A 72,089-nucleotide genomic window follows, 5' to 3' on the forward strand; every position below is an offset into this window, starting at 1 on the left:
CTCATGGCGAAGTCGAGAGCAAGTGCTTCGGCTTCCAGCGCAGAAGTAGCTGAAAGGGGAAAGGATAAAGCAGCAACAATGGCACCATTAGAGTTGCGAAGGACAGCGCCACCTCCACATGAGACCGAGGAGAAGGCGGCATCGGAGTTGAGCTTCAATCTGCCAGAGGGAGGGTGATGCCATTTAATCCAGAGAGTCCTCTTTGGTTTTGGTGCAGTGAAAAAAGCCACCAAGCCAACGTCAATAAGTCTTCGGTCAGAGGATTTAGTGGACTGAAAGGGATGAGCAATGGAGAGATCAAAACATTCTTTTTTCACTTCTTGAATAATTCTATCATGGGAGAAACGTCCCCCATCATGAATCAAAGTATTATATTTCTTCCATAAGATCCATAGAATGAAACAGGGCATTAAATCTCGGAATGTAGCTGTAACATTGCTCCAGCCTGTTTCAGATCTTGTCGGTGGATCTGCTAACCACCAGACATGGCAAGCAGATCGTACTGAGGAGACTAGTGTAAAATTAATATCCAGAAGTGCTGCATAGTGGTTCCAGATTTTCAAACTGCATGAACAGCTCCACATACAGTGTTCAAGGGAAGCACTCTCGTTCTAGCAGAAAGGGCACACTGATGGTTGGTGGAAACCAAAATTTTGAAGACGATCAGGGAAGGGGAGATGGCGATGAAGTAGTCTCCACATGAACACTGAAATTTTTTTTGGAATATTTTTTGACCAGATGTGTGTTGAGGACAAGGTGATGCATCTTGTAGGTCGAAAAAGATTGTAAGCTGTCTTAAAGGTGAAAGCTCCTGAGGAAGAAGGTTTCCAGATTATTTCATTTGCAAGAACAGTTGTGTTGTCATCTACTGTAGAGGAAACTGATTTCATGCGGCGCCAAGTGATTGAGTCAGAATATCTGGATGGTATGTTCGGGTTTGGGTGCAGGGCTCTCATATAATCGCTCCACAATGAACCACCTTTTCTGTATAAAAACCATAATTTTGCAGCAAAGGTAGATTGTAGTGCCGACAAAGATTTAAATCCCAGTCCTCCTTCAGTTTCTGGGAAGCAGAGTTTGGACCAGGAAGCCCAGTGTCGTTTGTTGCGTCCATTGTGAGAACCCCAATAAAAGTTGGCCATTCTTTGTTCAATAGAATGGATTGTTCCTTTAGGGAGTTGAATGGAAGCCAAGGAGTAGAGCGATATCGATGATAGAACATGTTTTATAAGAGTGATTCTGCCGCCAGGAGAAAGAAGCTTTCTTTGCCAGCCTTGCAAACGCTTGTCGATCCCATCAAGAATATATTGATAGTAGCTGCATCTATTTCTTCCTTTGAATAAATTTATTCCAAGGTATTTGAAAGGGGTAGAGGATCTTTGCATACCCAACTCGCGAGAGATTGTGTTAATTCTGGTAGCAGGGGCAAAAATAGAAGTAACAAAGAAACTCTTGGAGAAGTTAATTTTCTGCCCTGATGCATGTTCATATCCTTGAAGGGTGGATTTCAAATTCTGTAAGGATTTGCGGCTACCATTTGCAAAAATTAGGATATCGTCTGCGAAGGCCAAATGAGAAATGATCGGACAAGCCAGAGAGGAACTCTTGTACGGTTGAATAATGTTGGTTCCGATCTTTCTGACTAAAGCTCTTGATAGACCTTCTGATGTCAAAATGAACAGCAATGGTGATAGAGGGTCACCTTGTTTAACTCCTCTTGAAGGTTGGAAGAAACCGCTACTCACTCCATTGACGAGAATTGAAAAACGTGTGGCAGCGAGATTATTCATAATCAAATTGACAAAGGTAGGAGAGAAACCAAATTTGAGCAGAAGAGCACGCAGGAAAGGCCATGCAACACGGTCAAAAGCTTTCATCATATCAAGTTTGATTGCTACATTACAACCGCGACATCTTTTGTTGATTGATTGAATCAGTTCCATAGCCAGAAGAATATTATCCTGAATTGATCTTCCTTTAACAAAACCAGCTTGTTCTTGAGAAATTAGTTTTGGGAGAAAGCTGCGCAAACGTGTTGCTATGATGCGCGTGAAGATCTTGCTTACAAAGGTGCAGAGAGAGATTGGTCGGAAATCAGCAAAGGTCTCGGGGTTTGAGTTCTTCGGAATGAGGACAATTTGTGTACTGGAGATTGCTTGGGGTATTGGTACACCTGCAAAAAATTCTAGAACAGCTTTATAAACATCCGTTTTGATTATATCCCAGCAGCATCTAAAGAAGAATCCTGAAAAACCATCTGGACCAGCAGTGCTATCTGGGTCTAATCCCCAAATGGCAGTTTTGACTTCTTCGAGAGTGACAATCGAGTTAAGAGAATGGTTGTCGTCTGCAGAGAGAAGCGGAGGGATAAAATCCAGAAGATCATTCATATCTGTGCATTCTTCTGCTTTAAATAAGCTCGAAAAAAATTTTACTGCCTCAGATTGGATTTCATGTTGCTCCGTAAGGATGATTCCTTCTGAGTTTCGTACTCCACAGATGCGTTGTCTACGGATTCTGTCTTTCACCGTAGTGTGAAAGAAAGCTGTATTTGCATCTCCTTCTCGAAGCCATTTTACACGAGCTTTTTGCTTCCAGAAAATTTCCTCTTGCTTTAAAGCCAGAAGGAGAAAAGCTTTTTCCCGACTGAGAGTTTCTCGTCTAGTCTCGTTTGGTTCTTCATCAAATCGAAGCTGAGCTTCAGAGACTGCTTCTTCAGCGGCCTTGATTTTATCAAAAATATTGCCGAAGGTCGACCAGTTCCATTCACGTAGCTTCATTTTGAGTTTTTTTAGTTTGAGTGTAAGAGCCTTCATTCCTTCTCCAATAACCGGTTCCTGCCAGATATTTCGCACAAGATCAAAAAAATCTTTATGGGTGGTCCACATCTTCTGAAACCTGAATTGTTTTGGGACCATCAGTTTAGCATTTGTTCCTGAGAAGATGATCGGTGAGTGGTCTGAAGTTGTTCTATTGAGAAGGACTCCCGTGACTCCCGAGAATAGATCTCGAAAATCTATATTGAAGAGAAAACGATCCAATCTTTTCCAAACATGACCCGCTGATCGGGTACCTGTCCATGTGAATAGACCTCCAAGAGTAGAGAGATCTAGAAGAGAGTGGGATGATATAAAAGATGAGAAGTCAGCTAGAGAATTTAAATCTGGAATTGCATTTCCCCTATATTCCGCCATATCAGCAATGACATTGAAGTCTCCTCCAATGAGAGTTGGATTTGGCAATGATAGAATGTTACTTAGTTGGATCCAGAGTTGCTGTCTTTCACCTCTGCTGTGTTTAGCATAGACTGCAACAAAGTCAAAATTGAAATTCCATGGTAAATAACACAAACGGCAGTGGATAAATTGATCGGAATCCGTGATAACATCAAGATGAAAAAGGTCCAGCCAAAAAAGCCAGAGTTTGCATTTTGTAGAACAGAAGAAGGAGTTAAAGTTAAGGTTCCTTGCATAATCTTCAGCCTGAGCCGAAGAGAGAAAGGGTTCAGAGACAGCAAGAAGAGCAAGATTTTCACGTCTCACAATTCTACGGAGTCTTCGACGTGAAGAGAGAAGACCCCTGACATTCCAGAACATAATCTTCATTTCCAACGGTGAGGGAAAGAAACTCTCGAGAGGGATCCAGTAGCCAGACGAGTTGAGACCGAAGGAGTGCTTGAGGAGTAGTCTTTCCGAGGGCGACTTTTTTTTCCTGAGACCTGAACAAAACCACCAAATTTCTTCGAGAGTTTCTTTGAAAGGAGAATGCTATCCTTCTTCCAAGAGATGATCAAGGCATTAGGGATCGGTCTGGTGTCTTTAGTTTCATCGCCATCAGACCAGTGACCAGGTGATAAATTCATAAAGTTATTATGAAGCTGTTGAATACTGTGGTCGTCAATAAGAACTGAGCCTATGGTATTGTGGTCTGGAAGAGAAGGTTCGAGGTTCGGAATTGTTGGGTTTAGTTGGTTGTTTAGAGGAGGTTCTTCAGGATTAGTTTGTGTGGCTTCAGGATCTTTTTGAACAAGTTTTGAAGATTGAGGGGGATCAGAGTCTTCGGTCATTGGAACAATAACAGAGATTTGTGGGTCTTTCTTTTTCCAACTTTTCTGAGGAGGTTCAATAAAAGGGGGAGGGTGGCGGGGTATGTTCATCGAGAGGGTCTGTTCAGAGCTTTGGTGGTTGGGTTGAGAAGTTTGTGCTTGAATATGTTTGTGGCACTCGGCTTTCATATGGCCAAATTTTTTGCAATCAAGACAATAATCTGGAATGAATTCATAAATAATAGGTTGGGAAAAACCTCCATAGGATCCATTATTTATCCATATTAGATCTGGCCTTTGTTTTGAGACATCCAGCTCCACGCAGATCCTTGCAACAGAGGGGCGGTTGTGAGACAGAGTAGACGAATCAACTTTAAGAGGTTTGCCTATCAGATTTGCAATGGAGAAAACTGCTCTTTTATCTTGGAGATGAGCAGGGAGACCTTCTAAAGCAATCCAGACGGGGACGATTGGGGATTCGACATCAGGGCGGAAATCCGGCGACCATTTGAAGACTTTCATTAGGAAACCATTGATCATCCAAGATTTGCGAAGCCAACATCTTTGGAAGTCTTCTTCTCGGTCGAAGTTAAGAAGGAGGTGTTTCTGATCTATGAGACCAATCGTGTAGACTCCTCCAAAACCTATAGTTTCAAAAGCTTTGCGGAAAACTGCAATGGATGGTCGACCTTGGGGAAATTTTCCAATCAGAGCAAATTTGTAGCGAAGAGCAAAAAGCTCGACTTCTGCATCCGAAAAAGAGATTGCTGGGAGACCTTTGAATCTCTCTGTAGGCTTGATTGTGAAAGGATCAGTGGAGTTGATGGAGAGAATATCAGCGAAAGATTTGGCCAGGGTGGGGGTTGGGAAGACCCCCTGCGGCGCTGTCATGGAGGGATGCAGCACGAGAGAAGAAACCCTACTTAGGCGTAGCTTCTGCAATAATTAAATTATACTCATTTAAAGATAAGTTAACAAACAAAAAATTTCCAACATTTTCTATTTCCACAATTTCGTTTTCATCCATATCCTACATTGTTTACAATCAAGCTCAACAAGGAAACGCCGTATTTTCAATTTTTTTTTTATTTGGGTTAGAATTTAAGAATGTGTCGAAAACGCTTTTGAATTTTTTCAGTTCGGTCAAATTTTGTGCCAGAAATGGAGCTGTTATACCATGGACCAGGGTCCATAGGTAGAACTTGGTCCTAAACGACATTAAGTTGTGTATTTTTAGTATTGAAATTATGAATTTTCAGAATGTAAATTGTGTTTCTAAATCAAAAACACATAACAATTGTACTAAATTTTAAAAAGATTAAATTGTGTATTTTAATATTGAAATTGATTGTAATATTTGAAAAGAACTTGTGAATACAAAACAAGGCAATCAATTACATATATGTTAACTTGTGAGCATTTAATATGTAAATTGTGTATGCGTCCACATTGCAATGTGAACTCAGGTCCACAAAATAATTTGCCCAGAAATGCACTTCAGACCAAGTAATTCTACAATCTACATGTGCTCCTAATTCATACCCCCATTTTATGACAATTTATTGTGTGGACCAATGTGGACTCAGGTCCACAAAATAATTTGCCCAGAAATGCTCTTCAGACCAAGTAATTCTACATGTACTCCTAATTCATACTCCCATTTTATGGCAATTTATTGTGTGGACCATAGTCCACATAGCTGTGTAGATCATAAATGCAATATACATTTTTAATATACTTAAAGTAAATTGTTTGTGTACGGAAGGTACATGATTTGATTATATATATATAAAAAAATCATATATTTTCAAATAATGCACTTTATGTATACAAATAATGTACTTTTAGTATATAAAAAATTTACTTTTTATGTATGATTTACAAATGTGTGGACCATGGTCCATGGAATAAAGATTGTCATTTTGTACTCCCTATGATTTGGCATGGATTGCTCAATTTAATAGGGGGCTATGATGTTTATCTATTCATTTTTTCTTCTTCTTCCAATCAAATTTGAACAGAAATAAGAATAAAAAATTGAGAGTAATTATATTAAGATTTTGGGAGTACATCAAGTATTTTTCCTTTAGGAAATGGGCTTTAAAATATTTTTTAATTAAGAGGCCCAAAATTTTTCAAAAAAAATTTAATGAGAAAAGAAATATCATGGAATCATTACCGAAAACTTTGGTAGGTTTTGGAGACAAAACAGAGAAATACTATACTCATGGGATTTTCGCGAAGCATAGATAGACGAGAACTAGTGTTAATTTTTAATTTTGAATTTTTGAAAAGAAGAACATCAAATGTGAATGAAAAAAATCCCATGAATAAAAGAAATATACTTGTAAATTATCAAAATAAAATTATTTCTTTTATAATAATAATAATAATATAATTATTATTATTATTATTATTATTATTATTATTATTATTATTATTAGTACGTCACTATAGGTCATTTTACATGTTAATCGCTAATCTTAAATAACTAATTTTATCGGGCATCTATTATCCGCTAACCGCAAACCCAATTCACTAACATTCACTAACCGTTGATTGCCAAACAAGGTCTATATTCTTTTGTGTGATAACACCTCTAATACTCATGTGAATGGGTGGTGATCAAACTAGTTAGTAGGACATTAATTTTATAAGTGTTTAAATAGTTGTGGCTCTTTGTGCTTCACTAAGTTGAGAAAGTATGTATGAACAGATACTACATTGTAAACCTGCTAAAAGTTCTGTGCGTAGTTTTTTGCTTAAGGTGCGTGACTGTTTTTGCTTAAGGCGAGTAGTTGTTGAAACTTAAGGTGCATCAACCTGAACCTTAAGGTGCATGTTTTTTCTTCTTTAAGCTACATGGTTTTCATTTTTTATGTGCGTGGTTTGTGTGCTTAAGGTGCGTCAGTTGTTTGAAACTTAAGGTGCGTCGGCCTAAGGCTTTATGTGCGTGGTTTTCTTTCTTAAGGTGTTTGATTTGTATGCTTATGGTGCGTCCAGTTGTCGAAGGAAAGGTGAAAGAAAGTAACACAGAAAGAGTACAAGATTGAGTATATAAAAGAGTTCAAGATTGAGTATAGAATTGAGTTCAAGATTGAGTACAAGTTTACGCATGTTTTTTATTATTATTAATTTTCAATGATTTGAGCCACTGAACGAGATTTAATCAACGACTCATATGTAACTGCATGACCGCACCTGGGAGCATCCATGCACGCACCAAAACTCATCCATATATGTATGGTTGACTATTCTTTCATGTCAATGGAAACTTTCTCTTGTCATCACCTCACTATTGTCGCCGTTGCCTTGCTATTCTCATTACCAGAAGACCATTTTTGCTCTACCATCATGTTTGCCATCACCTTTCTCAGTTCTGAGGTAGACAATGACCTTTTTCAAAAATGAAGGATGGCGGTAGCTGGCGACTATGGGCAATAGTGGACGGAGATGATGAAAAAAATGAAAAATACCATACTCAATAATATTTTATTTTAAATTTAAAATAAAACAAAAAAAAATCTATGTAAACGAAAAATTATGCCACTTCATAATAAATTTATTGTAAGTTATTGGTTATTGGTAAACAGGATTTAGATAGACAATATTACCGAGTTTTAAGTGCTAAATAAAAACTTTTTAAAGTTCAATTGGTATCAGAGCTTGTCCGGTTTACTTGGTATCAGAGCACCTAAGTAATTAGTGTCCCCAAATTATAAAAATTGTAGCATTTTTATGCAGCAACCAATATGTAATTATAGAAATAAATAAATAAATTAATTAATATAATCATATTTTGTATTGAGTTGCCGCCACACCAGCCCAAAGAAGCCCTCGGTATCCACCAATCGATACAAATTATATTACTACACCGGCTTTGGCCCGCTCTGGAGCAAGAAGAGAGGCCCCGTTAGAGCAAGCGGCAAAACAAGCTGCGGCGCCTCCAAGCATGATCAACGCAATGAAGGAAGCTCCTCCGCTTCGGAAATGGATAACAGGGAATTCGACTATGTAGAAGACGAATACGAGGACGACGAAGAAGACGAGTTTGATGATAGCAAAAGGAAGAAAGCTCACAAACCAATTAAATGTTCACTAGATTGAGTGTTTACTCGTTCCATGGAAACCAAGGTACGCATAATACTGAAAATACATTATAATATCCATCTCAATAACTTTGATTATAATTCTTAATAGCTAAACCCATGAACCAAACACACTAGTAGCAAAAATAAAATATTTCCTTCATATGTTCAACTGAACACAGAGGATTTGAGATGTTGTTCCCACACTACCTTGCCGCTGGTTAGACTCAATCCTTGTATTTCCTTCCAAACTTCACCCATGTGATCAGTTGAGATGCCCATCCGGACAATTAACTCTCAGCCTCATTACTGAAGGACATAACAGAGGCAGCATTTCGGTGAATCACTATACACTCATAGTAAGTTTTAAAGTTCAATAATTTTTTATTAACTAGTTAAATAATAAAATATTTATAAATTATGGAAATTAAAAATTATTTGTTTCCCAATAGATTTTTCCTAATGAAAGGTTAGAAATATTATAATTACATCGTTTCAATACTCAGAATAATTTAATTTGTTGTAATTCAAGTTGACTTTGATAATTATTTATAAAATTAAGATTACTCGTACAGTCGTACACAAAATATGTTGAAATTGAGAGGTAGTTTTTCTCGGAAAATTTTGAAAATTTTCAAAGTGATAATGATGTATCATTGATATTAAATGTGGCACACTAAATATTTTATTTTTGCTACTAAGTGTTTTTAATTCACAGTGTTTTCTTGAAATATCTATTACTTTGTGTGATGACACCAGTTTCATAGCTATGTTCGCATTTGACAAAATCCAGATAAACTGAATTCTTAGTTTATTTTTATGATTGAATTATAACTAAAATTGATTGGGATATTGAATTAATACATCACCAAAAGAACTTGCAAAGAGTGCGGGGCACGAAGACACAAAGAGGAGACTGCAGTCGTGTAAGTAGAGAGTTTGGTTCCAAAACAGGACTCAAATTGGATTAGATTAAGGTATATTTGATTAGTAAATTAATATTTTTAATTTCTCTGCTTCATTTTTAAATGTTTAATTTGAAATATATTTTTAAGATCAATGGGTTATTTAACGTTAAATATTTCTTTCTTCTCAAATCTCATCTTTAGGCGATAATTTAAACTTAACTTCTTTTTTTTTTTTTTTTTTTTTTGATATTTTAAACTTAAACTTAATATACTAGAAAAACAGCTAATAAGCGAACGAATAGTTGTTATTCAAATACAAAAGATTTAGGATTTCATCATTGGTAACATTTTTGTGGTTCTGGAATTCTTGGTATGTAAAATCATAGAAGCAATACTGCCAATACATCATAGGTCTACTATAAATATTTAACTAATAATACTCAAAATTCAAAATTCAAGTGACACTTCACTTCACTTCTTGGTATAAAGTATCTCCCTAATGTAATGTAACCTATTTCCAGCAATAAAGTGACTGGCTCCCGTAGAATGATTGCCGGTAAATCAACGGAGAAGAAGGCAACCATTGGATTTCAGTGGTTGCCTTCTCCTCCGTTGATTGACCAAGGACTGTTCTACGATCGTCGGTCACTTTATTGTCAGAAATATCGTTAGAGTTGGTCAGAATGTTGACCGGAACCCTAGTGACCTGTGATAGCAGGTCACTAATCGATTTTTTGACTTCATTGCACCAAAATACAATGTTGATGGATTTAATTGCTACTTTAAAAAATTTAGGGGATTTATTGACTTCTTAGTTAAAGTTCAAGGGCTTATTTGATCATTTTCTCTTTAATATATCTATATCGTTAAATATTTATATATCAATAACGTTAAAAAATACTGAATATCTTTTTTTTTTTTTGTGGTAGACATTATAATCTATATTTAACAATTAAGTTTTCCGTAAATATTATCATTAATTGAATATCTTTTTCTTTTTTTTTGAAGGACATTAATTGAATATCTAAATGACCATAGATAAAATATTCTCGAGACGGTGAACAAGCACAAAAAAAATGAACATTATCACGAAATTGTCTTGCAGTTTGAATAATACAATATCACATGTGTACTAAAAGAATACAATATCACATTTTACATTAACTTGGAAATTCAATTTGATTTCATTCCCATGAATGTTGTGCGAAACATGTATGTTTTGTACTTTGTTTAGATGTGACTTCGTTAGCATATTATTTTGACAAAGGCCAAGTGGCTGTAGTTAATAATTGAGTGATTTTTTTTTTTGAAAGTCAAAACCAAGAAACTTATATTAAAGGGAATAAATGTTGAATAATTGATTGATGAGTATTGATTTTTTAAATTCTAAAAAAAAAGAAAAAAATTTTACTGTTTTGATATATTAAACTGAGCTAGTGTGGTTGCAAATACCATAATATATGTGTTTTTTTTTAAAACGCTATTTGCCCTATTTCGTAAATGCATGTTAACTGATTGGGTTATAGGGTATAAGTAGTTGATAACATTAGCTGATTGTAGAAAGAAATTTGGTAAATTAGCTGCTAGCTATTTGGTATAATTTCTTTTTTCAAAAAGTTCATTGAAAAAGTTGATTTTAGAAGCTTTTTGAATTTTAACATTTTGAAGTTACAAAAATCTGATTAATCAAACACTTATATTAATTTTTTTTTACCCAGTCAAACAGCTAATAGTGATCAAATAAACTAAAATTTGCTGATAAGCTAACTATTTTATTAAATAGGGTTATAGTGTTCTAAGTATCTAATTAATGTGTTTATGTCCCTCTTGAGTCTCGTCACTAATTTGCTCAAACAATTGCAATATCAATAAGCTGTGACATAAGCTGTTTGGTGCTCTAAGCTATGACATTTAAGAGAAGACTGTTTGGTGCTCGAAAATAATTTTTGGATTAGTTATCAATAAGCTGCGAACTACGTACCGGTCTCGAACCGAGAAATTTTAAGGATATAGATTCAGTTCGAATTTTGTAGAATTGGGATTATTAAGTATCATACGATCAAGCCTGAATTTCTAGTTAGTTCAAGGAAGATCTTAAATGGACTGTAAGGGATAAATTGTTACGGACTCTGAACCTAGATTTGGCGGATTACCGGAAAATTTCCAAAATTGGTGATTTGCGACGGGAATATTTTTACGATAATTTTGGTATTAGAATTTTCCCGAATTAAGTTATAATCCTCCGAACATTCATCTGATTTAAACATAAACTGGCCAATTAGATTTGAGATCTTGTAAGGACTTCATGGAGTGTTGACATGTGGCAAGTAAATCTAAGTTGGATTGAGCAATTAATGAGGCATTAATGGAAGTATGGCCTAGTGGCACTTGTTACTTGTAGTACAAGAACAAAATCACACCAAGATCACCTATCTCTCTCTCATTTTCGGATTTTACACTTAGAGAAAGAAGAAGAGAAATAATTTTAGTCTTCCATTGTGATCAAGGAGCACCAAAATATTTTTCTTACTCAAGGATTAAGTGTAAGTAAGATCCTAGACTTTGTTAGATTTATTCATCTCTAGAACTTAAGTGTCAATGTTTAGTGCATGAAAATATTGTTGTTATGGTGATGTTTTTAGGGGCTTTGGATTCGAGGGAAGATCTAACACTTCTACGGTTCTAGAAATCTTCTATTGAGGTAAGGAATCCCTTAAGTTGGCCCAATCACTTGAAGGTAGACAATTGCTAGGAAATTACATGATTAGGAATTTTTACATGAAAATTATGTGCTATGTTATAGATCTAAAAGTTGGCTCAAATTCTCTACCTTGATTTTTGGGAAATTTACTAGGCATGTCCATAGCTAATTTATGCATGTATATGTTGTATTTATGCCCATATAGGCTTATACTTGTGAAAATAGTGAAAAGAAATAAGGATAGTCTCTGGCAGTAACTTCCGAGATTTACTGGGAAAAATCGGTAAGGTATTTTGATCCCATTTTTTTTAGACATGTAGTTCTATAAGTGTAGAACCCGCATATAAAATTTCATAATGATCGGAGTAGTATAAGTATGGTTTTCGAATTTTTTTCTAAAACTGGTCCAGAGAGAAAAACTCTGGACAGCACACTGCCAAGGGCAAAAATGTAATTTTCTGTGTCTATTCGTGGATCAAAATGACCAAAACTTTTTATGGACATCAAGTACTATAAGTTGGGGTTCTACCATAAAAATTTCAAGTGAAAAAGAGTTCGGGAACTATTTTTACCGGCTCAAACTTTCGGATTGCGCCAAGCTGAAATTTTCTGAAAAAGGATGGTTAGAAACAATTTTGACAAATATTATTTTTGTGCATTATATTAACGTGGAAAATAATTATGTTTTGAACATTATTGTGACTCCTGTACTTGAATTTCTGTGATGTGACTAACACTAACCTAAGTATGTGGGTTGGGGAAATATACTTGAATAAGTATATTGGTTATGGAGTCATGTGGTAATAATTAATGAAGGTGAGGGAGTCTGTACGATTAATTGGTACTGCAGAGAGAAGTCTATTCGTTGAGTGTTGGGTGGATTAAACGTGGATGTGTTGTGTACCCCACGTGTGACTTAAGCGTGGATGTGTTGTGTACCCCACGTGTGACTTAAGCGTGGATGTGTTGTGTACCCCACGTGTGACTTAAGCGTGGATGTGTTGTGTACCCCACGTGTGAATTGAACGTGGATGTGTTGTGTACCCCACGTGTGAATTAAAAAGTGGATGTGTTGTGTACCCCACTTGTGAATTAAAGGTGGATGTGTTGTGTACCCCACCTGTGAATTAATGGTGGGAGTTGTGTACCCCACGGGTGATGTGCGAGAGCTAACTGTCGGGTGTCCTAACAGTTGTGTGGGCGTTGTGTACCCCACGGGTGAATTAATGGCTGTGTTATGTGCCGAAATTACTGATGTAATGTGAAATTTGCTTGTTGTTAGACTGCTTGCAGGTAGACTGCGATTGCTGGGTAACGTTTACCTTACCTTATTGTATTACTAATTGTGGTTTCGAAAACCTTTGTTTATTTTCGAGTGATCATGGATATCCTTACTTAGCCGTCGCGCTAACTACACTTCGTCGTGTAAATTATCAGATGTCATCTAGTGTAGGTTCGTGCAGTTCGCCGGACTCAGACCCATCCGAGTTCGAGTTTCCCATTTAAGATTTTGACGACTACACACAGTATTTAGTAGATGACGATCCTTATGCCCCTGGTTACGCGCCTGACCCGCCAGTGCTGATCAGTACTCCTGACTCCATTCCTGCTCCGGATTCGCCCGAAATTCCAGTGTGGACTCCTCCTCTAGTCGAGCCTCTCTGCCCCTTTGATGCCTTACAGGCCAGCTATGGGTTCTATCCCATCCCCTTTGATGCCTTACAGGCCAGCTATGGGTTCTATCCCATAGAGATTGTCCCTGACAGCCACCCTCTCGAGTTCGTGGTGCACTATCCATATCCATGGGATCCGAGTCCTCCGGATTACCGTGAAGAATGGATGATGTACATGAGTACGTGTAGGTTTCTAGATCATGTCATGTGGTTTGAGGACGATTGGCATGTAGTTTGGGGTACCTATACGGGCCCGGTGGACGATTGGCATGTAGTTTGGGGTACCTATACGGGCCCGGTGTACCATTCACTAGACTAGGTCGAGTCTAGAGTAAGGGGAATTCAGGATATATTTTTGTGTACATATATCTTTCTGCTACTCTGACGGTTGTCTGGTCAGGTCCAACCAACTCTCTCTCGATGGGTTATTATTATTGTTAACCCACCTTATTTTGGTAGCTTGTTAGCTACGCTTCTTGATGACGCATATATATAGATATATGATGCAGTTTTAACCTAAGGTTGCCTTGAACTTTGACGCCAAGAAACACGATCCTTGTTTTTGTTTACTAGCCTGTGCATTTAGAATAAATCCTATCTGATTAAGGTCGGGTTTAGTCTAGGTGTGGCGGTAACTACTCCGGTCGTTCGGTGTAGCCGAGTCGGGGTGTTACAAACCCAAATAGAGAGTATCCAAACTCTCACAATAACCACCAAAGATAACTCTTCGAATAGTTGATTAAACTTTTCATATACCCAAAAATAGGTATTATATAAAATATCAAGGAGGAATGGATCCAAATGGAAAGTCTCAACTTCCAAACCAATACCGAACCAACCGGACGAATCCACGAACCGGTGCCCAAAACCAAATCAAAATTAAATCCAAACCAACCGGACGATTCCATGAACCGGTGGCCGAAACCAAATAGAGAGATCTCAACTCTCATCATCATAATCATAATAACAATAATAGTCATAAAGGATAGTTCAAAACCCCCAAGTATTACCACTCTTCGGGACAAAATGTGTAAATAACCATATCCTTCAAATATCACATTTATAACCCAAAATTACTCGTTCAATGTCATATCTGATGTCTATAACTTTCATATTCATAATATCCACATACCAAGATTTTCCTTTTCATAATCCAGATGCCAATAATTTCACCACCAAATTTCTTCAACATCATAATCTCATTACTTATCATAATCTCTATAAATCTAATAATTTCACTAACAATCACAAGAACAAACAATATGTATTCTCATCAAATAATTTCATAAGACGTGTACTCACATCTTCACAAAATCATTTAAACATAAAGACAAAGGGGTGTATATCCCAAAATTAGCATAAGTTAAGTAAGTTCTATTTCACCCCGTAAAATATAGGCTTGGGTTTTATGATTTTCAACAATCATATTCTTTCCAAAATCGTATATATATACATATATCATTTGTCTCATAATCTTCATAAAATATTTTCCCAAAATACATGTGGAGATATCATTTTCCAAAATAACATATTTGTCAAGGAGGATTAGATACCAATAAAAACACAATAATCCACCAATAGGACCGCAGCCCTTGATTCACATCTCAATAGCAAATAGAACCGCAGCTCTAGTGCTCATAATAATCTGGACCGCAGCCCAAGATTCTCATATATTTTCCAAAAAAAAAAAAATTTGTGAGATTTCCGGCTCACCCCGGCAGCAAGTATTCTTATCCTCCAAGACTAAATATGTACATATAATTTCCAAAATATAGCATTTCCTCATGATAAATATCTTCTTCAAAAAATATATAATTTCTCAAAACACATTTTTCTCCACAATAATTCATTCCATAAGAATATATCATTCTTAGTACATATATGTACATAACACCAAAATTCCAAGCCAAGCATTTACACAACACACGGGTTTGACTCGTAACAAACAATTCTCGATAATTCGAGAATCGTACACATATTATGCAATGCACTTGTGATCACATGGTCATCATAATGCACATAATTTTGCAAAACACATAATTTTGATATCATATCATAATCAATATACATATATATGGGGTAAATAATAATTTTAGTGAACATGAGCTCACTCGTAACAAGGCGTCCCAAACTCTATCATCGATAACAATGATCTCAAATCCTAAACTTATAGCAANTTTGAGGACGATTGGCATGTAGTTTGGGGTACCTATACGGGCCCGGTGTACCATTCACTAGACTAGGTCGAGTCTAGAGTAAGGGGAATTCAGGATATATTTTTGTGTACATATATCTTTCTGCTACTCTGACGGTTGTCTGGTCAGGTCCAACCAACTCTCTCTCGATGGGTTATTATTATTGTTAACCCACCTTATTTTGGTAGCTTGTTAGCTACGCTTCTTGATGACGCATATATATAGATATATGATGCAGTTTTAACCTAAGGTTGCCTTGAACTTTGACGCCAAGAAACACGATCCTTGTTTTTGTTTACTAGCCTGTGCATTTAGAATAAATCCTATCTGATTAAGGTCGGGTTTAGTCTAGGTGTGGCGGTAACTACTCCGGTCGTTCGGTGTAGCCGAGTCGGGGTGTTACAAACCCAAATAGAGAGTATCCAAACTCTCACAATAACCACCAAAGATAACTCTTCGAATAGTTGATTAAACTTTTCATATACCCAAAAATAGGTATTATATAAAATATCAAGGAGGAATGGATCCAAATGGAAAGTCTCAACTTCCAAACCAATACCGAACCAACCGGACGAATCCACGAACCGGTGCCCAAAACCAAATCAAAATTAAATCCAAACCAACCGGACGATTCCATGAACCGGTGGCCGAAACCAAATAGAGAGATCTCAACTCTCATCATCATAATCATAATAACAATAATAGTCATAAAGGATAGTTCAAAACCCCCAAGTATTACCACTCTTCGGGACAAAATGTGTAAATAACCATATCCTTCAAATATCACATTTATAACCCAAAATTACTCGTTCAATGTCATATCTGATGTCTATAACTTTCATATTCATAATATCCACATACCAAGATTTTCCTTTTCATAATCCAGATGCCAATAATTTCACCACCAAATTTCTTCAACATCATAATCTCATTACTTATCATAATCTCTATAAATCTAATAATTTCACTAACAATCACAAGAACAAACAATATGTATTCTCATCAAATAATTTCATAAGACGTGTACTCACATCTTCACAAAATCATTTAAACATAAAGACAAAGGGGTGTATATCCCAAAATTAGCATAAGTTAAGTAAGTTCTATTTCACCCCGTAAAATATAGGCTTGGGTTTTATGATTTTCAACAATCATATTCTTTCCAAAATCGTATATATATACATATATCATTTGTCTCATAATCTTCATAAAATATTTTCCCAAAATACATGTGGAGATATCATTTTCCAAAATAACATATTTGTCAAGGAGGATTAGATACCAATAAAAACACAATAATCCACCAATAGGACCGCAGCCCTTGATTCACATCTCAATAGCAAATAGAACCGCAGCTCTAGTGCTCATAATAATCTGGACCGCAGCCCAAGATTCTCATATATTTTCCAAAAAAAAAAAAATTTGTGAGATTTCCGGCTCACCCCGGCAGCAAGTATTCTTATCCTCCAAGACTAAATATGTACATATAATTTCCAAAATATAGCATTTCCTCATGATAAATATCTTCTTCAAAAAATATATAATTTCTCAAAACACATTTTTCTCCACAATAATTCATTCCATAAGAATATATCATTCTTAGTACATATATGTACATAACACCAAAATTCCAAGCCAAGCATTTACACAACACACGGGTTTGACTCGTAACAAACAATTCTCGATAATTCGAGAATCGTACACATATTATGCAATGCACTTGTGATCACATGGTCATCATAATGCACATAATTTTGCAAAACACATAATTTTGATATCATATCATAATCAATATACATATATATGGGGTAAATAATAATTTTAGTGAACATGAGCTCACTCGTAACAAGGCGTCCCAAACTCTATCATCGATAACAATGATCTCAAATCCTAAACTTATAGCAAAGATGTCACATCTTACAAAGATTTCACAGCCTAGGTTCCAACCTAATCTCCAAAGATTCGAACCGCTCTGAGATCACTTTGTAACAGAGCGTACCAAACTTTATTTTCAAGACCTTATAACCTTGAGCTCATAACAAAGATCTCACAACCTAAGCTCTGATCTATCTCCGAGATCTTATAACCTTAGGCTCTCGATTTTCACTTAGTAACAGAGCGTATCAAGCTCTACTGTCCAAAACAAGGATTTCATATCCTAAGCTCTGATACCACTTTGTAACACCCCAATTTTCACCACTTGGATTTATTACAAAATCCCTAATAATACAATACATTGCGGAAGCGTCTAACCAGCAGAAAACTGGGTGTTACCGCCACGCTTAGGTATCTCTCCTATACCCAAACGCTAAGGCTAAACTTACAACCTCAAATAACCATGTCAACATACAAATATGTACGTATGGAAATAATTCTTCCAGGGTGTCTATTCTAGGATAGGGTAGTCCTCAACCTCGACTTCCATCCTATTCAGAACTCATCGGGTTTCAGGAGCCCATACTAGACAACATCTGTAAACACATCGAAGTGTAGTTAGCACGACGGCTAAGTAAGGAAATCCATTGTCACTCGAAAGTAAACAAAGATTTCGAAAACAACATAATATTCAGAAAATGTAAGCTTTACCCAACGGTTGCATTCTACCTGCAATCATATTAACAACGAAGCAACACCATATGGTATATAAGTGACATCAGCACATAACACTACCAGTTCCAAGAATTCATCCTTTAATTCAAAGGGGAGTCTCACAACACATGCTTTACTGATCAGGACTTACGACCTTTTATTCTGCGATCTAGTTACGGAGTAACTAGATTTTATAATTATTAAAAACACTCAATAATTTCATAACTCCTTTCTCCTCTCAGCGAATAGACTTCGCTCTGCAGTATGAATTAATCATACAAAAACATCTCACTAATTCTCTCAGCGAATAGACTTCGCTCTGCAGTATGAATTAATCATACAAAGACATCTCACTATTCTCTCAGCGAATAGACTTCGCTCTGCAGTATGAATTAATCATACAAAGACATCTCACTATTCTCTCAGCGGATAGACTTCGCTCTGCAGTATGAATTAATCATACAAAGACATCTCACTATTCACATGACGACTCAAAATTATCATACTTGCTCAATTTTGTTTCCAACATCCACATATTGGTCAATGATTTTCCACCATGAAAATCCAAGTAACGAGAGTCACATTATTTCTTAAAACGCAATTTTTTCCTCAAGTTAAGAAATGTAATGCACAAAAATAATATTCGAGCTTTCAAAAATTTACCCGGTTGCCCGTAGGCCTTCCAAACATCATAACACTCGGGATTAAAAACATCGGGGGAAGGTTCGGTTAAAAACGAGTCGGAAACGAGTCGAAAACGAAATCGCGTCGCGAAAATTCGCGGTTATTCGCAGCAGCGGACGCGTGCGTCCGAGCTGCATCCGCTTGTTCGACAAATGACGCGTGTCCGTGCCCGCGTCCGGCCTCTCGGCCGTGACGCCGTAACTCTGGGCGTCGATGGACGCGCGTTGGACGCGCGTCCAAGGCCGCATCCATCCAAATTTTTGGTCAATAAATCTATGAAGTTACTGCCAGAGTCTATCCTGATTTCCTTTCACTATTTTCACAAGTATAATCCTATATGGGCATAAATACAACATATACATGCATAAATTAGCCCTATATGGGCATAAATACAACATATACATGCATAAATTAGCTCTATATGGGCATAAATACAACATATACATGCATAAATTAGCTATATATGGGCATAAATACAACATATACATGCATAAATTAGCTATGAACATGTATACAAAAATTACCAAAAATCCAAAGTGTGGTTTCTTGAGTCAACTAATAGATCCACAAACTTAACACATAATTTTCGCATAAAATTCCTAGTCACATAATTTACTAGCATTTGTTCACCTTCAAGTGACTAAACCAACTTAAGGGATTCCTTACCTCTTTGGAAGATCTTAAAAACCGTAAGAGTTGCTGGTTTCCTCCTTTGAGTCCTTCACCAAAGATCCTAGAAAAATCACCATAATAACAACATTTTCCTGCACCTTTAGTTTACACTTAAGTTCTATGAAGGATTTAACCAAACAAAGTCTAAAGTCTTACCTACACTTAGAACACTTGAGTTGAAGAAATGCTTGGGAGTTCTTGATCACAAGTGGAAGACTAAACTATTTTCTTTCTTCTCCTTCCTTATGCTATTTTCGAATTATGGAGTAGGAGAGAGAGGGGTGATGTTTAGTTTAGCTTGAAAATTAAGTAACAAGTGCAACATTCCCATACCTATTATGACATGCCATTGATGATCCAACCAAGTGGTGATTATGATTGCCACTTGTCATCTCCCTATGGTGGCTCCTTGAAGAACAACATTTATTTTTCCAGTTTGGGGTTAAATCAGATGAAAGTTCGGATGATTATAGCTTAACTCGGGAAAATTCTAACACCAAAATTATCCTAAAAATAATCCCGTCGATAATCACTAAAATTGAGAATTTTTCGGTATCTCGCGAAATATAGGCACAAGGTCCGTAACAATTTTACCCCTTACAGTCCGTTTAAATTTTCACTTGAACTAACTAGAAGTTCAGGCTTAATCGTATTATACTTAATAATCAAATCTCTAGGAAAATTCGAACTGTATATACATCCTTAAAAATTTTACGGTTCGTGACCGGTACGTAGATCGCAGCTTATTAATAACTAGTCTAAAAAAAAATTCTTTCGAACACCGAGAGACCTTCTCATAAATGTCATAGCTTAAAAATATATATATATTCTCGAACCTTAACTTTGTCGGGAAAACCGACGGGTTACAGGTTAGATCTTAGTCTTCATGCGCACATAAAGATGTAATCTACATTTTCCATCATCCTGGACTTTTTTCTCATTCATGTTTCTGCTTTCAATCGTAACATCAATTCAGGCAATGAACCACTACACTAAGCACAAAACAAAGTTAAGTAATTCTTTGATACAGTGATTCATTGATTAATTTGTGAAATTGAAATAAAAATTATGAATAATTAATTCATTGTTACGGAACTCTACTTGTGTTTGTAGGTGTGCCCATATATCCTTAAGTACCATGAGAATAATTGTACGAAGATAGAGCATGTCTTATTCCATTAATTAACGTCTATCAATTGAAAATAATATCCGGTACAAATTTTTAGAAATGAAAAATAAATTGAAAAGCAATAATGTGCTTATTGTGTTCATCAATAATTTTCTGAAAGTTATATAGTATATTAGTAGTAGATAAATGTTCGTAGAGGAGGTTGAGTTCAAAGTATAAATGATGGTTTATAGAGAGTAGTTGAGATATTTTAATACATGTCATGTCATATTCAAAAGTTCAATTAAAAAAAAACATCTCATCTATAACAAATTTTCAATAAAAAAATCAAACAACTCATATGGTGTAAAACTAATCCACTCTAGTTGCTTTCAACAATTATAGCTATTTCTTTATTTTATGTTACGTTGAACATGTGCTCTGTTTCAAAATCAATTATAATCTACTACCAGTCAACAATCCTAGCTATTTCTTTATTCCTTTTGTGTTAAGTGTTTTTCATTCATATTCAATATTAATTACTTTGTTTTGTGGGGGATTACAAAATCCTAAGACATGTTATTTTTATTTTTTTAATTTTGATTTATTACAATGAAATATGGTGACTTTATCATTAGAGTTCATGTTTTGAAATGTAAATTTTTCATCCATATTTAATCGACCAACTATTAAAAATATAAAAAAAAATATAATTGAGTTGAAAATTATGAATGCGCTTGTAAATACTCATCATGTGATTCATGATATAGTTTAGTAAAGCTGAAAACTGAAGTTATAAAGAGAAAAAATTATCTGAAAGCTATATTAATGATGTAAAGATTAATTCATAAATTTTTATATAAATCTTAGTACTATGTAAACCAAAGAAAATTAAATGGGCTTGTCTCTCTGAATCACTTTAATACAGATGGATTGAAATGAAGCGGAGTTGGTAAACATAATTTAATGTGAAATTGAATATTGGTATTTGGTAGTATCATATTAGCAACTTGGCCTGGTAAGTCGTCAGACAGACAGGATGTGAATATGGGAATGAAATTGATCGAAGTCAAACTAGGTATGGTATGGGTGTACCACCAAATGAAAGCTTAGCAAAAAGTTGAATCCATGCAAAGACAGCCCATGCATATAAATGACTGAAATTAATGTCAAAACTTTATCGCGATTCATTAATTGTAAGAAATAATTGACCTTTTTCTTTCAAAACTTTTAAATTTTTGCTATTAATTATTACACTCATGTTATTCAATATTAAAGTGATGTGGTTCAGACGTATAGTATATTCTAATTTCAAACAATAACATTCATATAAATTATCTAAAATTTGATTATTAGGGTCACACTTGTGTAAGACCGTCTCACGGATCCTTATTCGTGAGACGGATTGGGTCGCATCGAAGCAAGTCATACTTATATGATCAAATGTCATACTTATATATGCTCAAATATAATACTAATAAGGAATACAACTTTTGTTACTTATAAGAGTAAATATAAAAGTATTGTATTTTCCCTTAAAAGTATTACATTTACTCTTATAAGTAACAAAAATTTTATTCCTTATTAGTATTACATTTGAGCATATAAGTATGACATTTGTGCGTATAAGTATTACATTTCAATCTTGACCTGACCCGTCTCAAAGTGAGACGGTCTCACACAAATTTTTGTCATTTATTAATAATCAATGCTAAGGCCACTTTTGCGTTAAAAGCATTACTAATTAAAAAGTTGCAAAGTTGAGTAGGAGTCAAATGATTTAAGTATACTTTAAATATACCTTGACGTACCTAACATATATAGTTTACAAATAATTTTTCTTGTTATACGAAATAATACCCATCATCATCATCACAGGGGCTGTATCAGTCCACTAAGGGAAGATCAATAACATGTAAACCAACCGGATTAGGGTGTGTTTCGCACATGAGAATTAGAATTGGAATACGAATCAAATACTTGGTAATGATATGAGTTTTGGTGAAAATATTTTGCATGTTTAGTAGTAAGGTGAATTGGAATGATTACCAATGTTAATGTTTGGTTATGTATGACCCTATAATGAGAATAAATGTTTTAAAAATACAAAAACAAAAAATCAAAGCAATTGATCATATAATGACATTCAAAGTATCAATATAAACAAAAAAAAAATCAAAATCAAAATCTAAAAGCACTAATCTAAACTTAATTACAAATCATGTTACCAATAAAATGTAATGGCACCTTTTTTAATTGGCAAAAACTTGTATGAGACAGTCTTACCGTGAGACGGGTCGAGTCAAGATGAAAATGTAATACTTATACGCACAAGTGTCATACTTATATGTGCAAATTTAATATTAATCAGAAATAAAATTTTTGTTACTTATAAGGGTAAGTGTAATACTTTTATGGGAAAATACAATACTTTTACATTTCGATTTAAAAGTATTACATTTTTCTTCAAAGTATTATATTTCCCGTTATAAGTAAGGCAAAAACTTATGTGAGACCGTCACATCGTGAGACGGGTCGGGTCAAGATGAAAATGTAATACTTATACACACAAATGTCATACTTATATGTTCAAATGTAATACTAATCTGGAATAAAATTTTTGTTACTTATAAGGATAAATGTAATACTTTTAAGGAAAAATGCAATACTTTTACATTTTGATTTATAAGTAATTAAGTATTACATTTTTTTCTCAAAATATTATATTTTCGCTTATAAGTAAGAGGCACTTGTCAACATTACTTATTATGAAAAATGTAATACTTTTGATGGAAAATATAATACTTTTACATCAAAATTCAAAAATATTACATTTTTCCTCAAAAGTATTACATTTTCTCTTATTAGTAACAAAAATTGTATTCCTAATTAGCAGGGCCGGTCCTGAGCACGGGCGGAATGGGCGACCGCCCAGGGCCCCATGATAGAAGGGGCCATCCATATATATATATGTATATGTATACATATATCTATTATAGTGTTATAATTATATTAAAAAATAAAAAATTAGTGTCATAATTATATTAGAAAATAAAAAATTAGTGTTATATATATACGTATATGTATATATATATCTATTATAGTGTTATAATTAGTGTTATAATTATATTAAAAAATAAAAAATTAGTGTTATAATTATATTAGAAAATAAAAAATTAGTGTTATAATTATATTAGAAAACAAAAAATTAAGAATAGATGGGATTGCAGGAAGCTGAGAATCAACGCTTAATTAACGTCATAAAAACCTTTAAGGAATTTATCAATACAAGGGCCCTTCTTAGACACCTATATCTTTTATCTATTAGAATCGATACCCTAACCAACTAACCCATTCGTCTTCTTCAATAATTTTTTTTCCAATTCGATTAATCAATGATTGTTCATTTGTTTGCTAGTTTGGGCCCCATTGTACGTTGTAACTTGTAAATTTTCTTCTATTTGTAATTTGTTCTGTCTTTATTTTCTATGCAACACTGCACACATGCAACACAACACACCTATAGGGCATTAGGGATTTAGGGCTATAAATCTATAAGTAATGCTTATTTGGATAATGAATTTTACGATTTCTGTAATTCTAGAATATATATATATATATATATATATATATATATATATATATATATAATTTTTGAATTATAATGACCCTGAGTTATTGAGTTCTGTCTCATCCATTATATTTACATGGATAGAAAGTGAAAGAAGAAATAAACAAAAAAATCGTAGTTATGGAGCTGTTTTAAAATTGTTTTATATAAAGTTACCTAAAACGCATTTAATTGATGGTGAAAAAAGAAAAAAAAAAAAAAGTAGAGCAACCGAGCAGCTAATAGAATCACAAAGATGAGTTATAAATAAAATTTTCATAAAATCAGAATCATTTAATGAAAATTTGAAACAATCTAAAGAAAATTTAAATGACCAAGGCCATGTTAATGACGATTTTATGTATTGAGAAGGATATGCTAGAGAATGTTAATCTTGATGCAATTATCGATGATTTTGCTATAGTATTTCATGTTATTTGATATTATTATTTTTTTTAGTATTATTATATTTTAAATTTTAGTTTTTCATATAAGGGGCCCATTTTTTAAATTTCGCCCAGGGTCTCTAAAATGTTTGGACCGGCCCTGCTAATTAGTATTACATTTGAGTATATAAGTATGACATTTGTATTTCACTCGATCCGACCCATCTCACGAATAAGGATCCGTAAGATGATCTCACACAAGTATGACCCTATAAGTAATGGGCACTTGTCAACATTACTTATTATGAAAAATATAATACTTTTTCTCTTATAAGTAACAAAAATTGTATTCCTAATTAGTATTATATTTGAGCATATAAGCATTACATTTGCATATATAAGTATGACATTTGCATGTTGTTTAATTTCGACCCGACCCGACCGTATCACGAATAAGGATCCGTGAGAAGATCTCACACAAGCATGACCCTTTTTAATTAGGATATGAGTTTTTAATTGAAGTGGTAATCAAATCCCATAGTTGTATTTTAAAAAGTTGTCAAACAAACATTAACTATGATCTTGATTCAATAACATATAAATCAAATTATCAATTTTCAAAATGAATACGTTCTCATCCAATCCGTACATGCATGATAATATAACTTATTATTAACATAGTTTCAAAAACGACTTATTATTAACATAATAATAATAATAATAATAATAATAATAATAATAATAATATTATTATTATTATTATTATTATTATTATTCCAAGTAAAAGTATAAATAAATTATTATTACTATTATTATTATTATTATTATTATTTCTTGATTTTATGTCTGTCAAACTCAACCATTAATTCCCTTCTTATTTAAGATGGAGTTCAGACTCATCACTCCATTCCCATATCAGAGTTCATACTCCAGCATCGAATCTCCCATCTGACTCACAGCCAGCCAGCGCACTCCTCGCTTGTTTCGGTTAGATCAATAGAAATTGCAAATTAAAGTATTCCATTTTATCTTCAATTCTTTATTTGAAACCTCAAACTTAGATTTCAACTTTAATTTTAATTATTATTTTGCTACTGCCTCTAATGTACTGTATAGATTGATCAGATGGCAACAATAGCTGCAGTAATTTTACTGCTTGGCTTCATCCTCACTCCTCTTCAGGCTAATAATGTTTCTATCTCATGGGTTCAAAACGCCACCGACAAAGGCGCAGGTAGATAGCTAGCTTTCTAGGTTTTATATATATACACATAGAAGATCTTATTAACTCTTTAATTTGTGAATATTTTTGTACGTAGTTTGTTTAGATGGATCTCCATCTGCATATTATTTTGACAAAGGCCAAGGGGAGGGAGCCAATAACTGGCTCATTTACTTAGAAGTATGTCATTCAATTCTTTATTTTTTCTTAAAATTCTTCACTGTTATGATGATATATCAAACTGCCCTAATTTGGTTCCAAATCCCATAATTTTTGTTCTAAGCTTATGATATATGAGATTAGATCAGTTGTCATTGCTCATATGTACTACATTTTTTTTTTCACTAAATTGATGTATAAATTAAAACTGAGTTTGTTTTGTTACAAATCCCAGAATTTGTGTTCTATGTTATGCCTTGTACCCTATTGGGTTTCTGGGTGGCATTAAATTCTGTTCTTGTTATACGTCAGCTCTGTCCAAATTTCTTGTTATACCATACATAAGCTTTGATATTTTTTCAGCTGCAAAATATATTATAATAATGATAACAATAATAATAAATTTGTGTCAGGAAAATTTATAATATTTAACGTACGTATTTCTTTTTCTCATAATCATTTGATTTAAAGGGGGGAGGTTGGTGCGTTAATCAAACAGACTGCCTAGTGCGCACTACATATAGTCGAGGTTCTTCCAAGCATATGCAACAATCTATCGACTTTATAGATTTTCTTTCAAACAATTTCACAAAAAATCCAGGTAAAACAACATACATTTATTTATTTATTTATTTATTTATTTATTTATTTATTTATTGTTATACTTTAATTTAATATTTAAATTTTGTTATATATAGAATTCTACAACTGGAATAGAGTCTATGTTCCATACTGTGATGGATCGTCGTTTACGGGTGATATTGAAGCACCTGACACGGTAAGTATTATAAAATTGAATTTTAAATATTTTAATTCTAAATATACTAAATAAGTTAATTCTTGTTTTTTTTTTTTAAAGGTGACCAATGTGACATACAGAGGTGCTAGAATTTTTAAAGCCACGATGGACGATCTATTGTCTATGGGAATGAATTGTGCCGAAAATGTATGATAATCTTTAGTTATATAGTTGATTGAAGATATTTAGATTGAATTTGTTATTTGAAACAAAATATTTATGCCATGGGACAACTCTAAGGTTCTGAGTTTTTTCTTCTTTTTTTTTTCTTTTTCCTTTTGGGAGAAAATACAACATTGTAAATAATTTGTTATTAAATTTATTGTAGGCACTTCTTACTGGTTCTTCAGCGGGGGGATTGGCAACAATGATACATTGTGATCGATTTCGAGAACTCCTCCCACTATTTGCTAGAGTAAAATGTCTCCCAATCGCAGCGTATTTTGTGCACGAGTAAGCTTAATTTTATATATAATAGTCAATTTCAACTTGATTTACAAAAAAAAAAATTAAATTATTTTTAAAATGGAATGAACAACTATAACATGTCTAATCTTTTATTAGGGAAAACCTATTGGGGAGCAAACAATTTGAGCCGGCATTTGATGCATTGATTGATTTACATGTAATTTCAATTTCCTTAGTTTATAAATGTTTTATTATATTAGTTTTTTAAAAACTAATTTCTCAAATATAAACTTTAATACAAATTTATTTACTTTAGAACTTACTATGAGTGTTTTTTTAAAAAAAAAAAAATTATTACAGGGATCAGCCGGAGTGCTACCTCCACTGTGCACTTCAATAATGAGGCCGAGTCTTGTAAGTTAATTAAACCAATTTTTTGCTACTAAATTGTTTGTGGCATAATATATATTTCATTTTTTGCTACTAAATAATTGTTTTCGATCCACACAGTGCTTGTTCCCGCAATATCTATTGTTGTTTGTGAAGACACCCGTTTTCATAGCTATGTCAGCATTTGACCAAATCCAGGTTATTTGGACTCTTTGTTAATTTTGGTGATTTTAATTCAATGTTCCAATCAATTTAGTTTAAATATTTATAAGTTAGCTGCATGACTTCAAATGCTAATTTCTTATTCCATCATATATGAACCTATTAGTTGTCCCAATGTTGAGACAAATTAAATATATAATTTTATTTTCAATGTTTCTTTATATTTTAGATAAGGATGAACTTGTTTCGTGAAGACGAAGTGTGCTTAGTAAGCCACAATTGCACCGATGATCGGAAGGTGGCAATGCAAGGTTAGTATTATATTATAAGTTCATTTTTTTTTTTTTATAAAAATTATTAGATTATTTCCATTCTATATATTGGAATTGAATGAAGTCATCAATTTAATGTGAAAATATAATATAGTTTCAAGCTACATCTTAAAAAATATGTTACTGCTCATAAGGCCGGAATGGATGATAATATATAAAATAATTAATAAATATTTGATTATTTATTTATTTTTCAGAATTGAGATGGGATGTATTAGCTGCACTGCCAAAAGCTCTTCCATTATTTAGGGGGATGTGGATTACTAACTGTATTGCTCATCATTTGATTTACTTTTCAACGCTAAAAATCATAGGGAACAAGGTAATTAAGAGTGCGATATTTTGTTGTTTACTTAATATATATATATATATTTATATATATATATATATATATATATATATTTCTTTTTTGTGACAAATTTTAGTGTTATTTTTACAGACCTATGCTGAGGTATTTCACGATTGGTATTTCGATTACAATTACTTGCAAGTGATTGATACAACTTTAGAGCCAAGAGATTGCTCTGAATATGGCATATATCCTCAAGCATTGAATTGATACATGCAGAATTGATGTGATAAAGTTAGATGTTGGCAGGCTTGGATTGTTGAAAATTTGTTAGCTATGTGGTCGGCTTGAATTGTTGTATTTAAATTGATACATGCAGAAGTTTTATATAATTAATCGTTTAATTAATATGATCAATCATTAAATAGTTTGAGTTTTGATTACCGAGTAATTTGACATAAACAGCAATAGTTATACTATGGACTCGGGTCCAGTATGCAAAGTAGGCCCGTGTCCCATTTACATATACTTAATGTTCACAATTTAAATTGCTAACATTCAATTATGAACATTATATTTAGTACGTAAATTGTGTACTGAGTCTACCTTGCAAAGAGGACCTAGGTTCACAGAATAATTTGCCTCAAAATTTGAGCTCAAAATAGTACATAGTTTTAACTTACCTAATATAATTGAATCAACTTATTTGAATTTTTTTAGTCAATTAATTTAAATTATGCACTCCAAATTCTGTTTATTATTCACGTACGCTATGGGGTGAATGAACAAAATAAGTAATATCTATCATATATAAAATTACATTCTTTAAATTTACATTGAAATTATATTATATATCACAGGGAATATGGTAAATGAACAAAAGCAACAATGCTATATTCAATGCAGTTCGTAAATAACACAACACATAATTAAATGCATAAACACTCCACATGGATTAAGGTCCAAGATTAAAATTAATATAATTAGTGAATTTAATTTGTTAATGACAAGCCTATGGTTTGGAGAAAGACTACTTAAATTATTAATTTATCCTTTGATAAAAAAATCGGACCACAAGAGGAAACTACTACAAGTAATGGAAATGAAAGAAGAGATCTCGATAACTGTGATACCTCGGGACATGGTGTTCTTCGATGCATAGAGCAAGTGCTTAAATGACAAAGTCCAAAAGATGATTTCTTTGAACTTCAAATTTAATGTTCATGACTGCAACTTTATTTCCTTTTATAAACAAACTAAACTAAACAAATATATATATATATATATATATATATATATATAGAAATGGGTTCCTATGATTGGCTACCTCAGGTGCGATTGTGTGGTTAAATTTGAGCCATTAATCTTACCTAAATCAACGTAGAGGATTAACAATGATTAAAAAAATGCACAGTAGCAATTTGATCTTTTTTGCATCTATGTCAAATTTAAGGTGCGTGATATTCCTTCTTAAGGTGCGTGGATTTGTGCTTAAGGACGGTGAGCGATTTTTGTACTATGTGGCTTAAGCTGCGTCAGGTGTTGTGGTGTTGAAAACTTAAGTGCGTCGATCTAAAACTTTAGGTGCGTGGTTTTCCTTCTTAAGGTGCGTGATTTGTGTACTTAAGGTGCGTTAGCCTAGTGCTTTAGGTTTGTGGTTTTTCCTTCTGAAGTGCGTAATTTGTATGCTTAAGGTGCGTCAGTTGTTGAAACTTAATGTGCGGCATTTTAAAATTTTAGGTGCATGGTTTGTCTTCTTAAGGTGTTTTGTTTGTGTGTTTAAGGTGCACGGTTTGTGTACTTAAGTGCTCCATTTTAAAACTTTAGGTGTGTGGTTTGTGCTCTTAAGGTTCTTTGCTTTAGTGCTTAAAATGCGTGATTTGTGTATTTAAAGTGCGTCATTTTAATGCTAAAGGTAGTTTTTTTTTAGATAATTGTACAAGAAGATATACCCGCACCTAAACCCTCACACGCACGCACGCACGCACATATAGGGGTTTAGATAAGATAAAGGTATTACCATAAAATGTAAGGATTAATCATAGCAAGCCATCACGTTTCATTAGATTTTGGGTGTTTTAGTTAAAAAGAAGTATAGAGTAAATTTTACAATTATTACAATTATTAATCATCTACCCAACATCACGCTATTGTAGGACACAATAAAGTTAATAGCATTAAACTAGAATTTAAATCTGATTTAAAATAAGATTGTATCCCCACAACTGGCCATTTAATTCGAAAAGACACCCGCGGTTATGTAGTTAATTCTCGAAAAGTAAATTGAAATTAATTAGAATTAATTTCTAAACTGATCATATGTTAGACACTTATTTCATATTATTTTTAATGATTGAATATGTTATTATAATTGAAGAATATGTTCCATTCATCTTAAATTCTCAACTAAAAGTCTAAGGCAACACGTGGACCATAATATCTTTTTATTGGGTGAGGTAGTGATTCGAACCCATAACCTTTCGTATTGGATTTTGAACCCATCCTTCGGCATGGGGTTGGTTCTGATTCCAAATTGAAGCATGTGTGCTTAATTGCAATTAAAAGTATAAGTTGATAGTTGGATTGCACATTTATGTGTATATATTATATGTTAAACAATTATAATTGTCCTGATGAATTAATTTGGTGCTTAATTTTATTGATTTTAGTGTGTGAGATAATAACGGAGCAAGATTATATTTCTATTAAATATGGGCTTTGACAATCTCAAATGGAATTAGTGTCTTAACTTACTATTATAATATGCCTATGCGATGCCTATTATTGCATTGTTCCTAGCGCACATATATGTAACCACATTGCCAAACTTAATACTTTTTGCAAATTTTAATGTGGACGATGGTCCATGTAGTGGCAATGTGGCATGGACAGTAAAGCAAAATAGTTTCCTATCATTTTAATTACATTTGAGTTCTATTTTTTAATTTTATTTTTCACACACACTAGTTTCATTATAGTAACAATAAAGTACGATTTTAATTGTACTACAGTTTCATTTGACAATATACGTTATTGCATGAGCTCTATTATATGTTTTTAGTTTCATTTTCAATAAACACTAGTTTAATTATAATAACGTTGAAGTATAATTTTAATTACACTTCATGCTTATTTGACAATATATGTTATTGTACGTATGAGTTCTATTTTTTAATTTAATGTTTCACACACACTAGTTTTATTATAGCAACACTAAAATATCATTTTAATTATATTACAAATTTTATTTGACATTACATGTTATTGCATGAACTCTGTATTTTAGTTTCATTTGTCACACACTAATTTAATTTTCGCAACACTAAAAATTAATTTGGTGCTTAATTTGATTAAATTTAGTTTGTGAGATAATAAGATGGGAATGATTTATTTTTATTAAATATGAACTTAATATTTCTTTAATGTCATTGGCAATTAGGGAATGAGCGAGCTTAATTGGCAGAAGCGAAAATAAATGAAGAAAAGGGGGAATTAGAGAAAATAAAAGAAGGAAAGGGAAAAAAAAAAAAAAAAAAAAAGAGATCAAGAAAGAAAGAATAAAAGAAGAGAGACGTAACAGAGGAACAATAGATTGAAAAAATGACGGGTCATAACATTATCACCTTTGTCAGTGCGTAATATTTTTACTAACTAACCAATTTGTAGTTCAACCTCTGATTTAAATATTTTAAATTTTTCTAAGGCTTCATCCTTAAAATGCATGAGGTACATATATTAGTATCTTGAAAAGTCATCAATAAATGTGACAATATTTTATTTTTATTTTTCAAAGATGTGGTGGTATAAAAATCATAAATGTCATTGTGCACCAATTCAAATAATATTGAATTCTTTATTATAACATTAGGAAATATATTCCTAGTAATTTTATTTAACATGCTAGTACGACATTTTTCCATGTTTAAATCAAATGACAGAATTAAACCATCCTAAGCCCTAACATATAGTCGTTTATAATTTACGTGACATAAACAAAATTGTCATAAATATGATGAACACGCCATATACATAGAACAATTGATTTTATTAATATTCAATCTAAACATGTTGTTCCTTGGGCCAACAAATATTCCTGCCTTAGATAAAATTAACCTATCTACTCCAAATACTAGTTTGAAGCCATATTTTTTAAGAACTATATGCAAGAAACCAAAATTTTCCTAATATCTAGGGCATGAAAAACATCTATGAGTGTCAACTTCTTTCCTAAGTGAGCAATACCTAACTAAACTTGTCCAATGCTTTTGACATTACCCTGCAATAATTTCACATGTACAGGTTTGGACCATCTTTCAACTCTTTATAAATTTTATAAAGATGCATGTCGTCCTTGCAAACATGCCTGGTTGCCCCAGTGTCATCCAACCACGATTCATCATTTTGCATGATACAAACCTAAGAAATCGTAGCAATGAAATTTTCAGTGCTCTTAGAAACAAGATTAACAATCTCACCTTGTTTTTCTTAGACACTTCTTTGCTCATGATCACCAGCACCTTGACCTTCCATTTTTGCCTTCCTTTTCTTCCAAAATTTGCTGTGTCTTTTAAAGTGTGGACCATTGCTTTTTCCAGGCAGCATTCTTGCTTTCCAGGCACCATTTTCCTAACAATCAGAAATTTAAAAACTTATAGCTTAATATTTTTGTACATCAGCTCATCTCAACCAAGCTTAATTTTACTTATGCAATAGCAGACTTCAAACTTTTCTTTTCTCAACGAAATAACTTTCTACCGAACTTTACATAATATTATAACACTACACCACCCAAATATTATTTATGTTTTCATGCTAATAGATCTTAAAATTAATCACCATTACTATATAAATATCTAACATTTGGACTTGATTCTTTAGTCGTTATAGTATTCTATATTTTTTGTGATTTAATTTCTATTGAATTCATGAGTTTAATTAATCTTGATGCATACTTATTAATTATTCTTGTGATTTATTGCTATATTAAGGTTAGGTTGCCTACTTAGGCAATCAATTAGGCTTAATTATGTTGGCCGTATTTGTCACCTCTAAGGAAATTAGATGAGTTAAGGGTTAATGCACGTTTGCGTTTAACTTCAATTATTATGATAAATAAATATTCTATGTGTCAATGATCATGTCAAATCAATTAGACTTAACACTTGGGGTTGAAAACTCTCATTTAAATCATTAATTTTGATATTAGTCTTCAGGCTAGTTTATTCTTGAATTCAAATTATTGCCTTCTATTCTATTCATGTTTTAATTAAAATCATGTATTCGTTAAGAGAAAATTTTACTTAAGACATAGTAGTTATTCAAAACTCTATGTGGGGTCGACATGAACTTTCCATATCTATATGTTAGTTTAGTTCTATTATTTGGTGTTAAACAGCGCGCATCAATAATTAACCAATGTATAGAGTGTTACATTGAGAGGTGCAATCGAAGGGTAAACCCAAGAAATAGAAATCTACTTCTCGGCAGCAACCAAGAAATATGTGACCCGCACGATTACTGTACCGAGAGGTACTCACGATGCAAGGTGACTACACCCAAGATGTAGTTATGCCCCCATTTAAGTTTTAAAAAATTAGGCATAACTTAGCTTGCATGGGCTGTCAATTTTTTGACAACATTTGTGTACATAGGTCACGAGTGCACACACTTTTCAAACTCGTTTTTAGATTTGATTTGCACCCCTTTCCCGTGAGAGTCATTATGCTATGCAATTCAAACTAATTTATAATTATTGCAAAGTTCAAACATGTAAACAAATATTAAGAATACATCCAATAATAAGTGTCAGTGCACTTAAGATATGTAAAAGTGCACTCGAATCGATTGCACGCACTTTAACATATCATTCAATAATATGTTTTGTTATTATCGGTTGCACGCACTTTAACATATCATTCAATAATATGTTTTGTTATTATTATTATTTTTTTTTCTTTTTTCTTTTTTGGATAAGAGGGCCACTCCATATTTTTGCTTTTGTAAACCTAGCTTGATTTTGTCAATAAATAAGTTTATTTAGCGAAATGAAAAAAAAAAAAAAACAAAACAAAGCAAAACAAAAGTTTATGTAATTAATTAAATTGATGTCTCGTACGCTTTTTTTTTTTTTTTTTTTTTTGTGTACTCTTACAAATACTTACTAATTTTACATTCATCATTTTTGTTTTGCATACGCTTTCTTCAATCCAATTAAATTATTAAAAATTATTTCTGTTTTTATATATTATGTTGAAATTCATTTTCTAATTGATATTTTTTCAATTGTATAAGTCTTAAATGGTGTGATATATTAGGCCAAGAATGCCAAAGTTGATTTACAACTGACGCAGTTCTGGGGTGATTGTGCGAGATAGCGAAGGATAATTTACGAGCTTGACCCTAACACAGTGGGGAGCTTGACCTATAAAGAAGCTTTTACGTGGATTAAGCAGATGAATTTGAATCCTGTAAAGCTAGTATCTGATTGCCAAATCCTTGTTCATGCGATTAGTGCTCATACGAAAGATCTTACCTACACCAAATTAATTATCGAGGACTGGGGTTCGATTATGGATATCTTTAAGGATATATCTATCTCTTTTGTTAGATGTAATACCAATAGAGTAGTCCATGCGCTCGCTAGAGCAATTGGCTCCCAGTTTTTTTGGGAAATGGACTTTTGATGGCAAATTATACCGTGCACCACGGTGCACATAACAATGTGCATCACGTACGTAAACGACATCGTTTTGAGCATTGTAAACTAACCGTGTCTTTTTTTTGGAAATCACGTTTTCCGTTTCGGGCGGTCTGTGTATTTATGTTAATATTCTGTGTATTCTAGGTAATCGTTCTGTGTATTCCAGACAATCATTTTGTGTATTCTAGGCAACCGTTCTATGTATTCGTGTTAGTAACACATGTTGTGATGTGTTTGTGCATTCGAATGTTTAGGAGGAAGAGTTATGTGTATTTTGTGTCAATATTATGTGTATTCATGTTATTAACACATGTTGTGATGTGTTTGTGCATTCGAATGTTAAGAGGATGAGTTCTGTGTATTTTGTGTCAATATTCTGTGTATTTTGGGTAAACATTCTGTGTATTCTACGCAAACGTTCTGTGTATTCTAGATAATGATAATGTGTATTATAGATAATGAATTCCCTGGAGTCATTTGCGTCCGCGTCCACTAGCATCGAAACGACGTCGTTTTGGACCAGGGTGCACATTGCTATGTGCACCGTGGTCCACAATATAATGATTGACTTTTGATCCCTGCCTTTCATTTGTGATCTCTTGATGATTGTTTATTTCAAAAAAAAAAAAAGGGAGTAAACGGTAGACATAAATGCATAAACTCTCAAATCCACATTCAATGGATTAAGTAATAAAATGATAACAGGTTAGAGAAAGTATTTATGAACAGATACTACAATGTAATAGGGTCATTTATATATTTTTTTAAAAAAGTAATAAAATGAAAACTAGTAGTATAATTAGTACTCTTCAATTCCTCTAATTTAGAATTATTACATTTTCAATGTTTATTAAATATTTTACGGAGTAGAAGTTATGTGAATAAGTTACACTATGAATTTTTTAGTGTAATTATTACAATTTTTAAATTAAACCATTCATGTATATAAATATGTATAATAAATATAGTGTATTAAAAGTATTCAATGAATATGAATTTTTATTGAGGAAATATTATATATAAACATTTACTCTAATATCATTAACATAAATTTATGACTAAATCAGATTCAGTTGTACATGAAATGTAATTAATGATTATTTGTTCATTTTATATGTGGTTAATATCAAAACTTCTGTTACTTTATATATATATATATATTATATATATATATATATATATATATATATATATATATATATATAGTGGGATATATATACACACACAATACACATACCTACATACGCACGCATGCAACAAAATAGAGTGGGATAAGAGTAATAATCAATTATGAGAAGTAAATACATAATTATAGTGTTTGTGTTAAGCATTGTTTTACCTTTATTAGTGTGTGCATGCACTAATACATCTCCACCTCCACCTGATCCTACTAAAGACACTACAGATGTAGATATAGAAGAGCAAGTTGAAGCATGTGTTATTAGAGATATAGATTTTAGCTATGAATTTAATAATGTTCTTCCTCCTTTTCCTCCCGACAAAAAACGGAATATTGAAGAAACTTGTAGACGACATGTGAATTGTGCATATCGTCATATAGGTTGTTAAAAATTAAGTGGACCATTCATCTTTTTCTAATGTGTTGGTTTTTTTGCCTAGGTTGGTGATATTGTAATTCATAAAGTTCAATGAATTAATCACTAAGTACAAGTGAATAATGATACATTTTGCCCAACAATGATATTCAACAAATTAAATTAATAAAATCAATTGTTTGATATAGTCTTGTATCTGTTTTTTTTTTTTAATTTATATTTTATGTATATTAGATCTTTCTATAATCCAATATTAATTTTTAATATTATTAGTTTGTTTTAATCCTTTTTATTTTATCTTTTTAGATTTTAATTTTTATAAATAACAAATATAATCTGGAGGGTGTGGTTGAGTGGAAGGGACTCATTCATCTTTAACCAAAGGCCAAGGGTTCGATCCTTGACTTTGGGTATAGGGCAACCTTAAATTTGCTTTAATACTATTTTCAATTATTATTAATTTATTACTATAATTACAAAAGTTAAAGAGAAAAAATTTTGGCTAAAAAGAAAGATTAATCATGCACTACAGTTCAAGAGCTTATAACTCATTTTACTAATAAGATATAAACTCTGTTTGATAATGTTCCCAAAATAAGCAAGTATGTTAAAATAAGAGCATATTTTGAAACTTCTCATATATACGCTTATCTATAATTACAAAGTTTTCATATAAAATATTATTACTGGAATTTTACTCTACACAATTATATATACAAAATAAAAATATCTAATTGCTTTTATATGTTTTTATTTTTTGGTAGGCAACACTAATTTATTTCTTTCTAACAATTTGTACACACCTACCATGAATGAAGTTGGATCTGATCTCAATCAAACATAAATTCACCCGTACCTTTGACTGACCTAACAAATGGTAATTGTCCAAATGTCCAATTATGTAATGTTTAGAACCCAATGGCCCGCATTGTTTTCTTAAAATGTAATTAAAAGGTATAATTACATTAGCAGGTAATCTTACTAATACCATGTTCAAAAACAAATTTTAGAACGTTGAGTGGAATATTAGCTTCTACTACAAATAACGTGCCTTCTACGTGTAAGTTGAAATCGCTTATATTTTGACATTATTCCTTTTATACCGCGATACGTTATGCTTACTTCTCAGGGGTGACTGATGAGTATAACTTAACCACAAAGTTCTTTGCCTATCTGTTTGTCATATCCTACTTAAAATCAATGAGTGATAAGTAAGCAGACATTAATCATTTAACTACATCTCTCCATGGTAAATCACAACGCCAGGTCTCGAATCGAGCAGGGACTTAACTCGATCAACCTGACTGAAGATAAAGGAAGGTTTTCATTCTTTTCAAAATTCCTTTCAGTGGCCTATTTAGACTTTGGTGACCCCAAGTCCCGAACAATACTTGCAAGCACCGCGAGTCATTTTTTTGGTAAGATAAAAGATTGATCAAGTCCAAGGCAACTCATGCACCGAAGTATTCAACCTACTATGTAAATGGAAAAATAAAACTGCCAAGAATATTAATGCACCTGAATAAGTTATATGATTTATTCTTTAACCCGAAAAAAAAATGTTTTCCTAGAATTTGTACTTCAGCTACTAACTTTGTTTACCAAGAAGTTTTTAATTATATATAAAATTATACCAAACTTTTTTAGCTTTAGTTCATTTTTTTTTTCAGTACTATAGACGCTGTTACAATGTGGTATATCTGTTCATAGGTTGAATAAAAGAGTCAATATCATCTCCACTAAGGCTCGAAATCAGGTGCCACTAAACCACGATACGTTTTAATGTACTTGATGTCTTCTTCATGCTTAAATTGCACGTCTAAATAAATCATTGATGCATTTAATTTGTGAAAGGTTCTGTGATCTTCCTTTATAATAATTTCTGTAGCATCAATTGGTAACAAATGGATAACACTTTGAGTTTGCACTAGAAATATGTGCATGCTTTTAATCCTTATACTCAATACAAATTCAAAACCTTTCTATAACAACTTTTTGGGTATCCAGTACAAGAGTTTAGACCTAAATAAGCATTGGAGCATTCAATTTGTTGGATAAATAATTCGATCCGATAATACAAGTCTTAATGGTGTGTTTGGTTCCCACATGGGAATTAGAATTGAAATGAGAATCAAATACTTGGTAATAGTATGGTTTTGGTAGTAGGGTAGAATTGAAATCATTACCAATATTGATGTTTGGTTATGTATGACCCTATAATGGGAATAAATGTTTTAAAAATACAAAAATAAAAAATCAAGGCAATTGATCATAATATAATGACATCCAAAGCACCAATATGAACAAAAAAGAATATAAAAACACAAATCTAAAAGCACTAATCTAAACTTAAAAATCATATTACCAAAAAGATGGAAATATACGTTTTTAATTAGGGAATGAAGTTTTTAATTGGAGGTGTAATCAAATCTCATAGTTTGTTTTAAGAAGTTGTCAACCAAACACTAACTATAATTTTGATTTCCATTCTTGCTGTGTAAAGCAATGAACCAAACACATCCTTAGTTTTTTTTTTTTTTTTTTTTTTTGTGGTTAAATAATTCTTTGAAGAAATTAGCCAATATTCTTTGATACAATGATTCAATGGTTTGTGAGCTTGAATTAATTCATTGTTAGTTTAAGGCACACCACGTGTGCCCAGTACCGTCATAATCGATTAACCAGCTTTAAAGAAAGTGAAAAATAGTTTTTTTTTTTTAGAATAAAAAGTGAAAATTAGTTCAATTGAAAAGTATGAATGGTCTCGCTCGCAAATAATCATTTGGTCAATGCTAAAATTGATTTTAGCGTCTTTTATAATCAACATGGTATTTAAAACAAATTGGGTGGTTGAGTAGGAAGTAATTGAATGTAGCGAAGGAAAGGAAATACCAAATAAAATATGGGTGAAATATGAGCCGTGGATATAATATGCGGATACCATTCATCTTTGTTGAATTTGCATAGTTGGATATATAATTGGTTCGTACTATATATATAATATTCAAGTGTTTCCTTTCAGATCAGACTTCAGACACATTGCTTTGTCACACTTCTGCAGCGCATGGCACAATTATTATTGTGTGAACCATACTCTCAAATGATGTATATTTAATACATAAATAATGTACTTTTAATATATTAAAATGTGCATTTTATTGAGTGAGAATACATTATTTGAGTACTGAAAATACATTATTTTGTATAATGTACCTTAAGTACATGAATAATGTACTTTTTAATAGAGTTAATACCACAAATGGTCCTCTGACTATTAGGGTAGTACTCCTTTTAGTTCTCGACTTTCAATTCGACCACAAATAGTCATCTGACGTTCATTTTTTACCACATATAATCATATGTTAAAATTTTTGTTAAATAGGTGTTAAATCTAGAGGTAATATCGTCAAATTGATTAATATTATTATTATTACTTATTTTTTAGAATTATATGACAACATAATTAATTTCAAACATTAATAAATATTAAATTAATAAATATAAAAACAAAATGGACGTGACAAATCACATAAATGAACAAATTAAATAAAAATTTATGATTAATGTTCGTAATTTGTACTTGATTAATTATATTAATTCAACAGTGGCGGCCTTTAGTTGTGTCCCAAACAAAATGTTTATTCGATTAATGAACAGTGAAAACTATTAATCGGTCATGTATGAAAAACCATGAAAATAATGGAAGCAAGGTTTTTGAAAAAAAAATCATGTATGAAAAACCATTAAAATAATGGAAGCAAGGTTTTTGGAAAAAAAAAAATCATGTATGAAAAACCATTAAAATAATGGAAGCAAGGTTTTTGAAAAAAAAAAATCTTCTATTTTAATCTGTTGGTTAAATTAAAAACAGATAGCTCTAATATTAAATCTTCATTTTGTATGCATAATTACGAGAATAAGATGCATTGTCTTTTTATTTAGGAGATTTATATTTGTTAATTGTTTCAATTATGCTTGTTGGTGAAAAATTCTAAACATTTTTATTTTATGACCATTATATATAATATCAATTAGACAATAATATCCCTAAATTTACCACCTATTTAACAAAAATTTTAATGAAGGACTATTTGTGGTCTAAAATGAAAGTCAAAGAACCTTTTGTGATCGAATTGAAACTCGAAGACTAAAAGGAGTACTGACCTAATAGTCAGAGGACCCATTTTTGGTATTAACTCTTTTTATATATTAAAAATCTACTCTTTTGGTATGCTCCACAACAATATTTTGCGGCGCAAGGTGTCTTTCTTCTGCTTGCTCACATTAATCAAAATATTGGGATGTTAAACATTTTTCTAATGTTTCAAGAAAAACACTAAATATACAACAATAACGATTTTCTTAGTATTATCTTTAATACTCTTAAATTTGGCGGCCAGTAGGTTGGATGTCACTGGGTTTAGGCCTTGAAGACGTAGGAGAATTTTTTTCGAACTGCATTACCAATTTATAGTTTTTTTTTTTTTCCTTTTGTTATCTTTTCTATTTTGCATTATGCTTACCCTCTGTACCAATTGTCCAATATAATATCTGTTATACCAGCAAATACTACAATATTCAAAATTCTAAGAATGCAAATAGTACATTAATTCTAAAGAAAACTTTAATTTTGTTTCCTGAAAATATCACATATATTTTGTCTCTTGCATCAATATTCTATCTCCCACTTTCTATGTTTTTCCCTCCCCTTATTCTGTGTAATTTTCTGTTTGAAATAGCATCCGCTCAAAGTGGTATCATTTTGTCATAATTTTAAAATTATTCGAGATTTTTTTTTGAACTACAAATATCTTTTACCATCTATTAAAAATTGGTGGAAAATTAGCTAAAATTGACAAGTGGTCATTTTGAGGCAAAGTTTTGAGTGTCCACTTTTAATTTGGGCAAAGATTATGTATAACATATTCTGTACATGCAAATAACAATTTATGTGTATGTATTTAACAAGTTATGTGCCTATAGTTAACATGTTATATGCCTTCAATTTATTTACAGACACAAACTATTAAATATAAGTACAAAATATTTTAACTACAGACACATAATTTGAATGTTATTTTGGATCATGGTCCACAATGCAACGTAGACTCTGATACCTGGTATAATTTGCCAATTAGGTTGGGGCGGACTAATAAGCAAAAAAAATCTTGCAGTAGGTTAGAGTTATAATATTTATAAATATTTTATTACATATGAGTTGTGCTAGGTTAGACTAAGCTTAACAATAAAAATCTTAGTCCGTTTAGACCCACATCTCAAAATAATAATAATAATAATAATAATAATAATAATAATAATAATAATAATAATAACATTAATAATAATAATATAATAATAATAATAATAATAATAATAATTATTATTATTATTATTATTATTATTATTATTAAATTTCTTTATCTAAAAATTATTATATTTATCAATTTATGTATTTTTTTTATAATAAATTATAAGTTAACAACTATTTATTTACATATTTTTATGATAACTATTATGATTTTCTTACTTTAAGATAAAACACCTTAAATTAAAAATTCTCTATAGAAAAAGAACCATTTTCCAAACTAATTTTCTAGTATTTCTAAATTAAACTTAAATTTAAAGTTACCTAGGGAACTAAGTACTACCAGACTACCTTCGAAAAGAAAATCAAAAAACAAAAAAAAAAAAGTGCTACCATACACTCTCTAAGGCCATCCCCATTAATGAGTTGTTTCACATTTTTTTAAGAAAAATGTGGTTATGTGGAAGTGAGAGGAGGGAGAGAGAGAAAATGTGAGCTTGTTGCAGGAGGGAGGGATTTTGGTCGGCTATTGTGGGTCCCACACGGAAAATGAGCAGCAAGCTCGCTGTGCGTGCGAGCACTGCTGCGCGTGTAACACCCCAATTTTCACCTCTTGGATTTATTACAAGATCCCTAATGATACAATACATTGCGGAAGCATCTAACCAACAGAAAACTGGGTGTTACCACCACGCTTAGGTATCTCTCCTATACCCAAACGCTAAGGCTAAACTTACAACCTCAAATAACCATATCAACATCCAAATATGTACATATGGAAATAATTCTTCCAGGGTGTCTATTCTAGGATAGAGTAGTCCTCAACCTCGACTTCCATCCTATTCAGAGCTCATCGGGATTCAGGAGCCCACACTAGACAACATCTGTAAACACATCGAAGTGTAGTTAGCGCGACGGCTAAGTAAGAAAATCCATTATCACTCAAAAGTAAACAAAGGTTTCGAAAAACATAATCTCAGAAAACTGTAGCTTTACCCAAAAGTTGAAAATCTACCTGCAACCAGATTATCAACAAAAGAAAGTATAGTAGAGAATACGAGTTGCATCAGCGTATAATACTTTTCATATCTGAGAATTTCCATCATTTAACTCAAAATAGAGGGTCCAACAACACACTTTACTGTTCAAAAATTCGTGACATGTTATGCTTTAACCTAGTTACGGAGTAACTAGATTTCCATAATTAGTAAAAATTTACTTAGTTCCCCCCTGGATAAGTACAAGGCATTCTTGGAATATTTTCAAGAATCTCGGACCGCGGCACTCATGCCTCCCGCAGGTCAACATCTCAATAACTTCCGGGCCACGGCTCACCAGCCTCCCGTAAAGTCAAACATCTCAACAACTTTCGGGCCCCGGCTCACAAGCCTCCCGCAAGTCGATCATCTCAATAACTTCGGGCCACGGCTCACAAGCCTCCCATAAGTCAAACATCTCAACAACTTCCGGGCCCCGGCTCGCAAGCCTCCCAAGAAGTCAAACATTTCAATAACTTTCGGGCCACGGCTCCCGCAGGCCTCCCGTAAAGTCAAACATCTCATTAACTTCCAGGCCCCGGCTCACAAGCCTCCCATAAGTCAAACATCTCATTAACTTCCAGGCCCCGGCTCACAAGCCTCCCATAAGTCAAACATCTCATTAACTTCCGGGCCCCGGCCCGCAAGCCTCCCAAGAAATCAAACATTTCAATAACTTTCGGGCCACGGCTCCCGCAGGCCTCCCGTAAAGTCAAACATCTCATTAACTTCCGGGCCCCGGCTCGCAAGCCTCCCAAGAAATCAAACATTTCAATAACTTTCGGGCCACGGCTCCCGCAGGCCTCCCGTAAAGTTATCATCTCAACAACATTATCCAGAAACTAAGGTTTTCAAAACGTTCTTTCTTTCCTTGAGGTTAATTAGTATTTTTCACATGATGTCTCAAAACAATTATTCTCATCCAAATATGTTTCCAAAATACACATATTTGTCAAAGACTTTTCACCATGAAATTCCAAGTGGCAAGGGTCACACTTGTTTCTTAAAACACAAATTTTCCCTAAATTAGTGAACATAATTTACAAAATAATATTTGAGCTTTCAAAAATTGACTCGGTTGCCCGTAGGCCTTCCAAACATCAAAACATTCGGGAGCAAAAACATCGGGGGAAAGTTCGGTCGAAAACGGATTCGCGTCGCGCGGACTCGCTGTTTTCCGCAACGAGGGACGCACGGCGGACGCTCGTTCGGCATTGACGCCGAAATTCTGGGTGCCACGGACGCGCGTCCAGCCTTTCGGCCGTGACGCCGTAACTTCCCCACGGACGCACAGCGGACGCGCGTCCGTGGTCGCGTCCGGCCCTTCGGCCGTGACGCCGAAACTCTGGACGCCGATGGACGCGCAGTGGACGTGCGTCCAAGGCCGCGTCCATCTGGATCTGCCCACTTCGGGCAGCAAAAACCGGGTTGTAACACCTCGATTTTCCACTATTTTTCACAAGTGTAAGCTTATAGGGACATAAACACAACATATACATGCATAAATTAACTATGAACATGCATACAAAAATTACCAAACATTAAAGTGTAGTTTCTTTGAGCCAACTTGTAGATCCATAACTTAGCACATATTTTTCACATAAAAATTCCTAGTCACATAATTTACTAGCATTTGATCACCTTCAAGTGACTAAACCAACTTAAGGGATTCCTTACCTCCCAAGTAGATTTTTAAGACCGTAGAAAAGTTGTGATCTTCTCCTCCAAAATTCCACCGAAGATCCTAAACAAAAATCACCATAATAACAACATCTTCATGAATCCTTAGCTTAAACTCAAGTTCTAGGAAGGATTCTAGCCATATTAACCGAATAAAACCAAAGCTTTTACCTATTATGAAGCACTTGTGTTGAAGAAAAAGCTATGGAGTTCTTGGATCTCAAAGACGAAGATAATATTTTCCTTCTCTCTTTTTCCTTCTCTAATTTTCGAAAATGGTAGGGATGGGGAAGACTTGGAGATCAATCTTCTTAGCTAGCTTATCACATACTCTTCCCATTTAATTAATTATTTATTACTATGTGGTGAATAAATGTGACACTTGTCACAATCCCATGGTATGCCTTGTAGAGTAAGTTTGCTTTGCCAGCTAGGGATTAAATCAGATAAAAGTTTGGAGGAATATAACTTAATTCGGGAAAATTTTCATACCAAAATTATTCTAAAAATAATCCCGTCATTAACCACTAAAAATTGGAAATTTTCCGGTATCTCGCGAAATACAGTGGTACGGAGGTTCGTAATAAATTTCACTCTTACAGTTCGTCTAATTTCCACTGAACTGAGTAGGAAGTTCACGCTTAATCGTATCATGCTTAATAATCCATCTCCTAGGGAAATTCGAACTGTATATACGTCCTTAAAAATTTTACGGTTCGTGACCGGTACGTAGATCGCAGCTTTTTAATAACTAGTTTCACTTATAAAAAAAATCCTTCTGAAGTACCGAGAGATCATCTCATAAATGTCATAGCCTAAAAAAATATATTTTTCGAACCATAAACTTATCGGGATAGACGAGGGGTTACAGCGCGCCCATGGGCGCGTTAATGAGACACTTCTCCTTCTCTGCGCGTTCTAACGTTTGGGTTTTTATTTTATTTATTCTTTTCTTTTTTGCTTTCCATTCTGTTACATGTAGAACATGCAACGAGTGAAATTTTTCGAGCAGATTTCTAGCTCCGGGTCTGTATTCGAGTCACAGACAAAAACTCCAATATAAAAGAAAATAAACTTCTTATTATGCGATGCCATTAACCATACAAAGAGGTTTCTTAATTACCATTTAGCCTAACGGCTCTTTCCCTAATTTCAGCTTTAGAATATGGTAAATAAACATGAAAAAGGTAATTATTGATATGCAGGCTATTTTCTAATAATAGTGGTAATCTTGGTTCCCTGCTTTCCTTATGTTGCGAGTGGAGCGTCGCAATCTTCTCTCGTCACGGCTCGATTCACTCTGCTGATAATATTCTTGTTGATCTTTCATATCTTCCATTTGTTGATAGTCATTACTTCTTAAGCCTTGATCTGCCATCGTAACACTCGGTCCCTCATCAATAACCACCTTGTCCGCAAGGTGGAGGTCTGGATACAGTTTTTGAAATTCTTCCTCTAGTATCCATGTTGCGTTTTCTGGAGATTGACCCTCCCATTGGACTAACAATTGCGAGTTTGGTTTTCCATGTCTTAGAACCACACGTCGACTACAAATTGCTAATGGTTTTGAGATAGGATGGTGACCTTGAAATTCTTTAGGAAGTTGGTAAATCCTAGATGGAACTTCGCCATAAAATTTCTTTAGCATGGACACGTGGAATACGGGATGCACCTTTGCTGGTGGGGGCAATTCCAACAGATAGGCCACATCTCCTACTTTTTCTGTGATTCTAAAAGGCCCGTAATAACGTCTTGCAAGTTTCTGGGATACCCGTTGTGCGACAGATTTTTGACGATATGGTTGAAGACGAATAAATACCTGTTCTCCCACTTCAAAATGAACCTCCCTCCGTCCTGCATCTGCTCGCTGTTTCATACGATGCTTCGCTTCTTGAAGATTAGATTTCAAAATTTGAAGAAGTTCTGTTCTTTCTTGTAGCCAATCATCTACTGCTTGGACCATAGAAGAATCTTTCTTATAAGCTGGAATCTGGGATGGTTTTCGGCCATAAACAGCCTGATAAGGAGTCATTTTTATAGCACTATGAAGACTTGTGTTGTAGCTGTACTCTGCCCAACTCAAATATGACATCCATTGGGCTGGTTTTTCATGCGTAAATGCTCGGAGATATTGTTCGAGTCCGCGATTCACCACCTCTGATTGACCGTCTGTTTGAGGGTGATAAGCAGTACTACGCTTCAACTTGGTACCACTTCGTTCAAACAATTCAGACCAAAAGTTGCTCATAAAAATGCGATCCCTGTCTGAGATAATAATTGTAGGAAATCCATGCAATTTGAAAAATATATCAATGAATAATATGGCTGATTTTTGGGCTGTGAAATTCGATCCCAAGGTCCCAAAGTGTGCTTACTTGCTTAAGGTGTCAACAATGACCATTATTACAGAGCATCCTTGGGAGGATGGCAAGCCTGTGATAAAATCCATGGTAACCGTATCCCATATATGCGAAGGAATTTGTAAGGGATGTAGTAGTCCTGCAGGAGCCTGTGTTGAGTACTTGGTCTGCTGGCAAACAAGACATGAAGCCACAAACTTATCCACATCGTTCTTCATTTTTTGCCAATAAAATGTTGCAGCCAACCTAGCAAATGTGCGGGCTGCTCCTTCATGTCCGGCCATCGGGGTGGTGTGGAATTCTTGAAGCAAGATTGGTTTGAGTTGAGAATTGGTGGAGATAAAATAACGGTTTTTGAAAAGCAAGATACCATCGTTAACAGACACATGTTGGATGGTTTCTCCTTGGCTTATGCGTTGGTGTAACTTAAGCAAATCGGGTTGACGCATATTATCTTCTCGAATAGTGTCTAAGAGTTGTACCTTAGAAATAGAAATGAGGTTATAGAAGGCAGCTTGAAACAATTGGATTTCACTCTCTGGTACTCGCGATAAGGCGTCCGCTGCTTTATTGGAAGCTCCAGTTTTGTACTCTATCCGAAACGAAAATCCCAGTAGCTTGCGGACATAAACTTGCTGATCTGGAGTGTGCATTAATTGTTGAACCAATTCCTTTAAACTCTTGTGGTCGGTGTGAATAACGAAAGATTGACCCAGCAAATATTGGCGCCATTTATGCACTGACTCCACTATAGCATATAATTCTCTATTATATGTCGATTGTGCACGCATGCGGGGACCTAGCTTTTTGCTAAAATATGCTATAGGTTGCTCCTCCTGCATTAATACTGCTCCCACTCCTACATCTGAGGCATCAGTCTCGACAATAAAAAGCTTAGTGAAATTTGGTAAGCGCAATACCGGTGCCGTTGTCATAGATGTCTTGAGGCCTATAAAAGCATTCGCAGCCTCTTTTGTCCACTGGAAGTTATCTGCACATAGAAGGTCTATTAAAGGTGCTGCAATTTTGGCATATCCTTGTATAAAACGGCGGTAGTATCCGGTGAGACCCAAAAATCCTCGCAGTTGCTTTAGGTTAGTGGGCTCTGGCCATGCTACCATGGCTTCTATTTTGGATGGATCAGCGTGAATCCCTGCAGCATCGACAATGTGTCCTAAATAATCCACCTGTGCTTGAAAAAATCTGCACTTTGAAAGCTTAACAAAAAAATAGTGAGATGCCAAACATTCAAAAACCATGCGAAGGTGTATTAAATGATCACCAAGTGATGTACTATAGATAAGTATATCATCAAAGAAAACAATAACAAACTTTCGGAGGAATGGCGCGAAAATCCTGTTCATGGTGGCTTGAAAAGTAGAAGGGGCATTTGTAAGCCCAAACGGCATGACCACAAACTCATAATGGCCCTCATGAGTTCAGAATGCGGTCTTATATATGTCTTGGTTATGAATCCAAATTTGATGATACCCTGCCATGAGATCTAACTTTGAAAATAGTGAAGCCCCACCTAGCTCATCAAATAACTCATCAATTGTTGGGATGGGAAAATTGTCACGGATGGTGATAACATTTAGTGCTCGATAATCTACGCAAAAACGGTATGTCCCATCCTTTTTTTTGACTAGTAAAACAGGAGAAGAAAACGGACTTTGGCTTGGTCGGATTAAGCCTTGCTGCAGCATGTCCTTTACTAGCTTCTCTATTTCTGATTTTTGGAAGTGGGGATAGCGATATGGACGAACATTAACTGGTTTAGAACCGGGCAGCAAATGGATCCTGTGATCTAAGTCACGATGTGGTGGCAAATCTCGAGGAGGTTGAAAAATGGTGCTGAAGCTCAATATCAGTTCTGCTGCTTCATTTGGAATGCCTTGAGGTAACTCAAACTCCATAGAGAGAGTGGTATCTGGAAGCTCTTCGTTTTCTGTGGACGCTATGTAAAATAGCTCATAGAGTTCTTCAACATTCTTTGACTCTGTTATTGCTTGAAGTTGATTGAAAGTGATTTGCTGTAGTGATCTCGCATGATCCCCCTTTAGACAAATAGGTTGTCCATTCCATAAGAATTCCATAGAGAGCTGAGCATAGTCATGAGTTATCTTCCCCAACTGCTGTAGCCATTGTACCCCTAAAACAACATCGGGACCTTGAATTGGTAACCCAAAAAGGTCGATAGGAAATATTGTACCTTGCATCTGAATTGGGACTTGAGGACAACGAACTCTGCAATGAAGGGAGTCGCCATTTCCAATATATACGTTGAATTTTTCAATGGTTTTGGTAGGGAGGTGCAATTTTTCTGCAACTGATGGTTGGATAAAATTGTGAGTGCTTCCTCCGTCAACCAAAATCTGTATCCTTTGACCGTGAATATCACCCCATAAACGAAGAGACCTTGGTGTATTCATTCCAGACAGTGAGTTCAGAGTAGAAATATCTGCTGTGATAAGCATAGCCTCTGTGAACTGGTCATCTTGTAGTGTCACTTCTTCCTGACAGACTTGGTCATCTTCTTCCATTCCTAATAACATTAAAAATCTACTTTGACATCGATGAGAATTTGACCATTTTTTATCGCAATTATAACATAATCCCTTGCTTCGTTTATCTCTTATTTCCGCGGCCGATAGACGCCTAACCGGAAGGTCGGGAATAGGACGTCCAGTGGTTGCCGTGGGGCTTGGGCGTTGGGGTGGTTGAGGCATGGTGACAGTGGTTGGGCGTATAGGAGGTTGATGATTGGAATATGGGCGATGCGGAATAGAAACTGCAGTTGGACGAGAAGCCCATTTTGGTGTAGAGAGTAACAACTCATATTTGCTTTCATATGTTTTTGCTAGTGAAAAAGCTTCCTCCAGGGACGTAGGTTTGGCCAACAGTATGTAACCCCTCGGTTTTCCGACAATGTTAGGGTTCGAAAATATTTTTTTTTAGCTATGACATTTATGAGAAGATCTCTCGGTACTTCAAAAGAATTTTTTTTTTAGACTAAGTTATTAATAAGCTGCGATTTACGTACCGGTCACGAACCGAAAATTTTAAGGATTTACTTACAGATCGAATTTTCATAGAAAATGGATTATTAAGTACAATACGATTAAGCCTGAACTTCCTACTTAGTTCAAGAGAAATTCAAATGGACTGTAAGAGTGAAATTGTTACGGACCTTCGTACCTAAATTTCGCGGGAGACCGAAAAATTCCCGATTTTAGTGGTTAATGACGGGATTATTTTTAGAATAATTTTGGTGTTAGAATTTTCCCGAATTAAGTTATAATCCTCCGCACCTTTATCTGATTTAATCCCAAACTGGCAAAATAATCCCTACTCTTCAAGATCTACCATGTGGAGTTCACAAGTGTCACCCTATTTCACCACATGGTAATTTAATTAATGCAATGTCATAAGAGGTATGGTAGGATCATACTTGTTTCTTAACCTTCAAGCCAACTTCCCATCACTCTCTCTCTCTCTCTCCCATTTTCGAAATTCTTCTTGAAGGAAAAAGAAGAAGAAGAAAACCTCATTCTTCTACATTGTGATCCAAGAACTCCCTAGCTTTCTCTTCAACTCAAGTGCTCCATAATAGGTAAAAACTTTGGATTTGTTCGGTTAAAATGACTAGAATCCTTCCTAGAACTTAAGTTTAAACTAAGGATTCATGAAAAGGTTGTTATTATGGTGATTTTGTTTAGGATCTTTGGTGAAACATTTGAAGGAGAAGATCATCAACTTTCTACGGTTTTAAAATCTACTTGGGAGGTAAGGAATCCCTTAAGTTGGTTTAGTCACTTGAAGGTGATCAAATGCTAGTAAATTATGTGACTAGGATTTTTATTTGAAAATTATGTTTTAAGTTTATGGATCTACAAGTTGGCTCAAAAGACTACATCTTGATTTTTGGTAATTTTTGTATGCATGTTCATAGTTAACTTATGCATGTATATGTTGTGTTTACGTTCATTGAGGCTTATACTTGTGAAAATAGTAGAAAAACGGGGCGTTCCAACCCAGTTTTTGCTGCCCGAGGTTGGCAGAATCGGATGGACGCAGTCATGGACGCGCGTCTACCGCGCGTCCATCGGCGCCCAGGATTTCGGCGTCGCGGCCGAGAGGCCGGACGCCACCTCGGACGCGCGTCCGCAGGTGTCCGAGACTACGGCGTCACGGCCGAAAGGCCGGACGCAACCACGGACGCGCGTCCATGGCGCCCAGATTTTCGCCGTCATTTGCCGAACGTGCGGACGCGGCCCGGACGCACGCGTTCGCCGTGCGTCCGTCGCTGCGGACAACCGCGAGTTCGCGCGACGCGGACTTGTTTTCGTCCGAACCTTCTTCCGATGTTTTTGCTCCCGAGTGTTATGATGTTTGGAAGGCCTACGGGCAACCGAGTCTATTTTTGAAAGCTCAAATATTATTTTGTAAAATTATGTTCATCAATTTGGGAAAAATTGTGCTTTTATGGAACAAGTGTGACCTTGTCACTTGAAAATTTCATGTGAATATACTAATATGGGTATTTTGGAAATATCTTAGATGAGAATGATCGTTTGAGTCATCATGTGAATATACTAATTAAACCCAAGGGAGAAAGAATGTTCGAAACCTTAGTTCTGGATAATGGTTATTGTAATGTTCGACTTTACAGGAGGCTTGCGAGCCGGGGCCCTAAAGTTGTTGAAATGTTGACTTTACGGGAGGCCTGTGGGAGCCGTGGCCCGAAAGTTATTGAAACGTTGACTTTACGGGAGGCCTGCGAGAGCCGTGGCCCGAAAGTTATTGAAATGTTTGACTTCTTGGGAGGCTTGCGAGCCGGGGCCCGGAAGTTATTGAGATGTTTGACTTTGCGGGAGGCTTGTGAGCCGTGGCCGCAAAGTTATTGAGATGGTGACCTGCGGGAGGCATGAGTGTCGCGGCCCGAGGTTCTTGAACTTGTTCCAAATATGCCTTACGCTTATCCAGGGGGAACTAAGTAAAACTTTACTAACTATGCAAATCTAGTTATTCCGTAACTAGATCGTAGAATAAAATATCACAAATTTCCGAACAGTAAAGTGTGTGCTGTTGAACTCTCTATTTTGAATTAAATGATGGAATTCTCGGAGACGAAAGTATTATATGCTGATGTCACTCATATACTAGACTATACTATCTTTTGTTGTTAATCTGATTGCAGGTAGATGGCAACTGATGGGTAAAGTTTACCGTTGTCTGAGTATTATGTGGTTTTTGAAACCTTTGTTTACTTTCGAGTGACAATGGATTTCCTTACTTAGCCGTCGTGCTAACTACACTTCATTGTGTCCTTTATTAGATGGAATCTAGTGTGGGCTCATGCAGCCTAGCGGACTCCGATCCATCGGAGTTCGAGTTCCCGGTCCTAGATTACGATGGTTACGCCCAGTACATACTTGATGGTGACCCGTATGCACCAGATCCTCCTGTGCTGACTTGTACTCTCGATCCTGCTCCCACTGCTGTCTCACCAGCGGTACCGGTTTGGTCCCCGGCCCCTGTCGAACCGTTGTGTCCTTTTGACGTCATCCAGGCTAGTTATGGGTTTTACCCCATAGAGGTTTTACCCGATAGCGACCCTCTCGAGTTTGTTGTTTGCTATCCATACCCGTGGGACCCGAGTCCCCCAGACTATCACGAGGAATGGATGATGTATATCAATACCTGCAAGTTTCTGGACCACATCACTTGGTTTGAGGGTGAGTGGCACGTCGTTTGGGGCACCTACACTGGCCCGGTGTACCACTCGTTAGACTAGGTAGTGTCTAGGGTGGGGAGTCAAGTCTGATCTTTTGTGTAGATATATCTTTTGTAGCTATGCCAGTTCTAGAATGACTAGCAAAGTCGGGTCTAGCTTAACTCTTTTGATGGGCTGTATTTAAAACCTTGGTACATTTTGGTAGCTAATTTAGCTACTCCTTTTGTCGATGCTATACAAATGCATATCAAGTTGATGGTTATGATGTTATAGTGCAGTTCCCTTATCTTGAACCTGTGCATCTAGATCGAATCCTATATGAATGTGATTGGGTTCAGTCTAGGTGTGGCGGTAACTACTCCGATTGTTCGGTACAGCCGAGTCGGGGTGTTACACAGTAAGTCTTGCTGTAACTCATGTTTTAATCCTGCAATAAACATTGAAATAAGGACAGCTTCAGATATGCCCGACACCTTATTTAACAATCGCTCAAAGCTTGCGCGATAGTCTGCAACTGTGCTTGTCTGAGTAAGTTTGGAGAGTTGTCCTTGATAATCCACGAGTTGTGATGGCCCAAAACGAAGTTTAATTTTATCCATGAAATCTTCCCAAGTACCTAATAACTGGTTGGTTTTCAACCAACGATACCATTCTGATGCATCGTCTTCCATCGCAAATGAAGCAATTTGCACTCGATATATGTCAGAGATACCGTAAAACTCATAATATTCATTAATCTTAAAAAGCCATCCATAAGGGTCTATACCATTGAACTTCGGGAGTTCTAATCGTAAGCCATTGATATGTTGGGACGGAACTTGAGTGTTGGACATACCAGGAGAACGGTGAGATGGTGGTGGAATACCAGGAGAACTGTTAGATGGTGGTGGAAATTGGGATGATTGCCCCTGCTGTATAGGATGTTGTGGCGGCCTCTGCAAACCTTGTCTGATGTCTTCTACGGATAAGGCCAATGCTTGCACTGTCTGCGCAAGGTTGTGAACTGTGATAGTGAGCTGGGTGTTTGCCACGGATTGTTGTTCCATTTGGTTACGGATGTCCGCCATGGACATATCGGTGGAGTCGGAAGGATTTTGTTCAGCCATGAAAGCACCAATGTTACATGTAGAACATGCAACGAGTGAAATCTTTCGAGCAGATTTCTAGCTCCGGGTCTGTATTCGAGTCACAGACAAAAACTCCAATATAAAAGAAAATAAACTTCTTATTATGCGATGCCATTAACCATACAAAGAGGTTTCTTAATTACCATTTAGCCTAACGGCTCTTTCCCTAATTTCAGCTTTAGAATATGGTAAATAAACATGAAAAAGGTAATTATTGATATGCATGCTATTTTCTAATAATAGTGGTAATCTTGGTTCCCTGCTTTCCTTATGTTGCGAGTGGAGCGTCGCAATCTTCTCTCGTCACGGCTCGATTCACTCTGCTGATAATATTCTTGTTGATCTTGCATATCTTCCATTTGTTGATGGTCATTACTTCTTAAGCCTTGATCTGCCATCGTAACACATTCTTTCCTAGTTGGAGCCTAAATATCTGTGTAAATATATTAACAATTGGAGAAGGCCTAAGAATGTTAAATCCTTTTAAAAATTATGTCAATAAGTTACCGTCTATGAGTTTTTTTAGTGTAATTATTGAAAATTTTGAAATTGAACAATGAAGGTATAAATATGTATAATAAATATAATGTATTAAAAATATTCACTGAATGTGACTTTTTATTGAAATATTAAAAACATTCGCTCCAATGTCATTAACAAAAATATTTATAACTAAATCACATTCAAGTTATAAATGAATTGATAATTAATGATGATTTGTTCATTTTACAAGTAGTTAATAACAACACTTCTGTTACTTATAATTAATATTACGTCTAAATACGTTATATATATATATATATATATATATATATATATATATAAAAGGTTCACATGACTATGTGAGAACCTATATTAAAATAGAGTAATGAAACAACAGATTAAAATAGAAAAAAAAAAAAGACAATAGAGGGATAAAAATAATAATTCAATTATGTGTTGTAAATACATTATTATGGAAATTTGAAGATGTCACCCACATATAAAGCAGAAGTGGCATTGATGGACTTTGTCATTTCTCCATCGCGATGGTTGGTTGCTGAACACAGTTTTGATCCTCCATATTACCACCGAATTGAAATTGTATGAGTGAATTTATGGGCTTGATCTATGGAGGATATTAGGCAAAAGTTATGGCTTTCTTCCAGGTGGTGCAGGCCTCCATAGCTGCATGACTCCCCATGGCCCCTATACCAAAACATAAGAGAAGGAGATTTGGATAACTAAGAGGTGATGCTTGCTATTTTTCAGAATATTTCAAGATTTAGTTTCTATTTAAGGTAATGTTTTATATATCACATATATCTCCTTTAAATTTATGTGATTTTATGCTCTTGAAATTTAAATGCAAGAGAAACTATAATTATGGTGATATATATATATGTAGGTGCGTGAAAATAAAGTATTATTGTGATTTTTTAGATGAAAAATCACATATTTTAAAAATTGAGGATGTGAGTTATGAATTTCCTCAAGAGAGAAAAAATGGTGAAGTTGGAAAAACTTTAAATGTTAAAGCTATTATACATTGAACTCAACTTGTTGATATTTATGTGGATAAATTATTCTTTAACAAATACCAATTAGAATATATTATTTGCATATCAGATTAATTTATTTCAAGAATTTTATGCGAAACTTGTGACTATGTTGTTCACATTGAAGTAGCATGCAAACAACATTGGCTTTGTAGCTTACTGCCAATGAGCGCAACATTTGTTGTTTAAAACTTTAATTGAGTCATCTTGAAGATTTATAAAATGAAATCTTAGTGGTTTGAGATGATCAATTTGGTTGATATATATTACACTCTTGAGTGTGTATTAATCAAGCGCAGAGTTGATATAAAGTTTGCATAGCTCAGTCTACTAAGCAGACAATGTTGGGCACCAAAGACCAATTTGGGTAAGATATCAAGTACAATTGATAAAATGTATTTGTAAGTGTTGCATTGTGGGGGTAATATAATTAACTCCTTATATTTCTTTCCTATAAGTCTCTATGTGGTATCGAGAATAATTGTAAAAGAGAATGTTTCATGTTAAGCATGAAATCTCAAAGGAATTACTTGTGAGTACATAAAGTACATATCAAAGTATACGTAAGTTTGATCGAGAGTATCAACTTACTTAAAAGAAAAGACTAATTTTGAGATTAGTTGCTGAATTATTGATGAGGTGACTTAAAACCCAAGAGGTGATGAATTCGTGGTGGATCCCACTTTTGTGGTCAAACGAAGCCATGAAAAGAATCACAAAGCAGTACATTAATTGGTTATTCCTATGATGTATGTACTGGTGAGGTTGAGCTACAGCTCTTAATAAATTTATAACCCTATGAGATGGGTGGTCCTATTGAGATGGACATAATGAATTCACCGCTTAATAATTGAGAGAGTAGGCTTAAAATGCTCTTAATGATTTCATACCCTAATTCGGGTATAGTCTATATTGAGATAGACCTAACGAAATCACCTACCTGAGAAAAACAAAATGCTAAAAGCCTTGTATGAAAGATAACGAGCTATCTTTCTAGAGCACTCATGAGCATCCGAGGTTCAGTAAATACGTGTTCACAATGTGTGGTATAGCCACTTTGTGAAAATTCACTAAAACAATTTTGCATAGTTTAATCAACTATGGAAGTAAAATACATAGCACTTGGTCTACCAAGCCAAGAAGCTGAGTGGTTTAGAAATATGTTGGTAGATGCGCAGTTGTGGGGGAACCCCACAACTTTAGTACCTATGCATTGTGATTCACAAACTGTCATTTGTGTTGCAAAAAATAGTGTCTAAAATAGGGAGAATAGACACATAAGAGTTAGACGTGTATCTATAAGACAATTAATTGTTAACGTGGTGATAACAATGGAACATGTGAAGTTCGTTACGACTTGCAAAATAGTCATAATTCACTCTGTAGCCTAGAATGGATAGTCTATGTTGAGATAGACTTGACAGGGGTAAAATCTTTATTGAGATAGGCTTGACGGATTTGAAAAAGTCTACATTGAGGTAGACATGACGGGAATTTATGGAAGTTGATGTGTGCATTAGAGTTCAAAATTTATCTAACCGGTGAGTTCAAGATTTATATCACTCTCGGGAAGAAAATTACTCAATGTCACTAGGTGTTAGTTCAATAGCTGATTCACTAACATTAAAGTCAACTTTGATGTGTTGCTCAGACAGTTCTTTATTATTTTAGCCTTCCTTTTGAATGGGTGGGGGATTGTTGGAAAAATGTTCATAACACCATTCATAAAGGAAGCAGAAGTGTTCCTACTTTAATGGTATGCCTTAATAATGGTTCTCCTTGTCCACAAAATGTGAGACGTGGGATTATTCTTCTTGAGACCTCCACTAAAATAGGGCATAGATGTGTGGTTGTAATGGACAAGTCTATTCAGCACTCAATTATAAATAGCATTCTTCATCTTCGAACAAGACACAACAATTTGATTAAAGCCTTCTAAAGGAGCTTCTCTCTTTCTTCCCTCTTACGTCTGAGCATATATTATATATTCTGTGTAGCCAGTCGAGAGCGTTCCGGACCATCACCGGAAATTAAACGCTTTTAAGGCAGTGTTTTATAACACGGCACAGATTTTCTTAAGCCCGTATTTGTCCTTATTTTCTAAAGGTTGTCAATTTCTGTTGACGTTGTGTCCCTAACTCCAACATGTTTTACCTTTATTAGTGTGTGCAAGCAATAATACACCTCCACCTGTTCCTCCACCGGTTCCTGCTGAAACATTTTAAATCTAGACTTTGACGATGATTATGTAGAAGTTTTATTTCGAGGTTGTGTTGATTATCAAATGAATATTCACAAAGATTTTACAATAGATTATGACATACATCTTGAGTTTTCTTATTTTCCTGCCGACTTAAAACGGAAGATTGAAGAATCGTGCAGAGCATTAACGAATTGTGCATATCTTCATGAAGGTTGTTAATTAAGAATTCTTTTGCATTGATATAACCTTCCTTTCTCATTCTTTTCAAATTAAAGGATCCTATTCGATGGTTTTTAACAAAAATAATAATTAAAATCAATAAAAAATACATCTCCTTAACATTTTTATTACTTTTATTAGTGTGACATGTAATAATACACCTCCACGTACCTCCTCCTGCTCCTGATGAATATATAGAAAGAAAAGTTGAAGCATGCATAGAAGATCATATGAATTTTAGCTATGCATGCATTTAATAATGTTCTTCCTCCTTTTCCTAGCTCAAGACTTAAAACGGGATATTGAAAAGACGTATAAAGGATACGTGAATTATACATATCGTAACAAAGATCGTTAAAAACTTAATTAGAACTTATCAAGTACTTAATGACATTTACTTCATAGATATTTACAATGTTATTTACTTGGTATAATTATTTAGGGAACAAGTCAATATTAGTCTAACCTATATATACAAGTCCACATCAGTCTTCAACCATCAAAATACCTATAAACAGCTTTTGCAATCAATTGTTTTCAGTTAGCTTTATGTGATAATAAATAAAAATGGTAATTGATTGCAAAAGATATTTAATGCAAAACCTATATACACCCATATTTATTGATGGTTGAGTACTGCTATAGCTTTGTATATATATGTTTAGAATAATAAATAATATATTTATATATATATATTAAAATAAAATATAAAAACTTTTATGACAGGTTTTAAGAACAATATCACATTCATCCCAAAAATTCATACCTGACCAAAAGCAATGATGTAGAGTGGTGATCATCACGGAGAGTTTAGATGGTGAACGCGAGTAGGGACAAAGAGTTGTGAAATGACGTAGAAAAGATAATAGATTTTTTTTACCATTTAACATCAATCTTTTTATAGCACTACTCAAAAAAAACTTTAACATCATTTTCAAGTGTAGTAGATACTTGCAAAGTATATTATAAAAATCAGAAGCAAACCTATTAAAATAAAATATAAAACTTTCCGTGTTTTAATAAAACTCACAATATTTCTTATAAAGGGTAAATCACCGATTTGGTCCCTCAATTGTTATCAAACTGTCAATGTTGTCCTTTAACTTCGTATTCATCGATTTGATCACATAACTCTAACTGGCCACATTCCAGCGAAGGCTCCGATTAAGCAGGGGTAATTTGGTCATTTTGTGTCTTCAACCCTCCTTCCCTTTTCGAGGATTAATGAGTTTGTTGTAGCCATATGCTAGAGGGTTTGGATGAAGTCCTTGACTTGGCTGTCGCCGTCGAAGTGGTGGTGGTGGCCGTCGGGGGCGACACGGGCGCGGGAGCTAGAGAAGGGCCGGGGGCCATGGAGTCGTAGATGGGGAGAACGGGAGGGGCGCCAGTGGGTTTCTTGAGACGGTGAGTCTTAGGGTCCACCTTCGGTGCACCGATGAGAAGGACGACGAAGATGGACCGCAATAATGTAGTATGATTTGCCTTCAAGGCTCCAACTTTACGATCAAAGCCTTGGCTCTGGGTCTGATTCTTTGCAGAAGAAGAACAAGAGGGTTGAGTTGTTGTATTCACAGTTGAGCTTAGAGTTAAAAGGCTTCTTCAAGAACTCAACTTTACCATTATTCTGAGTCGGATTTGTCCGTCCTTTACTCAAATTGGGCGGTTTAGAACTACTACCCTGAGATCTAGTGATGCCATTGGGGGATGCAAAAGAGTTTAGGGAAAAGTAAGAGAAGATTGAAGAGAAGTGAGATCCATAAGAGCTTGAATTTGTGGCAGACACACTTCTAGTGCTCAGAGATCTTAAGTGTACATATCCGCTCAGAGACACACTTCGGTTGCTGCCGCCGAAACCAATATCGCCGCCATTAGACAGCGGTCTCGGCGACTTAGCCTCCACCTTCCAATAATTAAACTTCGAATTGTACTGTTCTGGAGTAGTCTGACGTTCCATTCTATTAAAAAATCAGATAAGATCAGTTGTGCTAAAGGAATAGAGGATTTTTATGGCTGGAACAGAATTAATGAACGAGCTCGACCCACCCAACTGATTTCTTGATGGGTTTTCCCTTTCGTGCAATGCTCCTTTACGGTGGAGTGGAGTGCTTAGTGGCGAAGCAATTGATTGACACACACACGGAACAAAAAGTGGTAAGGAGGAAAAGAAGGAAATCGGAGAGATAAGAAGCAAATAGGGAAATGCATGAAGAGGAAAATAGGTGAGTCAATGAAGAAGTAGGAATGGAATCGGTAAGAAATAAGAAGAAAAATCGGAGAAAAGAAGAAAAAAATAGGTGAGGAATTGAAGGAAGAGAATAGAAGGAGATAACGATGACGGATGCCATTTGGAGATAGAGACAAAGCATCTTGCCAGTGCTGCTCACTCCCGCCATGGCTCTTCTCTTCTGCATCGTACGCAGAACACAGAATGGAGCGGTGGTAGCGGCAGATCTTGAGTTGCCCATGAAATGATGAGGGAGGGAGGGTTGAAGACACGAAATGACCAAATTACCCCTGCTTAATCGGAGCCTTCGCTGGAATGTGGCCAGTTGGAGTTACGCGACCAAATAGAGTTATTTTCAGGGACCAAATCGATGAATACGGAGTTAAAAGGGCAAAGGGTAACATTAACAGTTTGATAACAATTGAGGGACTAAATCGGTGATTTACCCTTCTTATAAATTTACAATAATTTAAAAAACACTAATATTATCATTTACTCAAATCAAATAAAAATAATTAGCAAACATTTGCAATAAGTGGTACAATTCACAGGATATTAACAATAATTCACAAAAATTAATAATAATTCAAAATAAATCAAAATAATTAACAAAAAGTCACAAATATCCATAATAATTCAAAATACTACAAATTAAATGTACGATAATTTTCTTAAAATCTCACAATATTATCACATTCATCCCAAAATTTTAAAATAATTTTCAAATTAATACAGTTAAAATAAAAAATAGAAAACATACCTGACCAAGAAGAATGACGATGTAGAGTGGCGATCGTTAATGATGAGGGAGAGTAGCAACGGTGAGCGCGAGCAGGGACAGAGAGTGAAGGAATTGTTTTTTAGTGTTCGGAGGAGAGGGAGAGGGAGAGATGATAATGCATTGAAGTTTCATGGTTATAGTTTTATAGAGATAGTAGGGGGAGTGATGGAGGCATTAACGTCTCATAGCTATGGTTTTGCTTTTTATTAATGTGTAATTGTTGTCACAATCAGATGCTTATTATTGCGTCAAACACCTTCATAATAATAATCTGCTTACAAATTGTCTTAAAGATAAATTATTTATTTTTTGATAAATGAAAAAGATGCGATAAATTATCTTTAATTCAAAATGTTTAAAATTTATTTCAAAAATTATATATAAGCAATGACGATTATTAGAACTCTATATGTGAGTCACACTAGGATTCTCAATTCTAGTCTACTTGAGACTCTTCTTGTATATATATTCATGTCTTTCTTGTGCTTGTTGAACTCTATTAATCATAAACATAGAGTTCTCATCTAGTCTCGGATGCTGCTGTTACTTCTTCGGTCTCTACTTCTTCGGTCTCTTCAGTTGTGACCTCTCTTTCTACTGCTCATCACTTCGTTAGTGTCAAGCTTACCAACACAAATTTTCTTTTCTTGCGCACTCAAGTCGTCCCGTTTCTGCATGGGCACGATCTAATGGGTTTCGTTGACGGAACAAACCCTATGCCGTCCGCCTTTCTTCCTGCCAAGGGTGAGTCTTCAACAACCAAGCTGCCGAATCCCGCCTATGCTCCATGGATATGCCAGGATCAAGACGTTCTCAGTATGTTAATTTCCTCCTTATCGCCTGAGGTCATGCATTTGGCTATAGGCCGCCCTACGTCGAAAGCTCTTTGGACTGCAATTGAACAGGCACTGGCGTTATCCTCTCATTCTCACACCTTGCATCTTCTTGGACAGCTCCAATCACTCCGGTAGGGCGACTCCTCGATCGCCGATTACATCGCACGAGCGCAAGTAGTAGTGGAGGATCTTGCGCTCGCCGGAAGGTCTGTTTCTCTAATCGAACATAACCTCTATGTTTTTAGAGGGTTGCGCCCGGAGTTCCATCCCTCCATCCCATTACCGCGTCCGTCGCCGTCCGAGGTCAACCGATTTCTCTTCAAGAGCTTGCTGACCTGCTTGGTTCTCATGAATTTGTTACGGCTCTATAAGTCGCAAAAGCAGCAGCAGGTATTCCTCCAAGGAGCATAGGCGGGATTCGGCGGTGTAACACCCCAATTTTCACATCTGGGATTTATTACAAAATCCTAATATTACAATACATTGCGGAAGCGTCTAACCAGCAGAAAACTCGGTGTTACCGCCACGCTCAGGTATCTCTCCTATACCCAAACGTTAAGGCTAAACTTACAACATCGACATCCACTCCCATCTTGTTTAGAGCTCATCGGGCTACTAGAGTCCACACTAATCTGCATCTAATAAAGGACACAATGAAGTGTAGTTAGCACGACGGCTAAGTAAGAAAATCCATTTGTCACTTAAAAGTAGACAAAGGTTTGAAAACATTTTTAGTTTAGAAGTTTAAAAAAATCATTTTCATGTCCTTTCAGACAAGTTTGCAAAACTTTCATTTCCAAGAATTTCATCATTTGCAAATAGAACCGCAGCTCTAATGCTCATAATAATCTGAACCGCAGCCTAGAGTAACAATAATTTTCATAGTCAAAAATTCACTTAGTTTCCCTTGAGTAAGCACGAGGCTTTCTTTTTTTCATAACTCCATCTCTTCTCAGCGAATAGACTTCGCTCTGTAGTATGAATTGATCATACAAACCTCGGGCCATGGCATTTCCAGCCTTCCCGTAGGTCTCCTTATCCCAACCTAGGGCCATGGCACTCCAGCCCTCCCGTAGGTCCACCCTTATTCCAACCCCGGGCCGTGGCATTTAAGCCTTCCCGTAGGTCCCCACCTTATTCCAGAAACTAAGGGTTTGAAAACATTTTCCTTCCTTCAGTTTTTCTTTCTTAAATCATTTCTTTTGGACATATTTCACAAATGAGTCCAATATTTGATATCGGCTACCTCTTTAGCCCCTGAAGGATTTTCAAACATCATTTTCTCAAACAATAAGGTTTTGACAACCTTTATATCAAAATAGCATACGTTTTTCAACGTAAGTTTTCATAAACATTTTTGGATACACTTCATATGTCCATCTCACACTTAAAATCAACCAACATCCTTAACTATCGTCCTCAACAACTTCCACTATGATCAACACCATTAGATCATAACTTGAGGATATCGTACATCCAAATATATATAAATTCTAATAGGTAAGGTCATTGCCTAACCATAACCCAAAAATCATGAGATTATCATTTAATCTCCATCATTAATCCACGTCCTTAGCATCACCTAATCACCATTAACTCACTAACTACCTCACAATTATCATTACCACATCCATAATCATACTAAGCTTAATTCAGAAAATTTCAGCTTGGCGCAGTCCGAAAGATTGAGCCGGTAAAAATAGTTCCCGAACTCTTTTTCACTTGAAATTTTTATGGTAGAATCCCAACTTATAGTACTTGATGTCCATAAAAAGTTTTGGTCATTTTGGTCCGCGAATAAACACAGAAAATTCCATCTTTGCCCTTGGCAGTGTGCTGTCCGGAATTTTTCTCTCTCTGGACCAGTTTTGGAGAAAAATTCGAAAACCATACTTATACTACTCCGATCATTATGAAATTTTATATGCGGGTTCTACACTTATAGAAATACATGTCAAAAAAAAATTGGATCAAAATACCTTATCGATTTTTCCCAATAAATCACGGAAGTTACTGTCAGAGACTATCCTTATTTCTTTTCACTATTTTCACAAGTATAAGCCTATATGGACATAAATGTAACATATACATGCATATCCAAGCTATGAACATGTATACAAAAATATTCCCAAAGCTCAAAAACACCATATTTCAACCAAAAATCAATTATCCAAATTCAAGTGACTAATTCCAACTTAAGGGAATTCCTTACCTCAATAGAAGATTTCTAAAACCGTAGAAGCGTTAGATTTTTCCTTGAATCCAAAGTCCCTAAAACATCACCATAATAACAATATTTTTCATGCGCTAATATTAACACTTAAGTTAAAGCTTAAGTCTTAGAAGGAATCGAACCGAACAAAATCGAAGTTCTTACCTATAGTAGAGCTCTTGGAGTTGAAGAAATGCCTAAGTGTTCTTGGATCACAATGGAAGACTAAGCTAAAATAATTTTCTTCTTCTTCCTAGTGTGTTACACGAAAATGAAATGGAGAGTAGGAGAGAGATGAGATGATCTTGTTTGATATTGTTCTTGAAGACCAAGCAATCAAGTACAAAGCCTCCATACCTCATTAATGTTACATTAAATGGCCAAATCTTAGTCTAGGATTGGATTTGCCACATGTCATCACCCCATGGATCCCTTATGAAGATATCAAATCTAATTGGTTAGTTTATGCTTAATCCAGATGAATGTTCGGAGGATTATAACTTAATTTGGGAAAATTCTAATACCAAAATTATCCTAAAAATAATCCCGTCGCAAATCACCAAATTTGGGAATTTTTCGGTCTCTCGCGAATTATAGGTACAGAGTCCGTAACAATTCATCCCTTACAGTCCATTTAAAATTTTCTTGAACTAACTAGAAGTTCAGGCTTAATCGTATGATATTTAATAATCCCAATTCTAGAAAATTCGAACTGAATCTATATCCTTAAAATTTTCTCGGTTCGTGACCGGTGCGTAGTTCGCAGCCTATCGATAACTAATCCTTAAAAAAAATTATTTCGAGCATCAAACCGTCTTCTCTTAAATGTCATAACTTAAAGACCTATTTTCCGAACCTCAAACTTATCGGAAAATACGAGGGGTTACAGGCGGGTTGGTTGTTGAAGACTCACCCTTGGCAAGAAGAAAGGCGGACGGCATAGGGTTTGTTCCGTCAACGAAACCCATTAAATCGTGCCCACGCAGAAACGGGACGACACTTGAGTGCGCCAGAAAAGAAAATTTGTGTTGGAAAGCTTGACACTAACGAAGTGATGAGCAGTAGAAAGAGAGGTCACAACCGAAGAGACCGAAGAAGTAGGTCACAACCGAAGAGACCGAAGAAGTAACAGTAACATCCGAGACGGTCCGTTTCAGAGGAATTGACAGATCCGTCAGCCATAAGGAAAGAAACCTAGTTGTATGTTTATGATTAATAGAGTTCAACCAATACAATGATGAAAGACATGAATATATATATATACAAGAAGAGTCTCAAGTAGACTGGAATTGAGAATCCTAGTGTGGTATAGAGTCCTAGTAATGACAGCAAAGTTTTAATTGTATTACAAATTTCATAAAATGTTTAGAATTGTCAATTAATTCATCTCAACAAATAATTTGGGGCGGTCATGATTTAATAATTGGTAAAGATATCATCCCTAGCTATTGGATGACTGATTTGGCTTTGGAAAATGCTTTTTGGCTTATACATGCATGTGTAGTGCTTACACTAGTTTAGTCAAACTGTACTAAAGCTTATATTTTATGAAATAAATAAACAAAAAATTATTGTCCATTAAATTATGACATCCATTCGACAAAAAATCGATTAAATTAAATTACAACTATAAATTAAATATAATTATCACTTGTAAATATTAATTAACCACTAATATCCATTAGATCTCTGATCTGTTGAGTCAATAAGTTTGTGTCTTAAGAAGTTTTTTGCTAATTATTACAACCATATTTCTTCTATGATTGAAATTTATTTCATTTACTTCCGTTGCTCTTTCTTTTCTGCAATTTACTGTTTGGTTTTGATAGTTGCTTTAGTAATTGTTTGGTTATGGAAGAGGTTTTTAAATGTTGCAGTTGATGAAAATTGCAATATAATTTGATTTTACATTGATTTGTTTGAATTTGGCCTTTAGAAAACTAATTTGTTGAAAGATATACAACTATTTCTTCTTTTGTATATGTGTGTGATAACTTCATGTGGATTTCTTTCGTATTGGTGTTAAATATCTTTTGCTATTTTGCATGAAGAATCAACAATGAAAATTGTTCATAGAGACATAAAAGCCACCAATATACTTCTTGACAAAGAACTTAATTAAAAAATTTCAGACTTTGGTCTAGCTAAACTTAACAATGATGGGAATGCACATATAAGCACAAGAGTTGCATTTTATAGAGAATGATTCAAACATTCCGACCTCCTTATTTTGCAGACTTACCCCAAGTGTTTGCTGATTGGTTTTATGATCGATCAGCAATTCTAGTAATTGACTTGTCTACTAAAACAGAAAATTGTTCTGAATTTAAAATTCTTATAGACCCCAAAAATGAAGCTTGAGCTAAAAGTTGCATGACTTACTAGTATGAGGATGTATTTCTGAACAATTTTTTTTCAAGTAATTTACAATTTACAAATGAAAATAGAAAAAGATGGAAAAGTTATTGTAGTGGTTAAATAATAACTACTTTTTTTGTTGCAAATAAATTACAACAAGTAGAGAATTATATTTATGAAGAGAAAGTAATAATAACTTTCATTTTAAATTTTAATAATTAGTACGTAATTAATAAGAACATGCTTTAAATACATCTTCACATTCCTATACTAAGGCAACATTCAATTTGTAGAAACATGGCTTTCTAGTTTCGATATTATAAATAGTAAAGTTATACAAATACTGCAACTTCAAAGTCTAATCAATCATTAAATACATCTTCACTCTCTTATGTCAAGACAACATTCAATTCATAGTAACACGACTTTCTAATTTTTTATATTTATAGATAGTAAAATAATTCAAATAGGGATGAGTATAATTACCGAAAAATCGATAGCCAATAACCGAGCCAACTTATAATTTCGGTTATCAGTCCATTATCGATTACAAGGCCCAAAAAAATTTTGGTTATTCAGCTATTCAGTTATTTATAGGTTATAAAGGTGTAATAACCGCAGTCAACGAATAACCAATCTATTATATATATATATTATTTATATTATTTGTAGTATTACTTGTGGATACTCGGTTATTCGGATACCAAAATAACAGATCGAAATCGACATAATCAATTTCAATCCGTTAAAGTGAATGTTTGGTCAGTTTCGATCGGTTATGGAGATTTAAAAATGTCATCGGTTATCGGTCGATTATTAACCGTAACCGACCGATACTCACCCCTACCTACAAATACTTCAACTCAAAGGTTTTTTCAAGCATTAAATACATTTCACTCCTATGCAAATACAACATTTAGATCAAGCTCCTTTAAGTTTTTTTATAACAATTCAAAAATCCGTACAACTTTTTGGTTCAGTGGGTAAGTCAATTACTTGAATTGCTAATCGGTCATAAAATCAATCGGCAAACACTTAAGGATAAGTCTGCAAAATATAATGCGACAATTCAATATGTATATATATATATATATATATATATATATATATATATATATATATATATATATATATTATAATAGTTTTGATAATTATCTGCAATGCGCATCAATATAGGAGCAATCCGAGAAAACGCAATGATGTCGTGAGTAATGCAACTAGTTATCCAAATGCTTATGAAAGAAAGACTACTTGTGGCTGGTAATGCATCAAGTAGGTTTAGTCTTAATTATGCATCAAATAGATAAATAATTATTATTTTTGGTTAATTCATTAGTCTAATTAAATAATTTTTTCTACATAATTGTTCTTCATTACTCAAAGATGATATGCAGGCAACAACATTATATAAAGTACAAAAGCAAATTTCGCCTATATAATTCATTAAAATAAATTACAAATTTACATCCATATCACTAGTAGAGAATGAAATAAAAATGGCATTATGACACCGTACAAAATCAAATTAATTGCATAACAATTTTAAAAAATAACTAAATTAATTAGGGAGATTAATATTTTTATTTGTATCATAAGAATGCTAAATATTATATCACTAATTGTATTAAGTCTACTACTAACCTTGAATTGCAATCATCTCAACCAAAATGCAATTGTTGGAAACTAGGCAAGCCTCATGCTTAGGTGAAAAAATGTGAATTAATCTAATACATATGAATGTATATTAATATATTAAAATAAATCCAATTTGAAAATAAATAATAATAATTTACCCTACTTTGTAATTTATATCTATAAAAAAATTTACATTATCATACCCAAAGTTTAATGAACAAATTACAACATATAATATACATACATACCTCAAGAAAAATTAACCAATTATTATTCCATTCACTTTCCCCATTATCATAATAGTTTGCGGGAGGACTACCATTCATACGCACTACATTGCAAGGCTAAAAAGTCATATTCAATTACTTGGTAATATTATCAAATTATACGAAATAGGAACCCTAACGAAAATTGAAGACTAATAAATCATAAAAATTGTGAGATTTTTACTTGCTCGTTGGACATTAACAAGGAGTGCTCCTGAAATATTGGTTGAAAGGACATTTGAGCAAGCCAATGCAATGTCCAACCAGATCAATCGTTTAGGTGATGACATCCTATTGACCTCAAACAGATCAATCGTTTTTACCTAAACAATTGATCTGCTTGAGCATCGCATTGAATTGCTCAAATGGCCTCTCAACCAATGTTTCAAGAACACTCCTCTATAATGTCTAAGGAGCATGTAAAAACATAGCCTTACCATTTTATGATTTATTTGTCTTTTAATTTTCATTATAATTCCTATTTTGTACAATTTGATAATATTACATAGTAATTAAATATGACTTTTAAACCCTGTAATTTAGTATATTTGAATGGTAACCCTCCCACATACTATCACGATGAAGGCGAAAGTAAAGGTAGTAACAATTGGTATAGTTTTTCTGAGATATGTATATTATATGTAGTAATTTGTTCATTAAACTTTGAATATGAATGTGTATTTTTTTTAGATATAAATTACAAAGTAGAGAGTAAATTATTATTCAATTATAAATTGGCCTTATTTTAATATTAATATACATTCATATGTTTTTAGATTAATTCAAATTTGTCACCAAGCATGAGACTTGATTAGTGTCCAACAAATGCAGCTTGGTGTAGATGACCGTAATTCAAGGTTAATAGACTTATTACAATTAATGGTATAATATTCAACATTCTTATGATACAAATAAAAATGTCAAACTCCCTAATTAATTTAGTTATTTTTCAAATTGTTTTGCAAATAATATGATTTTGTATTGTGTCATAATGTCATTTTTATTTTATTCTCTACTAATAATATGCATGTACAAATTTATTATTCATTTTAAAGAATTATATAGCCTAAATTGTGCTTTTGTACTTTATATAATGTTGTTACACGCATCAAGTAATGCAAAAAAAATAATGTAAAAAAATTATTTAATTAGACTAATGAACTAACCAAAAATAATAATTGTTTATCTATTTTATAGAGCTAATCAATCAAAAAATTGTATAAATTTTGAAATTGTTATAAAGAAATCTAAAGGAGCTTGAGCTAAATGTTGTCTTGGCATAGTTATAATTCTCCACTTGTCTTCATGTAACCCCTCGGTTTTTCCGACAAAGTTAGGGTTCGAAAAATATTTTTTAGGCTATAATATTTACGAGATGATCTCTCGGTACTTCAGAAGGATTTTTATAAGTGAGGCTAATTATTAATAAAGCTGCGGTCTACGTACCGGTCACGAACCGTAAAATTTTTAAGGATGTATATACAATTCGAATTTTCCTAGAGATTTGATTATTAAGTACGATACGATTAAGCCGGAACCTCTAGTTAGTTCAAGTGAAAATCTAAAACGGACTGTAAGGGGCAAAATTGTTACGGACCTTGTACCTATATTTCACGAGATACCGAAAAATTCCCAATTTTAGTGATTGTCGACGGGATTATTTTTAGGATAATTTTGGTGTTAGAATTTTCCCGAATTAAGCTATAATCATCCGAACTTTCATCTGATTTAACCCCAAACTGGCAAAGTAAATTTTGTTCTTCAAGGAGCCACCATAGGGAGTTGACATGTGGCACTCCTAATCACCACTTGGCTAGTTCATTAATTGCATGTCATAAGAGGTATGGGAATGTTGCGCTTGTTCCTTAATCTTCAAGCCAAACTAACCATCATCCCCTCTCTCCTACTCCACATTTTCGAAAATCATAAGGGAAAAAGAAGAGAAAGAAAACTTAGTCTTCTTCCTCTTGGATCCAAGAACTCTTAAGCATCTCTTCAACTCAAGTGCTCTAAGCATAGGTAAGACTATGGTTTTGTTCGGTTAAATCCTTCCTAGAACTTAAGTGTAAGCTAGAGGTTCATGAAAATGTGGTTATTATGGTGATTTTGTTTAGGATCTTCGGTGAAAAGTTTGAAGGAGAAGATCACCATCTTTCTACGGTTTAAAAATCTTCTTGAGAGGTAAGGAATCCCTTAAGTTGGTTTAGTCACTTGAAGGTGATCAAATGCTAGTAAATTATGTGACTAGGAATTTTATGTGAAAATTATGTGTTAAGTTTATGGATCTACAAGTTGGCTCAAAGGAACTACACTTTAATGTTTAGTAATTTTTGGTATGCATGTTCATAGTTAATTTATGCATGTATATGTGGTGTTTATGTCCATATAGGCTTATACTTGTGAAAATATTGGAAAAAAAAATCAAGATAGTCTCTGGCAGTAACTTTCGAGATTTATTGGGAAAACTTGGTAATGTATTTTGATCCTATTTTTTTTAGACATGTAGTTCTATAAGTGTAGAACCTGCATATAAAATTTCATAATGATCGGAGTAGTATAAGTATGGTTTTCGAATTTTCTTCCNATATTCAACATTCTTATGATACAAATAAAAATGTCAAACTCCCTAATTAATTTAGTTATTTTTCAAATTGTTTTGCAAATAATATGATTTTGTATTGTGTCATAATGTCATTTTTATTTTATTCTCTACTAATAATATGCATGTACAAATTTATTATTCATTTTAAAGAATTATATAGCCTAAATTGTGCTTTTGTACTTTATATAATGTTGTTACACGCATCAAGTAATGCAAAAAAAATAATGTAAAAAAATTATTTAATTAGACTAATGAACTAACCAAAAATAATAATTGTTTATCTATTTTATAGAGCTAATCAATCAAAAAATTGTATAAATTTTGAAATTGTTATAAAGAAATCTAAAGGAGCTTGAGCTAAATGTTGTCTTGGCATAGTTATAATTCTCCACTTGTCTTCATGTAACCCCTCGGTTTTTCCGACAAAGTTAGGGTTCGAAAAATATTTTTTAGGCTATAATATTTACGAGATGATCTCTCGGTACTTCAGAAGGATTTTTATAAGTGAGGCTAATTATTAATAAAGCTGCGGTCTACGTACCGGTCACGAACCGTAAAATTTTTAAGGATGTATATACAATTCGAATTTTCCTAGAGATTTGATTATTAAGTACGATACGATTAAGCCGGAACCTCTAGTTAGTTCAAGTGAAAATCTAAAACGGACTGTAAGGGGCAAAATTGTTACGGACCTTGTACCTATATTTCACGAGATACCGAAAAATTCCCAATTTTAGTGATTGTCGACGGGATTATTTTTAGGATAATTTTGGTGTTAGAATTTTCCCGAATTAAGCTATAATCATCCGAACTTTCATCTGATTTAACCCCAAACTGGCAAAGTAAATTTTGTTCTTCAAGGAGCCACCATAGGGAGTTGACATGTGGCACTCCTAATCACCACTTGGCTAGTTCATTAATTGCATGTCATAAGAGGTATGGGAATGTTGCGCTTGTTCCTTAATCTTCAAGCCAAACTAACCATCATCCCCTCTCTCCTACTCCACATTTTCGAAAATCATAAGGGAAAAAGAAGAGAAAGAAAACTTAGTCTTCTTCCTCTTGGATCCAAGAACTCTTAAGCATCTCTTCAACTCAAGTGCTCTAAGCATAGGTAAGACTATGGTTTTGTTCGGTTAAATCCTTCCTAGAACTTAAGTGTAAGCTAGAGGTTCATGAAAATGTGGTTATTATGGTGATTTTGTTTAGGATCTTCGGTGAAAAGTTTGAAGGAGAAGATCACCATCTTTCTACGGTTTAAAAATCTTCTTGAGAGGTAAGGAATCCCTTAAG

General features: G+C 34.2%; 1 protein-coding gene across 1 annotated transcript; it reads left to right on the forward strand.

Annotated features, from left to right (window-relative positions):
• Positions 1 to 25,580: 25,580 nt before the first annotated feature.
• On the forward strand, positions 25,581 to 28,690 carry LOC116017756 (pectin acetylesterase 8-like). Its single transcript, XM_031258419.1, has 13 exons — positions 25,581 to 25,674; positions 25,776 to 25,893; positions 25,979 to 26,061; positions 26,512 to 26,641; positions 26,739 to 26,818; positions 26,900 to 26,986; positions 27,168 to 27,292; positions 27,404 to 27,464; positions 27,608 to 27,661; positions 27,758 to 27,835; positions 28,029 to 28,110; positions 28,329 to 28,453; positions 28,571 to 28,690. The coding sequence occupies exons 2-13, from the start codon at positions 25,785 to 25,787 to the stop codon at positions 28,688 to 28,690; spliced, it is 1,134 nt and encodes a 377-aa protein (XP_031114279.1). The 5' UTR covers positions 25,581 to 25,674; positions 25,776 to 25,784.
• The last annotated feature ends 43,399 nt before the right edge of the window (positions 28,691 to 72,089 follow it).

Source organism: Ipomoea triloba, chromosome 1 (assembly GCF_003576645.1).
Source record: "Ipomoea triloba cultivar NCNSP0323 chromosome 1, ASM357664v1".
Lineage (NCBI taxonomy): Eukaryota > Viridiplantae > Streptophyta > Magnoliopsida > Solanales > Convolvulaceae > Ipomoea > Ipomoea triloba.

Coding starts and splice junctions, on each gene's coding strand:
- LOC116017756 (XM_031258419.1), top strand. CDS start 25,785: ATGGCAACAATAGCTGCAGTAATTTTACTGCTTGGCTTCATCCTCACT. Junction 25,894..25,978: donor CGCCACCGACAAAGGCGCAG/GTAGATAGCTAG, acceptor TTTTGTACGTAG/TTTGTTTAGATGGATCTCCA. Junction 27,465..27,607: donor ATGCATTGATTGATTTACAT/GTAATTTCAATT, acceptor AAATTATTACAG/GGATCAGCCGGAGTGCTACC.